The following is a 60,948-nucleotide window of genomic DNA, read 5'->3' on the forward strand; positions in this document are numbered from 1 at the left end:
AAGGAGGACCATGGTCATGGCTCCACTGTTGCTGTTACGTGGTTCCTCACAGGGTCCCCACAGGCTTGGGAGCTGCTGCCACGTGCACTGCCTGTGCTGTTACTCCTGGGTTATCTGGGGGTACTGGCAACATCACTCTCAGAGGTGCTGGGTTCACAGGTGTCACTGGCACTGCCAGGTGGGCCAGGGTTGTGGGCAGCACCACCACCACTACAGGGGGAGGAGTACCTGGGTCACAAGCGCCACTGGGGTTCCTGAAGCCTCTGGTCTCTGGTGTCTGCATGGTTCCTGGAACCTCAGGTCATGGGCACCATCACCACTGCCAAGATAATGAGAACTTGGATACGTCTCCTGCTGCTGGAAGGGCTGGTGTCACAGGTGCCACTCCTGGGGGAGGTGGAGGTGGCTGGGTCTTTAATACCACTGCAGTTCCTGAAGCCTCAGGTTGCAGGCCCCACCCACTAATGCTGAGGGAGGGGGAGGAGCTAAGCCACAAGTGCCACTGCGGTTCCTGCAGCCTCTGGTCTCCAGGGCTGGCACAATTCTTAGAACCTCAGGTCATGGGTACTGCCACTGCCAGGGGTACTGGAGTCTTGGATGCAGCCCCTGCTGCTGGGAGGGCCAGGTTGAAGGCACCACCACTCAGGAAGGGGGATGATGGGTCACAGGTATCGTCGCGGTTCCTAGAGCCTCTGGTCTCAGGCCACAGTGATTCCTGACGCCTCTGGGAGCATGGGCTGCCTGGATATCTGGAGCCTCTGTTCATGGGCATAACCTCACTTCCCGGACCCTCCAGTCTCAGGAGCTGCCACCGCCATTCCCCTGGCTCCACTGCTTCCAGGAGGTCCAATTCACTCACCTTCAGATGTATAAATGTGGACCTTCTGCGTGTTCTGAGTGTGCTGTGCAGAGAGTCCTTTGTTGGTCTATGGATGTCCTACTGGTTGTAACTTAGAGAGGAGAAACAAAGGGAACAACTCACTCTGCCATGATGTTGATGTCACCTTCCCCTCTTGATATTATTAATTCTACTTTTCTTCTCTTAGTGCTGAGAAAAACTTTTTCCTCAAGTGGATTTCTGATATTACTGCCAGTCTTGAATAGCCAGGATTTTTAAGATGCTACTTTATTGTCTTGCTCCTTAAGCTTTACAGAACCATCTCCACCTCCGCCCCCACCTCCATCCCTAAGAAGAGAAACTTGGAATCAGTTTGCCAAAGGCTGGCTGGAGGGTTTTTGAGTGACACCATCCTGGGCCACTAAAAAGAACCAGCTCCCAGGGGTGAAATGAAATCTCTGCTTTTCCAGGATTCCTCCCCTCCTATTTAGCCTCAAACGTCTGGGACATACCACATTATCCAGTTTTACTCACCATTTTATCCCAGTGTCTTATAGGGAATTTGATCAAAAGAGAATCCCAGAATATAAACCAGCCACACCTGCAAATTTTATTGCAAGTATGTTGTTTGTTTGTTGGATTCAGAAGGGGGTAGGATGGTGGAAAATCAAGAGCCATGGGAAGACTGTCTGCACAGCTCAGCTCCTCTGCTGTGGGCTTCTTTCCAGTTGGTGCAACAGGAGATCTGGGGCCTATGTTTGCTTTTCTTGGCACTCACAGAGGTGGTGTCTGTAGCTGAAGACACTGGGGCTGTTGCCAGAGGCCCTGCTGGAGCTGTGACTGTGTGATTCCAGGTTCCAAGATCTCATCTTCTTGCAGCAATGGGGAACATTTTGATCTTGGCAAATGCTCTCATGCCGGCACTCCGTATCCACCCAACTCTTCTCCTACTTCTCTGACCCCCAGCAGAGCAGCAGAGTGACCTCTGGACACACACAGCTTGGCAGCACCACTGTCTCTGGAATTCCTATATATCCCTGGGGAACTTACCACAGTGGACATAAACACAACTACAAACTGCTAGTGACCTGGCAGTGCATTAACCACAAGCCCCACGAGAAAGGAGAGCGAGGCTTCCTTCCTGATTGTTGGCCCCAAGGCCCCACAGACTCCGGAGGTAGATGCCCCAGAGTGGCCCTTCTTCTGACACTGAAGGTTTCTGCCATGCAAATTAGCACAGCCTGAATGAAGTTAGACAAACAAAATACATTCCCTTTAAATGGGAGATGTGATCCTCCTCTGTAGGTTGTTGCTAGTCACTAACATTAGGGTGGGTGTTCTCCACCAGTTCCTGAGCCAAGGCCCTGGCTGTCATTTTGACCCCTTTGGAACTCTGGATGTGGTCAGTCTGTAGAGACTTCCAACACTCAGCCTCCTGGTTTATCACCCCACCCTCTACTTCCCACTTGCATGAGCTTCCAGCCCACTTCCCACAACTGTGCCTCGTTCCCCCACACCGCAGTAGCCCCTCTGAGGTTCTCACACCCACGCGCCTCAGTTACACCCACTCCTGCACTCAAAGGAAGGGGTCAGCTCCTCCACAACTCACACAGCTCTGAGCCCATGTTTCTAGACTTCTAATCCGCAGACAGGAGAGACAAAATCAAACCCCATAAATTCACTCTCTTACCCAGTTCTCACCTCCACAGGAACAGCATTTCCAGCTCTTCTTTCCCAATTCCTCAGGCATTTTCCTGGATACAAAACAGTTAGTTTAGAGTTTATGATCAACAGTGTGATTTTAGTTGAGAAACAGTCTCCATTCATCTAATAGAATGTTTTAAAGTAATAATTATTGAGCTTTGCTATGTACTAGGTACCTGATAAATACCATCCTGTTCAGTCCTTACAACCACCCTTTTGTGGATGAAGAAATCGTGGTCCAGAAATTGTGCCAAAGATGATCCAGCTATCAAGTGGTAGAGCCAGAATTTGAGCTTAAGCATACTAAGCCCAGAACCCATGCTTTTAATTACACTGTATATTGTTTCTCAACCCCTAGCAGCACCCCTCTTTTAAAACTTCTTGCCCCCTCTTTACACTACCCCTTGCCCAGATCACTATTATCTACCAACCTCTGGGACAGTTTTCTGCCTTCCTCTGTGATATTAACCAAAGCTTCCCTTCCACCTTTCCCTCTGCCAGCATTCTGGGACTTCTCCAGCTTTACTTTATGATAACTCCTCTCATACCCTTGTGTCCATTAGGATACTTCAGGTTTCAAGAATTTATACCACCAATTCAGGCTGGCTTAACTGGTTAGGATATTTATCTTAAATAATAGGAATTGTTAAGGATGGATCAGACTTCAGGGCTGCAGGATTGAGCAGCTCAACAATGCCACCAAGGATCCAAGAATCAAGGTTCTTTCATCTCCCCACTCTGTAAACCTAATCCAAAGGCTCCCCTCAATGTTTAGCGCGGCTGCCAGGAGCAACCAGCACCACATGCTCCCTTTCTCTTGTCCCATTGTGGGTGAGGAGTAGGGATGGGAACTCTCCTCCAGTCATGTCTGATTGGACCAATTTAGGTCATTTAGGTCATATGCCCAAGTCTGGACCAAGAACAGGGGAACAAACACAGAGATTGGTTTAAACCCAAATTCCTGAGCCAATCCCTGGCAAAAAGGATGGGATTACTGTAATTGATTTAGATTATTCAGGACCTGGGAGGAGATCACTTTCCCCTGCACTGGGAAGAGGAGGACATCTGGATTCTGCTGAGAAGGAAAGGGGGATGGCTGCAATAATCACGATGTCACAGTTTGTCCATCAGGGTCGCTGCGTATAGTTTTGCAGTTTGTTCATTGTCCAAGGTGCCTAGATGAAGGAGTGAACGAGGGCTGCTCTGCTCACCAAGCTGTGCACCCTGGTGCAGAGCTGTGTCTGCCCAGAGGCGGGGGTGCCGCCCCTCACCTCTAAATACAGTCAGAGTCTCCCATGTCCACCAAGCCGTGTACCCACAGGGCTGCAAACTTCTAGAGGTGCCTTTTTCTAACTTGCACAAAGGTACCTGCTGTAGGCCTGCTTAGATTCTCCTTCAAGAAAGGACTAGCTCTCCAGCTGTGAGGACTGCAATTAGCTGACAGCCTCCAGCTGTTAGCTCCTTCAGCGTCTGCCTCGGCTGTCAAGGGGAGTTCACGCTCCTTTCTGCATGGCCCTAAGCCAATGACTAAGCAGCATGGTGGTTCAAGGCCCTAGCCATTCCAACCAACACAAGACTGCTCTAATGGCCATTCCTTGTGCTGGAGCTCCTAGTGGGGAAGAGAAATAGTTTGTCGGGTCTGCATCATGGTCTGATGGCTCCCCCTGGCCAGTCCTACTTCTTCACCTTTTCTTTGACTTATGTTAACTCAATAAGCCTTTTGTACTCCCAACTCCAATTCAGCACTTGATCCCCAGAGAACACAGCCTGCAACAGCACCCTGATAGCTGTGACTCTACCTACATCTTCCATCTCTACTCTTCCCATGTATCTCACACCTCCGGAAAACCTGTCCTTCGTCGTCTACACTCCACCTCTCCTGCTAACACTGCTTTTTATCTGCCTCCTGACCTTCAGTCCTTTGACCCTCCTCCACTCTTTGTCCACCAGCCAACACCTCATTCCTTTCATCTTGCCTCAGCCTGGATCCCATCTCAACCATGACTTTGCTAGCACCTCATTTCTCTCCACCTTTAGGCCAATCCCAAGCCCTGGGAGCTACAGCAGAACGTTCTTTCTTCTCTCCTGCTGCGAGTTCTCTGAAAACCTGAAGACTGGGTTTAATGACCTAATGACAAATCTACACCATCTAACTTGAACTGGGTCCTCAGGGCTGCTCAGTGATTATTTTACTAATCTCTGTAGACTCCCACTGCGTTGATGTCAAATGTTTTCTTCTCTCTACTCCCTAATGTCCCCTGTTCCTAATTTCTCCTTGAACCTTGAGGATGAATTGTGAACCTTCTTCTTTTGGTGTTGATCAGGTTTGTAGTCCCTGAATATCCCCATTAGAGTGGCCTCTGTTGCTTTCACCTACCCAGATCCATTACACGCCAGTTTTCTTTGGAGGAACGGCGCCTCTCCCATTCCCAATCCATGCAGCTCCAGTGGGCTGGCTCCCAGAACGGGGTATGTGACGCAGGCCTGGCGGGCCAGTGTACAGCAAACGAATCAGGGACGGGCATGTGAACCAAGCCAGACCAATGAAATCCTTGTCAGACTATTTTGGGGGGAAAAAAATCTTTCTTTTGCTTTGGGGATTGCTAATCTGTAAAAAAATAAGCCTGGTACTGTAAGCCCCCATCTTGCCCCCACAAGGGAAGAGCCTGGCTAAAAAAATGCTGAAGGAAAGAAGATCTGGTCCTGGTGGCATCCTAGAACTCCTAGATCCACCTGTCTTCAAGTCATCATACCACGGGACTTTTCAGTTATATGATCCAATGAATTCTCTTTTTTACTTAAGCCAGTTTGAATCACGTCTTTGTACTTGCAACCAACAGTCTTGACCTACAGCCTCTTCTCAATCTCCAAATTTGTTTATATCTTTACTGTTCTGACTTCTATCTCTAATAGAGGTACGATTCTTGTTTGCCTAGTTTTCCTGCTATGCCTTATTTTTCTTTAGGACCTTACTTTATCAGTTTCCCTTCTCCATTGACTTCTTCTCCATTGCCCATATTCCTAACTGGTATTGGCTGAATAAATATTACCCAACTACATCAAAAGTGTAGTCTGTAGGGGCCAGACCAGTGGAGTAGTGGTTAAGTTTGTGCCCTCTGCTTCAGCGGCCCAGGGTTCATGGGTTCAGATCCTGGGCACAGACCTACACACCACTCATCAAGCCATGCTATGATGGCATCCCACATATAAAACAGAGGAAGATTGGCACAGATGTTAGCTCAGGGACAATCTTCCTCAAGCAAAAAAGAGGAAGACTGGCAACAGGTGATAGCTCAGGGGCAATCTTCCTCACACACACACAAAAAAGTGTAGTCTTTAATGAGAACAGCCAGAAGGCATTTCTGAAGGTGTAAGAACATGGCTTTCTGAGAGTGACCTGTCTTGCAGGTAGGCAGAGGAGGGTTATCCCAAAGGATGGAAGGAGAAATTTTCTCAATGTCACAATCCCTATCCTTCCATGTCCTCTTCTGCATGTTCCTCAAAGATGCTGAGATTTCAGCTCCACACTCCACGCTCACCCTTTCTCTGGCAGTCATTACATCCTGCTCTTCCTGAGGAATTGTTTTGTGGCACACAAAGGTGAGCAGAATAGGAGCTGTAGCATTCTGTGTAATAGATTCTGCAGAGTTCAGAGGACTTAGGAGGGAGCAGAATTGTTTACATTGAGAGCCCTTAACTGTGCTAAGAAACTCTTTAGTGCTCTGTTGTTGGGTTGTTTTTCTGTTTATTTTCTTTTTTATTTAATGTTTATATTAGATCAATATAAAACAAAATAAAAAGATAAATACAGATATAAAAGTTTCACTCCCCCACCCCTCCACCTTTTCCATCAAGTTTTCTATTTATACTTCTGTATTTGTTGTCTATTGCTGTATAACAAATTATCACAAACTTAGAGGCTTAAAACAAAGCATATTTATAATCTGATAGTTTCTGTGAGCCAAAAGTCTGCACAGGGGTATAGCAGAGTTTTCTGTTCAAAGCTTCTCAAAGCTGAAATCAAGGTGTTGGCCAGGATTGCAGCTCATCTAGAGCTCAGGGTCATCTTCCAAGCTCATTCAGTTCCTTATGGTTGTAGGGCTGTGGTCCCTGTTTTCTCCCAAGCTGTGACCTGGGGTCACTCTCAGCTCCTAGAGGCCTCCCTCAGGTCCTAGCAACATGGCTCCCTCCATATGCAGTTCACAACATGGCTGTTTTCTTTCTCCTAGGCCAGCAGGAGATCATCGCACCCACCCATCCTACCCACACTCAAGAGGAGGAGATGCTATAAAGCATATATACTAGGAGGACAGAATACTACGAGCCATCCTAGAATTCTGCCTATCACAGCTTCCATTGCTGTTGAGGTGTTTGGGGTCTTTTTGCATAAGAAAAGCAAAAATGCACACACACACACACACATACACACACACATCTCCTCCATAGATAAATAGTGGTATGTAATATACACTTTTCTCCATCTTGTTTTTTGCACTTAATGGTATATCTGGAGCCCATTTCATAACAGCGTACATACAAAGACAGTCCTCATACTTTTTTAAACGGCTTAGCGCTTCCTTTTGTGTATATGCCATATACCATATTTTATTCAACCATTCTCTAACTGATGGCCATTTGAGTTGTTTCCAGTATTTCTTTTGCTATTACAAATAGTGCTGTAGTGAAAAGCTTTGCATAGTCTTTTTTCTGGTCAAAGAAATTTTGCTAGATATTGCCAAATTCCCTATATAGAGATGATACTATTTTGCTCCCCTTTCTTCAAGATATCCCACTATAGATTTAATTTGTGATTTTCTTTTTGTGGGGGAGGTTAAGTAGCAATATAAAGTGAAGGGAAATTTGTAATTCCTTTTCTGTGAGCTGTCTGTTCATGTTCTTTGCCTATTTTTCTCTTGTGTTGCTGGACTTCTCTCAATTTCTAGAAGTTCTTAGGGAGTTTAGCCCTTTTTATGTGACATGAGCAGCAAATATCTTTCCCAGTTTTTCACTGTCTTTTGACTTCTTATTATTTTTGCTACAAAGAAATTTTTCGTATATGTAGATGAATTTGTCAAGCTTTTCTTTTATGGCTTCTGAATTTTGACTCAGAGAGAGAAAGGCTTTCCCCATGCAATGTTTGTAAAGGACCCACCATGTTTTTTCTTGTATTAGCATAATTTCATTTTTTACATTTAAATCTTTGATCCACTTGGAGTTTATCCTATTATATGGTTTAAGATATTAATCCAACATCATCTTTTTCAAATGTCTTCTCAATCAGTAGCTTTTCAATCCTCAGGAAAACTGAGGAATAAAAGTCATCAGAAATCAAAGTCAAAAAGAAAAAAGCTATTATCAAATGCTTAATTTCAGACTTTCTCAAGGCTGTGATAACGGGAAGTAACACTGCTTAATTATCTGGCCAGGTATGCGAGGCCAACTGCCAGACACTTTCACCGAGCTGAACTTAAAGAACACCGAAACCATGTAGACTGCGCTGAGAAGATGAGGATAAGTCACTGATTTCAGAGGAAGAGCTTGTGTCCTTCTTATGCTTCAGTTAATGAAGCTTCTCCCTTCTCAACAAATGCTACCAAGCTCCAAAATCTTAATCTCTTATTTTCCTTTTAAGTTCAATTATTTATAAAATTCCTTAAAGTACTCTTGGTTTTGAATTTACATACATTAAAATTCATTCTTTTTGGTATACAATCTATAGAGAGTACAATATACCTACCTAATCTTTAATCATCTACTCAGAGTTAATATTAGCACTTAAGTAAAATGCAGAAGAAGGCTTACAATTATCCGAGTCTCTTTAGCCTTCCTCCTTTTATGTTGTGCTTGCCATTTATTTACACCTACGTATGTTGAAACCCTGACCAATCTTGCGTTTTTGCTGTAAACAGCTTACGTGTTTTAAAGAATTTATGAGGAAAAAATATTCTACTACATTTGCCCAAATGTGTATGTTCTTCCTTCCTTCCTGATGTTCCCATTTTCCCTCTCGTATCATCTCCCTTTAGCTTGAAGAACTTCCTGTATCTTTCTTTTAGAGCAGGTCTGCTGGCAATGAATTTTCTTTAGTTCTCTTCCTCTGAGGATATCTTTCTTTCCTCGTCATTTCTGAAGGATATTTTCACTCAATGTAGAATTCTCAGTTAATAGTTCTTTTCTTTAAGCACTTTAAAGGTGTTGTTCCACTGTCTTTTAGGCTCAATGTAATGTTTTATTTTTCTATGGCTGCTTTCAAGATTTTTTTCCTTACCTTTGGTTTTTAGCAGTTTGATTATAAAGTGTCTGGTGTGGTTTTCATTGAAATTATTTTGTAACCTTATGTATTTCACTAAATTGGAAAGTTTTCAGCCATTATCTCTTCAAATATTTTTTTATTTATTTTTTGAGGAAGATTAGCCCTGAGCTAACATCTGCTGCCAATCCTCCTCTTTTTGCTGAGGAAGACTGGCCCTGAGCTCACATCCGTGCCCATCTTCCTCCACTTTATACGTGGGACACCTACCACAGCATGGCGGGCCAAGCAGTGCCATGTCTGCACCCGGGATCCAAACTGGTGAACCCAGGCCACCGAGAAGCAGAACGTGTGAATTTAACCGCTGTGCCACCACCGGCCTCCAAAGATTTTTTTCTGCACCCTTTTCTTGCCTCTCTTTCTGGGGCTGCAATGACATATATGTTAGATCTTAAAATATTGTCCCACAGGTACCTGATAATCTGCTCATTTTTCAAAAAATCTTTTCTCCAGCTGGTCGGTCGTGCAGCGGTTAGGTTTACACATTCTGCTTTGGCAGCCCTGGGTTCCCCAGTTCGGATTCCGGGTGCAGACATGGCACCACTCATCAAGCCATGCTGTGGCAGGCGTCCCACATATAAAGTGGAGGAAGATGGGCACGGATGTTAGCTCAGGGCCAGTCTTCCTTGCCAAAGAGAGGAGGATTGGCAGCAGATGTTAGCTCAGGGCTAATCTTCCTCAAAAAAATTAATGAATAAATAAAAATCTTTTCTCTCTCAGTTCTTTACATTGGATGATTTCTATTGATTAATCTTCAAACTCACTGACTACTTTCTCCATTATCTCAATTCTGCTATTGAGCCTGTGTAGTGAATTGTTTGTTTGTTTGTTTGTTTGTTTGTTTATTTTGGTGAGGCAGATTGGCCCTGAGATAACACCTGTTGCCAATCTTCCTCTTTTTGCTTGAGAAAGATTGTCGCTGAGCTAGCATCCATGCCAATCTCCCTCTATTTTGTAGGTGGGACACAACCACAGTATGGTTTGATGAGTGGTGTGTAGGTCCGTGCCCAGGATCTGAACCCACAAACCCTGGGCCACCGAAGTAGAGCACATGAAATTAACCGTTACACCACTGGGCTGGCCCCACTGAATATTTTTGTTATTTCACACATTGTATTTTTCAGTTCTAAAATCTCCCTTTAGCTCTTTTGTGTATAATTTCTATTTCTCTCCTCAAAATTTCTGTCTTTCACTCATTTCAAATGTGTTCAATTTCACTTCACAGAGGATCATCACAATAGCTGCTTTAAAGTCCATCCAGGGGCTGGCCCCGTGGCCGAGTGGTTAACATCGCGCGCTCCGCTGCAGGCAGCCCAGTGTTTTGTTGGTTCGAATCCGGGGCATGGACATGGCACTGCTCATCAAACCACGGTGAGGCAGCATCCCACATGCCACAACTAGAAGGACCCACAACGAAGAATATACAACTATGTACTGGGGGGCTTTGGGGAGAAAAAGGAAAAAAAAATAAAATCTTTAAAGTCCATCCAATAATTCCAACACCTGGATCATCTCAGAGGTGGCATCTGTTGATTGTTATTTTCACTTGAGAATTGGTCATATTTTACTGCTTGTCTGTGTGTTGAGTAATTTTGGATTATATTCTGGACATTTTGAATATATATTATATTAGGAAACTCCATATCCTATTAAAAGCCTCTCTAGAATGTTGACTTTTTAAATTTTTAAGAGGCAAATAACATGGTTAGATTCAGAGTGTAAGTTCTGTTTCTCCTTCTTTGGTCAATTGGTTTCAATGTCAGTTCTGTTTTCAAGTCTTTTGCTATGCAGCTTTGTTCTATACCACACATGTGCTTCTTAAGGAGCAGTCTTGAATTGGCAGTAATTTATGTCACAGACCACTTTGCAATACCTTTGTTTTCCCTCTTTGGATCTTTTTTTGTACATACAAAGTTCAGACTTGAGACATAAGATTCCAATATTGCATTTCTTTCCCTCAAGTGTAAGATGGATGCTATAATACAGTCATAAAGTATTTTTTCTACTACTGTTCCTTATGCCACTTGTTGTTACTCTCCTACCATTTCAACTTAATTGTGATTTATATTTGAATCACAAAACTACTAAAATTGATCTTCTTCTCACAGTTGTTAAAAGAATTTTGTTTCAAAATTTTGTTTGTTTTTTTAGTATCAAAAGCCAAGACAGATGAAAAACATTCTTCCTCACCTTAGCCTAATTTTAAGCCAATTTTCTCTTTTAGTCTCAATTTAGCTCACTTTCGCAAAAAGCCTTCTTGCTTTTCCATCTTCTCTGAGGATAATGGATTTATGTTTGATTCTTTCCTTCACCAAGTATTTATCAAGTGCCTATCATGTGCTAGGTACTGTTCTGGACACTGTTCATCTAAAAAAATAACTACCTGACACTGGAATGCATAGGTTACCAGAGAAATGGGAGAATTTATTTCTCTGGAGTTTTTAAGATAGTTACTTGTCTAACTGGAAGATGGTTTAAGGTGGGGAACGGGTAGTCTCCTCTCAATGTTCTGAATTCAGTGAACTCTCAAGACTGGAATAACAAGGACATACCATCAAACAAACCCAAAGAAGCTCTGAGAGAAACCACATTATTTATAAGCTATTATCTCTCAAATTTTAGCCCTTTCATACTATTGCAATTATACACATTCCTACTTCTCATGCTTCTCCCCAGAGCCCCACAAGTTTTGAAGGGCGAACCAAAGCCATGATCTCTGAGAAGTAAGCTAATGGCCACAGTCCAAATATCCCATCTTGTTGTCTTTGGGGAAATGCTTTATATTCACATTGTTCCCATTTTTTCCACACTGGTACAGTCAATGGGAAAAAAACATAGTGAGCTAACTGGGATAGGAAAATAATTTTATTGTTCTATGAACAAATTTCTAGTAAGTGTGATTAGCAGAAACATTTTTTACATCAAATAGAATGAGGCTTCACTAATGAGATGAGCATAATAAGCATCTGATGTAATAGCAACTGCTTTTTTAAAATGTATAATAAAAGTGATGTAAGAAGGAAATATAATTAGCTTGCAAAAGTCAACCTGGGTTCATTCCCATTTATTGGCTGTGTGATCTTGAATAAATTATTTAACCTCTCTGAGTCCCCCTTTCCTCAACCATAAAATTGGGAGAACAGTAGTTATGTTGTAGTTTGTTAGAAGTCAATCCCTAATACACTGATAATTAACATTAGGTGAACACAAATCCAAAGTCAGTAAAACTTCTGGAAGAAACTATATGCATCTGTCTGAAAAGTGTCCTTGGGAGAATTTATCCCAGCCACTTATATATTTTATAAATTGAATAAAGCAGAAGGATCTCTTAAAACATTGTCACCTAAGGCAGAGGAACAAAGCTTCCCTTTTAATAAGTGTATCCTTACTTCAATATCCAATTCAATTCAATTAGCCTGGATGTTTTTGGAAGGACCTGACTATAATCATACATAAAAGTTTGTCTAATAGCTGGCCACAAGCTTTTGCTGACACTTAGTGAAATCTGTTTAATTACTCCAGTGGCCCCTATATTGGCTGCTGCGCTGGGGTCATCGGAAAACTCGACCCTGTGGTACTTGGGATACAAGAACATCTTCTGCTGATTGAAGCCTGTACCCTGTGGAAATGTTTTAATGTGATCCTTGAAGCATGTCCTAAGAAATGCTGTCAACACACATTCTTCCTTGTCCAGCCTTTATTTGATCAGGAATACTCAAGAGCTGTCTTTCTGCCTGTGGTTTACCACATTGTCTCCCATTTGCTTTCAAATCTGGTTGAACTGTGTTCAGTGAAGCAGAGGGAGCTGAATTAGAGGGGCATCATCCACCTTGCTCCTCCAGAGAAAATTTCCCATCAGATAAATCACTAAACCAGCGACTATGTTCTGATGCACAGAAGCCACATCCTTGCCACCTAATCATTCACTTGCTGAAAAACACATTCTAAACATTGTGAGCAAAGGGGCATGCCCAATAGACCATATGGAAGCTGGCATTGGTTACAAATTCCCAGTATAAACAATTCAAAAGAAGAAGGAAAAGGCAACAATAAAAGGACAACTTATTCGTAATTCACACTATCATGGGTGATCTTCTTGTGTGTGTGGAAGATTAGCCCTGAGCTAACATCCATGCCCATCTTCCTCTATTTTATGTGGGACATCTGCCACAGCATGGCCTGACAAGCAATGCATAGGTCTGCACCTGGGATCTGAACCGTCGAACCCCAGGCCACCAAAGTGGAACATGTGAACTTAACCACCGGGCTGGCCCCTCACAGGTGATTTTTTTAATAAAAAATAAAAGTTTTTTGGAGACTACTATTTAATATAAGCTAAAAGGTATGGCATAATCCTTAACAATTCACAGCTGCTTAAATAAACACAAATGTTGTACATTATGAGTTGATAAATTAGGGTGAATAGGTATTGACAAATGTTAAGAATTTTCCATATCCAAAGGTGTTGAGATGTTCACCCAAGGTGTATTGTTGTTTTTGTTATTTGTTTTTAATGAATAGGAGTTCCCAGGGAATAAGGAATTGCATTAACTGTGATCATTGACCAATTGAAAATCTTAATGTCAAGGGTTTTCTACTAGTTCTCAGAATGGAGAATGTCTCAGTGCACAGAGCTAACTTTGTCTAAGCTTTTGCTTCCAAAACAGCTGGCTTTTACAGTAAAAGTAAGGCTTACATTTCTTTGAATAAGGGGTAGACTTTTTAGAAATGTGATCATTAAAGAAAATCTTTTTTTTAAAGATTGGCACCTGAGCTAACATCTGTTGTCAATCTTTTATTTTTCTTCTTCTCTCAAAAACCCCCCAGTACATAGTTTTACCTTCTAGTTGTAGGTCCTTCTGGTTGTGCTATGTGGAATGCTGCCTTAGCATGGCCTGATGAGTGGTGCCATGTCCACACCCAGGATCTGAACCAGTGAAACCCTGGGCCACCGAAGCAGAGCATGCAAACTTAACCACTTAAGAGAAAACCTTGATTCCATTAAAATAATTCTATTTTACAGTCTACATTAATCCAAGGAAACACTTCGAAACCAGTATCTACAGATTAACCCATTTGAACGAAACCGGAACACTTCCCTGTACAGCATTTTCACTTAAGGCGTTAATTAGTCCTTTCATATTAAGGAAAGATACTTCTAAAATTGGAACATTTCCTTCCTAATCACATAGTGTTACAAGAGAATAAAATTCCTCAACTTGACAGTAATAAATAAGGACCAGGCTGGCCTTTCTCTTTTGTTCTTCTTCAGCACCAATGGCTATGTGGACATCAGGATATTCTGCCCCAAAAAAAGTTCAGAGCAGTTTCAGAGTGATGGACCTACATGCCAGAACACAAGGACATTGAACTAAAGAAAGATGATAGGAATTTCCGTACCAGAAAGAAAAGAGTCACAACAAAAATCCATAAAAAGCTAGAAACAAACATAAGAAATGTTCAAGACTGCTATAAACGGAACAATAAAACAAACAAACAAAAACAACAAATGAAGTTTGGAAAACCTGAGACAGACCTTATTTCTGGAGAAGAAACAGCAGTTGTGAAAACTTTTTAAATAATACCAAACTAACCTGTACGTTCATTCCAATCTCAAACTGTTAATAGTGGTTATGTCTGAGGGGTGGGGATGGGGTAAATATTTGCATTACATGTGACAGACAAATCTCCCAAATAGCAATTGATTAAAGAAAAACAATACAAAAAAATGGACAAAATACATGACAAATAAGTCACAGAGGAGGAAATATAAGTTGGTCTTAAAATTGTGAAAAGAAGCTTAGCCTCATTCATAATAGGAAAAGTGTAAATTAATACACATCTAAGGTACCATTTTTCACTTACCAAATGGGCAAAAACCAAAGTCTGATAACACTCTATAAGTATAGCTCTGGGTAGACAGGAGCTCTTGTACATTGGTTGAATATTATTATATTACTTGTATATTATGAGTTAGTTACCTTTCTATGGAGGGTAATTGCATAATATCTATTGAAATTATAGAAGCATGTATTCATTGATCCAACAATTCCACTTCCTACGGATATACTTACATATGTGGAAAGTGACACAAAGTTAATCATTGAAATGCTGTTTAAAATAGTAAAAGATAGCAAACAGCCAAATACCCTTTGACTGGGGACTGATTGAATAAAGTATGGTACATCCATACAACTGACCATCACTCAGCTGAAAAGAAAAGGAAAAAATTCTTTTTGTAGCTATATGAAAAAAGTTCCATGTTATGATATTAAGTAAAGAAAGCAAAGTACATGAGAGTGTTTAAATATGCTAATGTTTATGTACAAGAGGGGGAAATATCAATATATATTCAAATGCATAAGAATATAACAATGGTTACTTGGAAAAAGGGGAGTGGGTTGTAGGAAATACAAGAGAAAACCAGAGGTGGGAAGGAGAATTTTCACTTTATAGCTTTTCATAACTTTGGATTTTTGAACAATGTGAATGCATTATCTACTGAAAAAATTTTAACGGCACATTTTCTCCTCTATGAATTATTTGCAAATAAACCTTTTTACACCATGAAATGACTTTGTAAATGTATTTGTGACAATCTCTTTTTTTTTAAGTAGAACCATGGACAGGCGATTATATTTCAATTAGAAATATACATTGCTTTCTCATATTTAACTTTAACATAAAGTGTATCACATTACTATAATTTAACAAACAATTTTCAAATACCTTGAACATACCAAAATCTCTTGATATTGAGGCAGGTGCAGGAAGATAAAGGGGAAAACAGATTTTATATTATATTGTGTATCATACACAATACATGTTAATAAAGGAACTGAGGTTAATTTTTAGATTATATTGCACTATCTCAATCCCTTATCATTGGTTTAAACTTGTCACGGAACCAACATATTCCACAACAAATTGATTCTTGTTCACATATAAAGAAATAGTGTGTGTTTAAACAGTGCTGTATTTACTGACTAGAGAAAAAAAAATAGCACACTGAAGTCAATGGACTTCTGCCCTTGAAGAAATGTAATGAACTTGTCTATGGGAAAAAGTTCTATCGTGCCTGCTGGTGAAGGGCACGGGATTTCGGAGTAAGACCCATCAAGATTGAATCCACTGCCTATGTGACCTTGAGTGAGTTACTTCACAGCAAACTGCTTCCTATCACACAGTAGATTCCTCCTAAGGTTGTTCACTAAATAAAATAATGCGTGTAAGTGGTTTAGCACAGACATCTACTTAAACTCTTATCATCGTTATGAATGCTCTGTTCTTTAAATGTCTCCATATTCCTGTAGATGTACACGTTTGCAGAGGAAAAAAATAAGAAGAACACAAAATAGGTAGAAAAATGGAGAAATCAGTGGCCTCTAGGATACAATTTGTAGGGTTTGAAAAAGGCTCTCCTAGACAGACACATCTCACCAAAGGGGCCACAAGGAGTCCAGAAACTCCATTTGAGAAGTCAGCTGCTTCATCAGGCTAGTCTCCTGCGAATACGCACCATCTCTAGAAGGAGACTGATCCATTAACTAGGATTGTTTAGCATAGCACATTAAACAAATGGCACTTTAACAGCTGGTAGCAGAATTCCTTTTAGAAAACAGCCTCTGGTGAGGTACAGAATCCTGATGTGCCATTTGGGCCATGGAAAGAGTCTTTAGGCACAGCTGGAATGAGGCAGGAACATGACAAAGGGAGCGAAACTGTTCCTCCTAAGAAAAGAACAGGGATTTGTGGGGTTTGGGAGCATTTGCTAGTATCTGAAATTTAATTGTGATTGGTGTGCACAGCTCCCTGGCCCCAAGGCCTTTGTAAGGTCTCACGCATAGCCCTAAATTGTCAGGACTTTGGGCAGTGAGAGGATTTGAGTAATGTTCACAGAGAAGACACATGCAAAAGCAGGCAGATAATACAGAGCAGGATACGTGCACAGTGGAGGAGACTTCCAGAGGCGGAAAGGCAGAACCAAAGGGCCTTGGTCTGGAGCATAGGCTCCCGCAAGAATCCTCAGATGTACTGGGGATGGGGGTGGGGGCCAGGGACGCCTCCTTCCCCACCACATATGGGAGGAAGGGTTGAGTCCATTTAATTAAGTCTCAAAGGGTGAAGTGACCTGGCTGTGTGTTGGTGGTACTCTCTTTCATGCCAGCTGTCTAACAGCCAGGGAAAGGTGAAAAGCAGGACCCAGAGGGCCTAAAACCCAGGGCTGACAGGAGGGAGAAAGGTAACACAGTTTGGAGTTAGAGGAGAAAGCTTGGGAGGGATGATGCATAGGGGGCGTCAAATGCAGACACCTTAACAGGAGATAGCTGTTCTGAATAAGGAGGGGCGCCCACAGCTTGAGCAAGCCCTGCACTGATTACACATTAATATCTTAAATATTATTCACCTAAAGTTAAATTTGGTATATGCCACGTGGGTAAGTGATCAAATACCAGATTACCTGGGATAAGTTACTGAGAGGAAAATATTGAATCTGTAACATGACAAAAACAATGGGGGGAAAAAAACCTGGAATAACAAAAGAAAAAAACATGAAAATGGTACCTTTTCTTCCTGGCAGTCTATTTAAAAGAGTTAAATTAAGACATGAAACGATCATATCAGCCTTAATTCTTCTCTGTTATTAATTGAACACCTTCTTGGAAACATGCAGATAAAAGTCCCACCTTGGAGAATTCGAGATAAGAGTGAATGGAAAGGAAGAGAAATTAGCAGGCTTTACCAGTTCACACTCAGAACCATCACGCTCTGTTTGTTCAAAGCTGCCTACAGATGCATAATATTAAACTGAACCTTTAATGTATTCTGATGTGAGAGAGCTTACAATCATAAGGCCTGTTCCTAGACGCTTATCTTTGTACATAGTAGGGGCCATAAAACCAGGTGAACAGCAAAAGGCTGTTGTGAAACAAGATAAATGAGAGTTCCATGTGTTATAAAGAAATTCAAGCTGCTTCCTACGATGAAAAATACACAGATATACATACACGCTGTAGATACTCCTCAGCGAAGGATAATAGATCGTATAAGGCATTAGTTTACAGGCATATTAATATAATAAAAGAAATTATAAAATTTGGTTCTTTGCCTGAAGGAAGAATTGTCATAAATAGTAAAACTGGCCAAATGTCCAGTGATCCTAAAAATAGGTAAGCTTCCGCTGTGAAACCCATCACTTCACAGGAAATAATGAGAGAAACACAGCCGCGCTCCGTGGAAAAGATCCACCAAGAAGTAGCCAAGATAATTTCCTTCATTTGACCATAAACCCATCAAAACTTCATGGAATGTGGTTACTTTATTTATGCAGTAACTGTGTTCAGTTAACCACACATGCAGTAGCCTTCTTAAATAATGAGAGAGACAGACAGATAGACTGCCGCGGGACCTGTTCTGTAATAGGAATTCAAGTATCAGTGTAAATCTCCAGAATCCTAAGGAATTTTCTACTGAAATCAACAGTCACCAACACAGACTGACCTAGAAATAGATTAGATCTTATTCTTTCTTGGCTGCTCAAAACATTTTTCTTTAAAATCCAGCTACTTAAAGTGAACTACTTTAGAAAAAGAATCCAGAAGGCCTATAATCAGATACAGTAATTCTGAGAGCTGATGATCAACTTCAGGAACAAAGAAAGAATCATTTTTTCATGAAAATTGGCCCTCTATTAATGTGGGCCATAAAAACTGTTGAAGTCTTGATCAATATGATGTCATGGAAGCTAGACCTATTTGATACCACCGAGGATGACCCGCTTTTTCTTCTTCTTTGTGACTTGATGCTTGGCGACGCAGTAGCAAACTCTTGCCACGCTGCCCAGCAGCTCTGTCTGAAAACAGGCATTTTCCCACCCTCAGTCCTCCAATGAGCAAGTTACCAATGGAACCATTTTGACAAAAGGATGACTTATTTTAAAATACAAAACAGAAAGTTAAAGCCAATAAGAAATCAAATTAGCACCAAGTGTTACATATTAAACATAGATTTTAATGAAGATAACTCTCATTATGGAAATTCCTACAGTAAAAGGTCGAGAGTTATGGTATGTCAGTCCGTTTCTCTCCTCACTGTGCACAATACTATACATTAGAGTTTTCAGAGGCATAGACGATGTTAGATGTTTAAGAGGGTACAACTATATAGTATCCTTTTTTATTTATTTATTATTTTTTTTTTTAAGATTTTATTTTTTCCTTTTTCTCCCCAAAGCCCCCCGGTACATAGTTGTATATTCTTCGTTGTGGGTCCTTCTAGTTGTGGCATGTGAGACGCTGCCTCAGCGTGGTCTGATGAGCAGTGCCATGTCCGCGCCCAGGATTCGAACCAACGAAACACTGGGCCGCCTGCAGCAGAGCGTGCGAACTTAATCACTCGGCCACGGGGCCAGCCCCTATAGTATCCTTTTTTAAAAAAAAAAATGCTTGTTTCTTGTTTTATCACAGAAGTAAAGCTGAATAACCTGCAGAGTGGCTATTTTGTTAGGCCATTAGCTGTCATTTTTGAAATTTTTGAAGCTATGGAGCCATTTCTTCAAACGCTAGGAATCCACTTTATACGAAATGTAACTGCTCCGGCTGAGGGGATCAGAAGGCGGGTCAGACCTAAAGGAAACCTCTCCCAAATCCGAGTCGAGACCCTGCCCCCTGCTTCCTTGAGAAGGAAAGAATAAACGTGAGCCTTGGGTACAAACCTGGCATTGTTTAATTTCTTTATTTCTTATTTTATTTCTCGAAAATAAAAATGCGTGAAGTTTCAAGATTTCTAGGCAAAACCATGCTTCGGAATTTAAAAAAATAAGCAAAAAACCTCTATGGGTCTGTAACAAGATCTGAGCATAAATTTTAACAGAACTCGCTAAAAATTGTTAGCTTAACCTCTGTCGTTCTCGCCTCAGACTGTCTGCCTCTCGGTTCTCTTTGTTCACTGCGCCCGCAGCCCTCTCCAGAGCCACCAGCCTCTCTGCCCTGCAGGGAGAGGAGGAGTAGTTTTCATCTATGCATATGACCCCCACAACCAAAATTTTAAAATTAAGATTGCACTGCCATGCAAACTGTTTCTGTCTTCAGTTTTATAATTTTAAATAGACTGATTTCACTCCACAGGGTGGGAGAAAAAAAATCTAAGTCTATAGTGATTACTGTGATGGAGGTTTTTGCTACAGGTGAAGAGATATTGCCATCTACTGTTGAGAAAAAATAAAATGGTGAAGCCAAAGTTTTCAGCCTTATTAAGGTTTTGACATCCCACAGATTTAAAATGGAAAAAAATGGTTTTATGAAAGTAGTCAGTTTCTCCTCACTTATACAGCTATTTGGTATTCATAAAGTAGTTTGAAAACTAATGAGAATAGAAAATATAACAAATGAGAAAACTTTCTTCCCTAACATCAGAAAAATTGCTACGTGTAATCATTCTTGCTTTTGATTAGAGATCAAAAGCGAGTCATTGTTTTGTCAGTTTCCGTTTGGCCCACCATTTTAGACACCACAATGAAGAAATGTAAGTAAATTATCCCTTTTAAATTATCTTAACTCCATTTCAAAATTTAACTTAAGGTATAGATTATTTTCTTTGTTTTCTCATAAAGCCACTAGAAGTGCACAGGAAAAAGTCCCTTTTCTAACTTTAGATTTAGTTACAAATAAATTTTCTTTAGAAAAAGGAATAAGGTAGTTAACATTTAGCTTTTTTTTTTTTTTTTTTTTTTTGAGGAAGATTAGCCCTGAGCTAACTGCTGCCAATCCTCCTCTTTTTGCTGAGGAAGACTGGCCCTGAGCTAACATCCGTGCCCATCTTCCTCTACTTTTTATGTGGGATGCCTACCACAGCATGGCTTGCCAAGCAGTGCCATGTCCGCACCCAGGATCCAAACCCGTGAAACCCAGGCCGCCGAGGCGGAATGTGCAAACTTAACCGCTGCGCCACCGGACTGGCCCCAACACTTAACTTCTTTAGGCCTCTAATAGTACATCCTTAAGCTCAAATTTAGAGCAAGGCCCTTTAGGGCAAAAAGCTACCACAAAAGCAAGGCATCTGAGTCAGAAAATCCAGCCACGTTGAAACTCTCCTCCAAGAAAGGGGAGACACAGCTCTGTGTCTCCAGATCCATCACTGTGAAGAACGACCTGTCTTTATTCTGGTGGCTGGTGTTGAACTGGAGGAAACGATTTGGTGGCTGAAATTAAGTTGTTTTTGTACATAAAGAAGTATTTTCCCCTTTAAAGAGTATTTATTTAACTCTGTCAACAGCCTCGCACCCGCCATGTCCTGTGTCAGCTGTCTCGCAGTCGAGAGCAGCAGAGGTGAAACGTGATGTGCAGATGGTGCCAAGTCAGCCCCCAATGTGACTGTCAATGGAGAGAAAGAAAAGACACCTGTAATCTTGCAGTGTGTTAGTCCAAGTACGAAAGCTGATTATACATGATGCACTGTGTATGGCACATACGTGTGTGTGTCTGTGTCTGTAGAGGAGTTAATGTTTTTAAAAATTGGTAACTGATTTTGCCATATCAACAATTCTGTTCCAACGATTATGGCTTATTTTGCTGGCTTCATTAAGGTATTTTCATCATAACTAACACTGGTATGGCATTTACTGTTTATCAGGTGCCCTCACACGTCACAATTTATTTGCTCATTTAACAAATGTGTACTGAACACCAGCCATGTACAAGGCTCTCACAAGCATAAGAAATACAAACTTAGGGGCAGCCTAGTGGTGTACTGGTTGGGTTCACACACTCTGCTCTGGCGGCCCAGAGTTTGCGGATTTGGATCCCCAGCGTGGACCTACACACCACTCATCAAGCCATGCTGTGGCGGCATCCTACATACAAAGCAGAGGAAGAATAGCACGGATGTTAGTTCAGGGACAATCTTCTTCATGCAAAAAGAAGAAGATTGGCAACAGATGTTAGCTCAGGGCCAGTCTTCCTCACCAAAAAGAAAGAAAAGAAGGAAGGAAGAAATAGAAAGCTAAAATAGAAAGCATCCCACCCTTCAAAGAGCTTCACAGTCCAGGTGAGGTGAGAAAGAAGCAACCTCACAGCTGGGTTTACAAAACCATGTTAGGAGTTTCCTGACAGAGGAATGAAGTGGCGCTATGTAAAAATGAAAGATAGCAGATCTGTTTCTGCTTGGGAGATGCAGCAGGAATCAGGAAGGTGTAGGTGATAGAAAACTGACTAGCACATGAGCCAGCAGAGAGGACACTTCCTGAGAATCACAGGCCATTGTTGGATGCCACATGCTCAGCAGCCGTCAGCAGGTGAGTGTGATAAGGAAGTGTCCTAGGCAGATACACCTAGTGTCATATATGCAGGGAAGTTATAAGATAAAGGTTATAAGCAGAGAAATAGTGGAGTCTACAATTCCCTGAACTCTCATTATCCCACAGTTTAGAGGCTGCATAGATAGTCCACATGTCCCAAGACTAACATCCCAGTAGTAGACCCCATAACACTCTAGGGAACAAGAAACGTCTATGTGCCCTGGTTGCTCCCCAGTCAGGGAAGTGGCCTTGACAGAAAGGGAGGGCCTCTGGAGCCCACGGGCTGGTATCAGCTTGCTCTTCTGGTGTGCTAATCTGACTTGCTGAGCCACTGTCTACTAACCTACCAAATTTGGGAAGGAGACAAGCCTCCAGAACATGCAGATTTCTTGCTCCTAAGAGGAAAACAGGACTGAAGGCTCTTACTTGCCATACCGAGTTGATTTGATGCTGTGCGTTCTTGAGCAGGGAAGTAATAGCATCTGATTTGTATTTTAAAGAAGTCACCAGCATTGTAAAAGATAGGTGGGGGACAGAAGACCAGCTAGGGTGCTACTGCCGAAGGTCAGACTAGAGGGTCTGACACAGGGCAGAGCCAGAGAGGGTGGGGAGGATGGCCAGAGGAGAGCTACACACTCATGGGTGGGACAGACAGGACTTCAAGACTGGTTAGATTGGCAGGGGGCGGCGGGGGGGGGGCGGTGAAGAACAGAGTCTAATATTACCTGATCTCTGTCTGGGTGACAAGCTGGATTGCAGGAGAACAGGGAGGGAGACGAGAGACCGTAAGGCTATTTCTGAACTTTTATTTTGAAATAATTACAGATTCACAAGAAGTTGTAAACAATACAGAGAAGTCCCATATACCCTGCACCCAGTTTCCCCTAATGGGCCCACCTTACATAGATATAGCACAATATCAAAACCAGGAAAAGGACATTGGTACAATGGATGTGTACAGTTTTTTGTCATTTTATCAAATGTGATTTGGTTAGCTATCAATGCAATCAAGACATGAAATGATTTCACAAGGCTCTCCGCCATGCTAGCCCTTCATAAATACACCCCCTCCCCCCGCTTCCCTCCACCATCCCTATTTCTGGCAGCCACTAATCTCCAACTCTCCAATTTTGTCATTTGGAGAATGTCACGTAAATGGAATTATACAGTATCTTACCTTGTGGTACTGGCTTGTTTCACCCAGCAAAATACCTGAGGTGTATCCAAGTTGTTGCAAGTATCAATGGTCTGTTCCTTTTTACTGCTGAGTAATATTCCACAGTGTGGATGTACCACAGTTTATTTAACCATTCATCCACTGAAGGACATTTTGGTTATTTCCATTTTGGGCCTATTAAAAATAAAGCTGCTGTGAATACTGACGTACAGGTTTTTGTAAAAACACGTTTTTGTTTCTCTGGGATAAATGTCCACGAGTGTGATTGCTGGGATTTATCGTAAGTGTATGTTTGGTTTTTTAAGGCTTATTTTTCAAGCTAAGTATGATTTTATTACCATCTTGAAAGTAAGAAATGAGAAGCATGGTGACTAGCAGCCCATGCTTTGGAGACAACTAAACTTGGGACTGAATCTGGCATGCCATCATCAACAGTGAGACTGGGTAAATTAATTAACTCTGCTTTACTTCTGTGCCCTTTTCTCTCACGTGTAGATTCCTAATCTTTTGATGGCTTCAGAACAGCGCCAGAATGATAATTTCCTGCTTTACTTGAATATAGGACAGGTAGGATTCCTAGGTATGAAATGTATATTTATGCCAGTTATCAAGTAAGGAAAGGAGAAGCTGGGCTGACTAGAACTAAGAACGTAGGAGGAGATGAGGCAGTTTATACTTAGGTTAAGATGGGCAGAGAGTGTGCTGGAGACTGAGACGAGAGAGGAGAATGAGGAGTTGGCTAAGGTTTATAACTGTGCAACTGGAGGAAAATCTAGAATGAGCCAGTGTCAAGGCTCACACAGGAGAAAAATGGGATGTGTGATTTGATAAAGGACTCTCAGAACAGCAGGGTTCTGTTGCTGGTGGTTTTGTAGCTACAGGTGTTGTGAAGGGTTCAGGAGTGGAAGCAGAGGGAAAAATAAAACATTTATACAATCAGTTCAGCAAATATTATGACTCATGCTCCATATGTGGTTTAAGGCTAAGCTCAAAAATAAGGGTGTATCATGTTGGGGTGGGATGGCATTGGGACACAGTCTTTTAAGAGAAGCCAGCTCTAGGTGGGAGTCTAGACAAGCAGGAAGGGTCAAACAGATGCAGAAGTGTAGACAATATATGGCCAAGTTCAAGGAGGCCAGCAGAGGCAACGGAAGTTAGGAATATACCCAAGTCCGGGCAACCAGAGTTGACTATCAGGAGCTCAGCAGAATAGATGAAGCAAGTGGGGTGGGATGAATTTCTGATTCTAGAACACAAACTTTTGCTTTTTATCTACTTTCTGCTGTGTGTTGCGTCTGTGAAGCCCTGTGCCTTTGCGTGTTAGTTATAGGCAGGAAGAGATCAAAGACCAGCCAGAAAAGGCCATCTTTGATGAGAATAAAGGATTGAGATTACCTCCTGTAAAATTAGCAGAGGCAGATGTATTAGGATGCTTTTGGTTGCAAATAATAGTTAAACCCAACTGAAGGAGCCTCAAAAAGTTAAGAAATTTATAATGCCATATAACAAAGTCCAGGGGCAGGGGATTCCAGAGCAAGTCAAAATAACAGCACAATAATGTCATCAAGGCCTCCATCCATTCCATATTTCTCTCTGCCATCATCCTCATACATACCCTTTGCGGCCACAAACTGTAGATGGGTAGACAATGTATTAATCCCAGGGTAAATCCAAGAAACTTCTTTCAGGGATTCAGAGTCAGAAAATTTAAAAATTAATCCTCATTAATTGAAGGCTTTTGTTAGTTGAATTCTAACTGATTGAAATTCTTCCTTAGATTATTCTTTGTATTTTATGTTTTGCCCAAGATGTTTCTCTAACATCAGGATCAGGCCACCCTCATGGTTTAGATGAATTTTCTTTATTCTCATTCTGAGGACATGAAAGATGACTCAAAATATTTCTTTTAAAGAAGCAAGTTGTATAACTCAAATTTGCATAGAAATGTACTTTCACATCGTTTGTCTAATCTAATCTTTACAAATCTTTGTGAGTTAGAGTAGATACTCATACGCCTATTTTAGAGATGATGAAACAGAGGTTCAAGTTTAAGTGAATTGCCCAATGTCACCGAGAAACTACACTGCAAACTTGAGATTTAAGCCCAGATATTCTCTCTCTCAATTCAACACTCTTTCTACCTTCAGAGACAATAAGTCTGATTTCTCTAGGCCAGTCCGAATTCCACATGTGAAGTCACAGTCTTCCCATTACTACATTCATAATTGTTGGAACATAACAGTTGCTTTTAAAGTTAAGAATACACAGGCACTGGAGGCTGGCCCCGTGGCATACTGGTTAAGTTCAACACACTCTGCTTCGGGAGCCCAGATTCATGGGTTTGGATCCTGGGCGTGGACCTACACCACTTGTCAGCCATGCTGTGGCAGTGACCCACACACAAAATAGAGGAAGATTGGCACAGACATTAGCTCAGGGCTAATCTTCCTCAGCAAGAGAAAAAAGAAGAAGAAGAATGCACAAGCACTATAATCAAAACTGTGGGAGGGCTCCCAAGGGAGAATCAGGTCAGACACTCAAACGAATATTCTAAAGTTCAGTGCAGTGAAAGGATGGCTATCTCTCATTGCCTTCCACTCTACCCACTAAAGAATGGAAAGGAGAACAGTTGAATAAGTAACCTGGGATATGAGGAGGTTGGAAGTACAGAGGATGTATTACTTAAGGGAGGGGATTACAGACCTTGCTCACCCTCAATTTTATCCTATATAAAATTCAGATAATAGTAGCTATAATACAGTGTTTTTGTACTAATAAAATAAGATAATCATTTTATGGGCCGGCCCCATGGCCTAGTGGTTAAAGTTCCGCACACTCTACTTTGGCAGCCTGGGTTCGCAGGTTTGGACCCCAAGCATGGACCGATACCACTTGCCAGCCATGCTGTGGCAGCATCCCACATACAAAATAGAGGAATATGGGCATAGATTTCAGCTCAGGGCTAATCTTCCTCAAGCAGAAAGAGAGGAGGATTGGCAGCAGATGTTAGCTCAGGGAGAATCTTCCTCAGCAAAAACAAAACAAAACAAAACAAATCAATTTAAAATATTCAACAAAGGGTTATCTGAGTATTAGAAGAAGGAAGGAATCCTTGCACATGACCTAGGCTCTAACATCACATGGTGGAGGTGGGGAGGACTGGAAGTCCCAACCCCCTGATGTCCTGGTTGATTCCGCTAGCAAGCAGCCCCCATCCTTAGGTGTTTTCCAAAAGTCAGCTTATGAACATAAACTCAGGTGTGGCTGAAAGGGGTTTGTTATGAATATCAAGACATCTTTATCTCTCCTATTACCTAGGAATTCCAAGGATTTTAGGAGCTTTGTGTCAGAAATGGGCAAACATATATTTCTTGTTGTAAATAACAACATCACACCACTCCAATCCACCAAAACTATTCTTACCAACACATAGGATGACTGTATGAGGTATTGTACAAACCAGGGTTTTGAGAATGAAAGGGAACATTATTAATAGTACCATCTAGCCTAGGTGCAGTAGGCTGTACCATCTAGGTTTGTGTAAGTGCACTCTGATGTTCACACAACAACAAAATCGCCTAATGACGCATTTCTCAGAATATATCGCCCTCATTAAGTGACTCATGACCGTAATTATCTATTTGCAGTTTACTTGTCACTGTCTGTCTTCTCTAGTTTACTGCCAGGGACCTTGAGATTTGATCACTCAATGCCTGGCATTCCTAGCACCTAACATAGTGCTAGCATATAGCAGTACTCAGTAAATGTTTATTGGATGAATGAATACATGAATAAACAGATAGAGAAAATAAACAAACATCCTACAGAACACCTTTGGGAAATACTGGTATAAATAGTGTGAAATTGAGAATAATACAGCTGGGTCTTTGTGCCCTATGAAAAAATCAGCATCTGAATCTCTGAGATAAAAATCAAACAAACAAGTAAAGTCAGAGAAAGCACTGGAAAAAAGAATGAAGACGGGAGTGGAGAAAAGTAGAGAGAACTTGTGAATTCAAACCGTTTCCTCTATTCCTTGCCTTTGCTCTCCGTATAACTCTGTTTTAATCCCATATCTTGTACTAGCAGAGAAAATACATTAATGAACAGGTAAAAACAAGCTTTCTAACTAAGAAACACCATTCTGTCTGACAGAAAAGAGGGGACCTGTTAATATGGAAGTCAACCATTCAGAAGCATTACCATCGTCAGTGCTTTGTTTCACTTGAGTCAGATTGTTGCAAAGGTATGTTGCCAATACCAAAGGAAGACTTATTCCATTACAGGAATAACACATTGGACAGTCAACCAAAAATACGTATTAATTCTTTTTAAACGTTAACTTTAAGACAAAAATTACACCAGACCGATTTTCTCACTTCAGTTATAGCATCACTCATATGAATCTCTGGAATAAGCGATCAACTAAATAAGGTGAGAGCTAGTACTGGGAAAAGGAAAGACTAGGAGTGGGTGATGGAGCAGGCAGGAGCACCGTGAGTTTTCATTACTGTGTATCTCACTATTGAAAAGCTACACGTTGGACGCACATACACAAGAAAAGATTCTTTCAGCTCCAAGGATAAACATTCCGAGTACACTCTGTGGTTCCAACTTCCTAGCCGTTGGGTCTGCGTCCCTGAATGGCGTAGAGCTGTTGTCAAGATTGCTTGTGCCTCAGCATTACAGCTCGGGTGCCTCTGCTATTATATGTTATAAATAACCACAAACCACGTCTATGGTATTTGGTAGCTACAAAACATCCCTAATAGGAGGAAATTTACTTGCAAATATAGTGTCTGAAAGTCGCCAAATCCTGTCTTTAGAAACGGTAATGTCACCTATCATTGTGTCCAGGGCCTGCGAGTACAAAATGGGAGAAGAGCGGGTCCCAGAACTCTCTGAGGCAGGCCCCCTGTGTTGTAGAGAACACTTCCTTCTAGGACAGAAGCCACCTTACCCCCTCTTCTAGGACAGTGCCACAATATGATCATTTGGCAAGATAGCAATCAAATTGTGGTCATGTCAATCTTCCTTCATCAGTTAAGGTACTTTTGAGTGGAAGCACAAAACCCCCAACTCTGACTGGCTTAAACAATCAGGGTGATTTATCAACTTGTGTATTTGAAAAGTCCAGAAGTAGACCAAGCTTTTAAGTACAGTCCATTAAGCGCTCCACCTCGCTTTCTCTGTGTTTCTCTGGACTCTGCCTTTCTTCACGTGTTGACTCTGACCTCAGACAGCAACATTGGTTTCTTGCTTCTTCATTCCCATCTGAGGAGAGAGACCCTTACTTCACTCAACCATTAAACTGAAGTGCCAGACTTGTTTGAATTGGTCCATCGCAGAACCAATCATGACAGCAAGGGAGATGGGATTAGAAGCATCCCAGATATAGGCAAGGGTCAATCCATCCTAACTACAACGCACGGCTGCAACTGGATGGAGGACGAGGGTGAGATGTAGGAGAGGCATCATGTCCATATCCGTCTTTGCATTGATTTTCTTGGTCCCTGTAACTTAGAACCACAAACACAGGTGTCTGAGAAATAGACTCACTCAGTGCTTTTAGCCGTTCTTTCTCTTTCTCTTTCTCTCTCTCTCTCATCCTCCCTGCTGTCTTTATTTCCTGCTCTATTAGAACTGATTGACAGTGGAAGCAAGGTAGGAAAGAGGATGAAGGAAGATAAAACAGGGAAGGTAGAAAGTGTCCCTCATTTTAGTAGAAGGACTCTGGAGAAGACTCAGTGATTCAATCTGCACGGTCATCCAAAGTCTGCAGCTGTGGCCAGGGCTAGTGCTCTGGATAAGCAGATGTATGTGGTGATTAAGAAAATTCTACTTCGGGAAATTTTAGAAGAGAAAACAAAATAGGTAGATTACCCAGAGGTATTATACAAGTCTGGACAATTCTCCTTCAAACTAATTACTACCCGTTGTGTTAGTCATGCGCTTTTAGTAATTAAATAAAAGAATAATCTAAAAATATGGCAAATGTTGTGCACGATGATTATTCACAATAGCAGAAAAAGATTTGAAAGCAACTTAAATATCCATCAGTAGGCAAAGTGTTACATAGATTATAGTACCTCCATTCAATGGAACATTAGGCAACAATATGAAGTAATGGTTCTGAAGGCTCTGTAATATCACAAAATAATGCTTATGATTTACTTTTAAGTGAAGAAAGCAGAAAATTTGAAATATAATTATGTAAAATGTACATATCAGATACAATTATGTAAAATATATATGTAAAAAGAGACTACAAAGAAATACACCAAAGATACTTGAGTTTTACTGAAATGTGATTGTTTTCTACTTCTCAACTTTTTTGTGATACTGTTACATTAATTTTATAACTGAAAAAAATTAGAAGGCATTATTACTTGGCAGATATCTACTTAGCAGTTTGCCTTGGTGCTGGTGGAAGAGCAGTTACAATTAGGTGGTCTGTCCTCTGTCCCAACGGCACTCATTTGTTTATTCAACAAATAGTTATTGGGCACCTGTTATGTATCAGGCACCAGGGATGTATCAATGAGATGAATGGCTTGGTCTCTTCCCTATCCTTACAGCCCCATGGACACACAATAAGCACAAGCAAAGAATTCTCTACCAATCAGTAAAACGTGGTATCAATGTAACCAACATAATATCATAGGAGGGGGAACCTGCTTTAAAAGGGGGTCAGAGAGCTTCCAAGGAGATGGTATCTAAGTTTCGACAAGGATAAGAAGTTGCCAGGAACTGCAAGGGCCGGCGCAGAGACATTCAAGCAGAGCACCTAAGGTGAGAAAGAGCTTGGCGTGTCCTGGTAACTGAAAGGAAGAGGCCAATGTGGCTGGAGTGCAGTGCAAGGGAAAAGGGTTACAATGAGGTTGGAGAGGCAAGCAGGGGCCAGATTATGCAAAACCTTGATAAGAATTTTGGATTTTATTCCAAGTGCAATGTGAAATCACTGAAGGGTTATATAAAGAAGAAACATGGTTCAGTTTGCATCTTAATAATGTCATCCAGGCTGCATTGTGAAGAATGATTTGATGGTGAGTAGGGTGCAAGATAAGAAACAGAGACTAGTCAAGAAGGTCTTTGCAGGATTACTGGTTTGAGCAATTGGGTATACAGCAGTGGCACTTATGGAGTGCCACTCCGTAAAGCAAGGAAAACATAGATTTGGGGGATAAAATGAAGAATTCAGTTAAATTTAAATAACACTGAACTGCAATATATAATCTTCTTACATAATCTTTCTGTCCAGGAAGATCTTTAAGGATAGGGAATATGTTTTTCACCTTTTAAATCTCAACATCCTGAATAATGCAACATCTTACAGACTGGTCATTTAGCAAGTATTTGTTAAATGAATGTCACAGTTTTGCAAATATTTCATTCATTCCAGTGTAATAGGATTCTAGCTATTGTGAAAAGCCTAATTTTAGACAGTATTCCTTACCAAGGCAGACAAGGAAAAATTGATTGACCATCAATCATTCTTTAACTTACAAAGAGAAAGAAAAAGTATGAGATTCTTATTTTTTAATTCTTTGTTTGTTTAGTTTTCTGTAAACTAAAATGCCAGTTAAAAGCATTAATGTGTGTGTTTAAATTCTTGGGCCTGCTACTGACCTTCTTCAAGTGATTTTAGCTCCCAGTGTTTCAGCTTCTCCATTTGCAAAAGGGAGATAATGGTAGTTGCCTTATCTCACCAGGATGTCATGAAAATAAGTCAGATAAATTGCTTTGCCCTCCTTGGAGAGGGGCTCTAGAAAGTAAGCATTGTTAGATATGATGATGAATACCCACAACTTCAAAGATATTTTTAAATTGCCCCCCAAGTCTTTGAACATGTTAAGCCTATGAATAGCACCGTGGTAGGTGTTTATACATTTCTGGCAAGCTTTCACCTCTTGTTAAAGCAGTAAATCGTCTTTGAACAAATGCGTTTCTCATTCTTTGATAACTATGCTTCCTTGTTTGTACACTTGAAAGATGATTATCATCTGGCATATGAGGTCAAGTTGAACTCCTTGGTGCCATTACCGTTCAATTGCAGCTTTAATTGAGTTTTTCTTCCACTGTTGAAAATAAGTCACGTGGTTTACTTTAGTGAGCTACTTGCATTCTAAAATATGATTGTGAGGCGAATATAACTATTTTTTCCAGATGATATGGATAAATGTTTTTCACTTTAGCTGTAATATCCTCATTCAAAAATTGATATGAAAAATTCAGTATTTTTATTTCCTCATCAATGTATTTTTTCCTGATGAGTTTTCCTAAAATTGATTTTAATAGCATTTTAACGTTTCTAATATAGACAGCCATAGTAGACACATAAATATCACCAAAGTAAAAACCTACAGCCCTTAAGATCAAATACAGGGTAGTAAACAACATCTAGAATAACACTTCTTACTGCAGACGTACATCGAGTTCATAATTAGTGTTATATGAAAAAACCTCATAAACATTAGCACTTTCATCCTTATCCACACATCTCTTACCTATATACCCAACACAAATCAAAACTCTTCCTGCCTGAGTAGCTATAGCACTGCCATCAGAGTGCTATAAAATCATTCCTTGCAAATAAGAGAATAAGACCTCCCTCTCTTCTCTTTAAGAACACTCTTCCAGGGGCCAGCCCAGTGGCCAAGTGGTGAAGTTCGCACACTCCGCTTTTGGCCCAGGGTTTCGCTTGTTTGGATCCTGGGTGTGGACCTAGCACCGCTCATCAAGCCACGCTGAGGTGGCATCCCACATAGCAGAACCAAAAGGACCTACAACTAGAATATACAACTATGTACTGGGGGGCTTTGGGGAGAAGAAGAAAAACAAAAGATTGGCAACAGATGTTAGCTCAGGACCAATCTTTAAAAAAAAGAACACACTTCCAGATAAGTCTTAGTATATCCACTTGACAGATGTGGAATCTGAAGGTGGGTGACTTGCACGAGATCCCCTAGCTAGGTGGGAACACAGGCTAAAAACGTTTGACCACAAGGATATTATTATTCCCATTTCTTCTTGTTTCCTTTTTCTCTCAAGGAAGAAATGAGAATTTGAGGCACACAAGGAAGACACTGCACACTGATTCTAGGAGGGGAGCTCTAAACCAGGATGGATATAATTATGGGTATAATTATACCTATAGGGCATGAGGAAATGGCCTCAATTCCTCCAGGTGGCGGTAGAAGCCTCCGCACAGCCCCCCAGGATTTAACAGAATGGACCCTGAGGGACAGGCCCATCCCTCAGGCAGAACCACGGGAACAAATGTCCCCAGCCCTATAGGTGGGGAAGGAGTAGCACTACTATTTTCAGAATATTCCTGAAGTTTAATTTTGAAACGTCTGTCTTTAGAGATATTCCCAGGAGCCTACAAGAGCCCAGCAGCCTAGCCTCTTCTCAAATACGATATTCTTTGGCAGCCCTTCATCTGTTGGGATGGCCCAAACTCCCCCACTTCTAGGGAAGGCATTCCTGATTTCTATCATTGAATTTGCGTAGGCCAAAGGTCATAAATTAGTAGCCTGTAATGGGCCAGATTTTATCTCAAAAGGTTTGTTGATTGACCCATTGCAATGACTTCTGACACTAACAACCCGAGTTAGACGAAACTTCACAGGTTAAGGGCACAGTCCTCCACTAGACTGCCCTTACTTCAGACACCAGCCACAAGTTCAGGGCTCCCCAGGCCACCTGCACTTCTGACCAGCTGGCTACACATTCAAGGGTTCCCACTACCCCCTCAGGTTTGATGACTTACTAGAATGATCACTCACAGAACTCAGGAAAGTGCAATACTTACGATTACAGTTTTATTATAGCAAAAGGATTCAAATCAGAACCAACCAGAGGGAGAGATACATAGGTGACGTCTGGGAGGGCCCCAAAGGTGAAGCTTCCATCGTTCTCTCCTGTGTCTTCAGAGACATATTATCCTCCCAACACATTGATGTGTGACCACACAGAGCGTTGCCAATCAGGGAAGTTCATCCAAGCTTCAGTGTGTACAGTTTTTATTGGGGCTTCATCATGTCAGCTTGATTGGTTGAACCATATCATCTCATAAACTATTAGGTGTAGTCTGGGGGGCCCATCAGGAATAAGAAAAGTATTCTTGCCGCTCAGAAAATTCCAAGGATATAGAACCTCCTTCCCAGGACCCAGGGACCAAGGCTAGCTGAATTCTTTATTATATACCCACACAATATTTAAATTTTATTTCAAAGTAGCTACCAACATTAAAAAATCAGTGTTCACAGAAAAATCTAAATTTTCTGTCCTCCCCTGAAGCATTGGCAATTTTAGTCCTCCATTCCCACAGGCTGCCACCCCCTTTAAAAGGGACACTCATTCTCCCCGCCATCTCCATAGTCTCCATTTTCTTATTCTTGGCATGATTCAGTCCTAGGTCCATTGCACACATTTAAATTTACAAACCCTGGCCTAAGCTTTAGGTATTTTTGCTGTTTTCACTTCCATCACACATTATTACCTTAAAAGAATAAACGGGCAAGGAATGACAATTACCTTTCGTCATTTCATCCTCATCTTAGTTTAAAACTACTCTTCCTCTACACTTTGTAAGAGCGTGGGTGCACGTGTGTGCACATGCGGGCCTGCGCCATCTATTTGTCTCTTAAGTCTTAAGCCAGGCTAACATGGAATTTTTGACAGCAGAACCAGGACAAGCTGTATTAAAACTCACGTCATCTTCAGAGTCAAAACCTGTAGCCAACCAGGGACCTTAGCAAAGAAGCCTCTCATTCTAAAGAAAAAACCAAACCTACGTTTCTCAGTATTTTTAAAGTCAAACTTCCTTTATGAGCATAAAATTCTCACATCCTCCTTTATTACTTGAAATTCAACATAAGTAACAAATAAATGGAACAAGTACTGTTATTTTCAAACTCCATATACCCCTTCTCTCATTGTACCCCTTTGCAAATCACTTGTTTAAATCATATAAAAGGCATGAAACATGCCCCAAGTACTTCAAGGGCCACATGGACACCTCTAGTCTCTCTCAGGTGCAGGTGTCACATAGACAGTCGATCCTCAAAATTCTCAGATTCTGCATTTGTAAATTTGCCTACTCACTAAAATTTATTTGTAACCTCAAAATCAATACCTGCAGTGTTTTCATAGTCATTTGTGGACACGTGCAGTGAAAAGCTTGAGGCATCTGACACTAAAGTTCCCAGCTGAGGTCAAACAAGTGACACTCTTCCTTCTTGTTCCCAAAACACCACTGAAAATAAGTGCCCTTTTTGTGGTCTATTTAATGACATTTTTTATTTTTGTGCTTTTTTGGGGGGTGATTTTGCAGTTTAAAATGACCTCCAAGCACAGTGCTGAAGTTCTACGGGCAAAAAGGCCATGATGCGCCTTACAGAGAAAATACATTGTGTAGATAAGCTCTGTACAGGCATGAGTTATAGTGCTGTTGGACATGAGTTTCATATTAACAGATCAATAATATATATTAAATAAGGTGTCTTTAAACAGAAAAACACATAAGACTACGCATTGACCTGTCGATGAAAACGTTGAAACTAGAGGCTCACGAGAACCTAATCCTGTATTTCCCCTACGACAAACGGTTCAGTACTTACTAATTCAGTGTTTACCGTGACTTTCTAGAACATAACTACCACAAATAACAAGAATCAACCGTACTTGTAAAATAGTGAAACACACATTGGACTTTCCAGCACAAAATCACATCAAAGAAGGTTGTGGCAGAAGAGGAGGCGGGGGACTGAAACTAAGCTCACAGGCAAGAAACTGTTTAAGGGTTTTATTTTAAACTAGAAAATAATAGAGGAGTTAACGCTAGTATCTTTCCGAGGTAAGCCAATGCATCAGTAAGTCGCCCCACGGTAGACAGAACACTGGACTGGAAGTGGGGGGACCTAGTTGCTGGTCTCAACTCTGCAAAAAATTAACTTAGGCAAGGGGGTTTCTTCATCTGCCGGAGGGACGTAAATCTTGTAGCAAGAAGTCACGTTTGCCATAATTATTATCTACAAAAGGTTGTCATATAAATTATCTCATTGGATAAGCTCTATGGCTGCTTCTTACTCCAAAATTATATAACTTAAGAAAGAGAACTGCTCCGCCAAAACAGAAAAAATAATATCAAGTGTTTACAATACTGAGAATTTTCCTCTGGAATGTCTACATTAGTCAGAGAGGGGATTTCAAATATAAGAACTAGACAACAGCTGAAGGCTTATTTTTATTTATTAAATCACTATCTTCTTTTTCAAAGTGAAAAAGAGAAAAAAGCACTCCCAGTAGACAGCCATCCTTGCCTCGGGCCCCAATTTTGTACATGTGAAGAAGCAAACGCACCGCTAGATGGAGCAGGAACAAAAAACATCCATTCACCGTCTTCGTAGTTCAAGGAACCCCAGCAGCCTTCAAGAAGTCTTGAAAGATCACCTTCTGAGTAAATGGAAGCTTAGTGAAGCTTGCTGAGTTACTTCAAGAATCTAGAAAAATCCTCAGCACAATCAGAACTAGAGCTTCATTCAGTTACTTACCCTGTGTTCTTTCCACAAACCCACGCCGACTGGGGAAAAAACTTTTCCCCTCTTACTTAGAGAACGTGACTAGCAACAGCGCAGTTCAGTTTTTTCACATTTCTTAACTATAACAGGGGTAGGAATTTTATTTGTTAGACAACATTGAGGGACTATACTTTAGGTAATAGGCTGAGATGCTGTAGACTACACTTTCACAAATTTACTGACTAGGTACTCCTAACTGACCCCTCAGGAGTGGGCTGGGTACCACCCTGAAAATTTGCCTTTATAACGCAGGCCGCTGGCCTCTGCCAGCAACAGCTGCCAGAATCGCAGTTCTAAGGAGGCGGCACTGACTTGGCACGAATCCACACGCAAGCCTGGAGTGAGGTTTTGGGGGTGCGTGGGCAGAACGGCCCGACGGTTGTTTCCTTTAACCCAGTGGGCCTTCAGCTTATTTTCTTTTCTGAAAGAAAACCAAACCCAATTCTTTGGGAAGCAGGGGATACAGCTTTCCTTGTAAATTTCTTTTCCGTCTGTCACCACTTAATACTTTGCATCCAAAGGCAGAGGCAAATAAGATGAAAAGCAACGACCGTGAAAGGACATAACTTTCATTGTTTTGAGAACATACATCTTCTAGTTAACAAATACTTAACGAAACGTTTAACCATCTCGCAAAAAAAATCACTGCTCTTTCACACCCGATTGAGGGAACTGGTCGAGATCTCCTTTGGGAGAGGCAAAAACCTCAACAGAAACCGCACTGCAAGAACTACGATCTGATACAAGAAACGGTAACAAAACCAGAGGAGGGTTAATAGGATACAAAACCGCAGGCACGAACGGCTAGCTGGCTACTCGGCTCATTGCCCACTCATTTGGGCCAGTTCTGGAGGTGGCTTGACGAGTCCTGCCAATCTGCACGCACCCAGGTCCAATCTGCAGATCCGAGGTCCAGAGGCCCACCAGTGGCGGCGAAGGGAGGGGGTGGCGCACGATCAGAGTCCCCCTTCCAGGAGGAAGGCGGACCCGCGCCTCCGCAGCCCCCCAGCAGGCTGCACGTGTTTGAGCCGAGTCCCGGGTGCACGTCCCACAGCTCAGGGAAGCGCACCGCGCGCGGGGACCCGCTCCGTTCCTCTCCCTGCGGCCAGAGCCTCGTCCCTGGCCCCCGAGGCACCCGCGGCTGACAGAGCCCAACTCTTCGCGGCGGCATTGGGCGCCTCCGGAGAAGCCCCGGGCCGACCGCGGCCTCCAGGCGGGGCGCGGGGGCTGGGCGGGCGAGCCGTCGCAGGGTCCCGGGAGGGGCGAGCGAGCCAGCGGCTGACATTTTTTGTTTACTCCAGACTGGATGGTAAGTGGCGGTAGACCGAGGCTTTTCCGCCCGCTGAAAGTCAGCGAGAAAAACAGCGCGCGGGGAGCAAAAGCGCGGCGCCTCCGCCCAGCTCAGTTAGGGTTAGACAAAACGTGACCGCCGCCCCGCCCAGACCCACTCTCCCCCACCCGCCGCGTGCCTGGCCGCACCTCCTTATAAAGGGAGCACCGCCGCCCGCGCCCATTGGCCGAGGCCCGCCTGCCGGAGCTATCGCGAGAGCCGCCCTCGCGAACTTTTTTTCAAAAGTTCTATTTCCGGCCATGAGGACGGTCGTCGCCCCTCCCCCACGGTATTCGGGAGAAGATTCGGGTCGTTTCTTCCGACCTTCTTTAAAGGTGAAAACTACCTTCAGTGCTTACGAGCGGTGTTTTTCTCCCTTACAGATCAGGCGCGGTGTACGCTACTGTATTAAGAAAACGGAATTCGTGGAAAAATCTTAGGGCTGGGGAGACAAAAACAGTGATTCTCAATTCTGATCATCACGTTTGTTAGGGAGCTTTAGGAATATACGTACCTGAGCAGCACTGACTAAACCAGACTCTTGGGCTGCCTACGTGTTCCTGTCCTGCTCCCTTCTTCTTAGAAGGCCTTCTCTTCTTCAACTTTTTGAGCAGAGGATGGGTTTTATTAGGTGTAACTACTTCATTCTTAATCTTAACATTAACCGCATCTCCCTTTAATAGGAAATAAAGGCTTTCATTCATTGACTTTGCTTTACTGTTGTCTCATAATCAGGTTTTTTAACCTCCATTTTTAAGAGGAACGGTCCACCATAAATTGTACCGGGTTTTTATAATGGCCGGTCTAAGGCTGTTTTTCATTTAACTGGCTGATCTTAAAAGTTAGACTTGTGTGTTCAGTTGGGTGAACTCCGTGGAGTTGGAGTTACTGGCGCCCCAATCTGAGAGAAAAGTAAAACGTTAGAGGGGTTGATTTGAGACGGTTTAAGATCAGGGAAAATACAACTGAAAGGAATTTTCACATTGTGTGCCCTTTCCCTGGATTACCTGAAAAGAATCATCTATGACCTTGTGGAAGAGGCTACAGTCTATACAGAATAATCCAGACTAGTTTTTGGTTTAACTGCCTGAAAGACCAAGATTAAAGATTATGCACCCACCTAACCTAGCAAGCTACTTTGGGATTGCTTTACGTTTAAATCTCTTAACCTCTTTAAATCTTAATTTAATTTGTAAAATGGGAAGAATACTTGTCTTGCCCATCTCTCTGGGATGTCGAAGTTTAAATTAGATAAATGTATGGTTAGCCCTATTTTCTTTTAGAAAAAAGCTCTTTAAGAATTCTTAAGTGAGGAGCTTGGGATCCTTCTCTCTACAGTGCTTGTGAATCTAGCAGTGCACCATCCACTGTGCAAACTGCCCTCAGATAATCATATTCTACACCCTGTCCAATCGAGTAGTGTTGCTTACAATCACTTCACAAATGTTTGATTCAGGTCAAACTGAGTTACGTCCTGCTGCTTGTACATGTCCATCATTTTTGCACCTTAGAAGCTTTTCCCTAATGTTCCCTCTGCCAGCACTGTGCTCATGGTCAATATATATCTACATACCTACTGGGAGTGCACCATAGAAGGCATCAAGGAAGGGACAGAAATGAAAAGAGAAAGCCCACAATCCCTGTCTTCTAGGAACAGATCTAGTGAGGGAGAAAGACAAGCAGACCTTATCAAGAGAGAGAAGACTGCATAAATTAAGTGGTCAATACCAGTACAAGAAATACAATGTGCTGCAGGAAACAACCAATTTTGACTCCGTGGAGGAAGCAGCATGAGCTGGACCTATAAATTATCTAATTCGATAAGCAAAAAATAACATATTTTTTGTATTTTAAAAGTGCCTGTAGGGACATCGTCTCATTTGAACTTCATGACCCTGTGAGACAGATAGGGATTAGCAGCCCCACTTATGGAGGAGGAAATTGATCTTTAAACAATTTGCTTAAGTCAGGCAGCTAGTAGGTGGCAGGGCCTGGACCTAAACCCACATATGCTGCCCCTAAATTCAGAGGGAAGGGCCCTCCATTCGATTTAAACTCCAGCTGTCCTTCGAGCCCAGCCTCAAAGCTAAATCTACATACCAGAAAGTCTCCTTGCCCTCGAGGTATTTTCCCTCCTAGGAAGCCCCAGAGCATTTTGTACTTGTCTTAGGATACTAAATCACTTTCTACTTTGTATCATTGTAATTAAGGTATGAGTTTCACCTCTTAGACTTAACTGCTGGCTTCTTAAGGACAGGATCTGTCTCCTGATTTAGTAATCTCAATTAGCACAATGCTTTGCATAGAGCAGATACTAAATATTTTGAGTTATGTCAGTCCTGCCATCATTCTCTCAGCTACCCAGGTCATTTCAGACCCTTCTTTCTCTTTCATATCTATCTAATTAAGCACCAAGACTTGTCAGTTTTTCATAATTTCTTAATTCCTTCTGCTTATAATCTTGAGTGTAAGACTTGACTGCTTTATATCTAGAGCAGTAACTTTTTAACTGATCACCAAATCTCCAGGGCCTTCCCAGTCCAGCTTATCCTCCAAACTACCACCACATTCATCTTAACTTAATTTCCTTATGTCTCCTGCTTTTAAGTCCTTACTTGTTCCCCTTTGCCTTAGGACACTGAACAAAACCTTAATTTGCCTTCCTACTCATTGCTTAGTCTGCTCTATATAAGTCTTCATTTTAGCAAAACTGGTCTATTAAACATGCCTTGAATATGCTTTGTTCATTCTCAACTCTAGTCCCTTGCTCATTTCCATTATGCTTTTCTGGATTCCCCCCTCCCCCGCCCCCGCCCCCATCTATCATCCATGATGGCACACCTCTGCTACGAAATCTTTCCTCATAGCAACCTTCTTTCCATAAACTCCGACAAAATTAAATCTATATCACCCATTTGGCACATATTATTTCGTACTACAAATTGCTGTCTCTCCAAGGGAAATGTAAGATCTCCAAGGTCAAGAATAATGTTTCCTCTAGCGTTTAATTTGGTTCTACTCAATAAACATGTTGTTTGACTGCTTCACCATAATTTTCTCCCATTATAGAAATGCACTAGAGACATGAACATTCCAACAATTGAAATACTTTGTTCTCCCAGAAACATTTAATTCCCAAAAGTTTTCTGTCACATATACTCAAAACATTTTCCTCTAGCCATTTTATGTGTATTCAGAAGCATCTTTGGTGTACTATGTTGGGTCCAACTTCTTTAAATTCTGCATCAGTGATCCACATGTCCTGGAAGGCAGACAGGGATGCAAGAATAGAGCCTCCCATCCACACGGATATTTTCCTTTCTGGGGGAGCTATCACCTGCACAGGGGTGTTGGCAGGCACCATCTTTGCTATATCCTTCACTAGCCGCTTGTCTAAACCAGGGAAAGAAGTTGATCCCCCAGCAAGGATAATATTGGAAAAAAAGGAATTCCTCAGATCTGTGTCACATCTCATTATGCTGCTGAAGCACATCTTATCGATGCCAGGGCTCTCAAGGTTCATGAGACGTGGAGAGAAGAGGGCCTCTGGACAACGAAAGAGCTGGTCATGGAGCTTGATCATCTTCCCATCAGGTAGTTGATAGACTCTCTCTATAGAATCAGGTTTCTTGGCCATTTCCTCTTCAAAGTTCATCGCCACGTAACAAGAGGTTTCCTTAATATCTGCAACAATCTTTCTGTCCGCAGCACTAAGCAGCATGATGCCATGGTCCTTCAACAGCATCATGAGGTAGTTGGTGAGGTCAAGGCCTGCCAGGAATAGCTGCTGGACACCGTGAGGCAGACAGTAACCCTCAAAGATGGGTACACACTGGGTAACCCCAGCACCTGAATTCAGCACAAAGCCAGTTGTGAGGCCAGCAGCAAAGAGAGCCAGCACCCCCTGGATGGACATATAGAAGGCAGGAACCCTCAGTTGCTCAAAAAACACTTCAGTGATCTGTTGCCGCTTGGCCAGTGGGTTCAGGGCTGGCTCTGTAATCAAGACTGGGCCCTCACTGGGCTTTAGCTTCAGGTTATTGTCATACATATGATTCCACATGATCTCCATGTCTCCCCAGGAAGTAATGAGACCACGCTCCACTGGGTAGCTGTAGGAAGAGCAATAAGATAAATAGCAACTTTTAACTCTTCTAGTTCCTACTCTGTTCAAACCTGAGTTAATCCCCATGTTTATTAGCAGTATCCCTTTATAGGGAGGGACTACCACACTCTCTCAGAGAATAGTTAGCACAACTACCTTCCTCTGCAATTTTCCTTGCTTTCCATTTACCCCCTTTCGAAGACCCTTTTGACTTTAAAAAAAAAAAAAGGGAAATCTTCACACAATAGTACAGTTTTAGCATCAATTAATTGAAGAAAATAACCCGAATGACAAAGGTACCTTGAATTAAGTAACATTATTAAATGAACTCGTATTTTATGAACGATAACTTTACACGTTTGGATACATTTGTGCAGACGCAGAGAGCAAGCAATGTTCCCTCTTTAGATGTTTGGTACCCTCTGAGATTTGGGGTCCGCGCGTTTGCACTAACGCAGGCTGGCTGTGATCTTCCTGCTGGTCGCCCCTGGTCCTGTCTCTCATCCTTGCGCCCCTCCCTTGGGCTCTCGCTCCTTCCGCTGCACCCCGGCCCTGCCTGCGGGGGCACGGCGGTACCTGATGGACAGCGAGCTTCTGCGGTCCTGCGCCTGGTCGCCCACGCACACCTCCAGCGCGCCCTCGGCCGACCCGCTGTGGCCTTTGGCGCGGCCGATAATGTTCGGGTAGACAAACTGGGGCTCCCGGGAGCCGGCCAGGCCCGCCTTGATCACTCCCGAGCCATTATCGATCACCACCGGTAGCTGGTAGTAGCTCATGCCGCCGCCTCCGGAGCCCGGCCGCTGCGGCCGCCCCGGCTGCAGGCTGCGCGGGGAGAGCGGACAGCGCTCGGCGCAGCCCCCGGCGGTGTTGCCAGGCCCCAGGGATGCGCGGGGCCCACCGCCTGGAACGCCGCGTCACAAAGGCCCTGGCGGGGCCCCGCCGAGCCTGGCTGGTGCGGGCCGGGGGCCAGGGAGCCCAGGCACCTTGGACTCTGCGGGCGCGACGTGCTCGTCGGGTCTGGGCCTCTCCCCACCCCTGGGAAGCCGGGAATACCACTATCAACAACACTGATTTTCCTCCCCAAAGATACAAACCTAACCCTTCACAAGAGGCTTTCTCTAACAGCTCGATGAGCCATAAAAACAGTTTTATTTCCCAAGGCCTTTGAATTCTGGTTAATAGATGTTTGTTCTGGGGCCTGAGAGAAGCTCTGAAATGCTCCCTTAAAACCGGGAAAAGGTGGAAAGATTTGACAAGAAAAGTTGTGCTTCTGAAACCCTCGTCAACTTCTAAAAAGAGAAAGGAAAAAAATGCTAGGATTTAAATTGATTTTAAATACTTTTATTATTGTCTCTATATACTGGGCAATACTTTGTTGTGTTTCTTTTCTGTGGTTTCTAAGCAAAATGCACTCAAAACCAAAAGGGCAGCATCTCGCTTTTTAATTTTTTTAGCAATCTCATCGGGATATCCCCCCGTGTAATACGGAAGCCCATTCTCTTTCTCTAAAAATTCTTGGTCTCGACATAAGAACGTGTCTGCCTCTGCAGGCAAAATGATAGTCCTTCGGTTAAATGAAGTTCAGGCTTAGAAAAATTTAAGTACATCGTGTGCCAAAAACTGCATCTAGGTGTCTGATTTTTTTTACCCCCTCAATTTGCACACTCTGAGGATTTTAAAACAAACACGCAAGTTAGAACCTCTGGCTGGTCTACAGAAGCAGGGAGGAAATTCAAAAGCTATTTACACGTCTCTCTCCACCAGAGGCTGAAAGAGCCGCTTTCTCGCTAACCGAGTAGCAGCTCCGGGGTTTGGTGCTGCGCGGCCCGCCGACACCCCGCAACTCGCCGGGGACTCTCTGCATCCCGATGCGGGGAAAAGATACGTAAGACTTCTTTCCCATAAAAGAATGGGTACCCGAAGGAAGGGCAACTAGCGGGCGCTTGATTTCTCCAGTGGTACCCAAGAGGCTTTAAAAAAAAGTGCACACATTCCAACTTTTGAAATCGTAGCAATGTTCAATTGGACAAATGGTTCTTTTCCCTTTTCTGTTTTCTTTCTGTTAAAAACTACATTAACCTTGTTTAACTCGACATGAAGAGCTTGTGAACTTCACTTACAGTATCGATATCAAGAACTTTCTGAGGGTTTTCAGCCAGCTGGGTTTCCGTAGTGTAGTGGTTATCACGTTCGCCTAACACGCGAAAGGTCCCCGGTTCGAAACCGGGCGGAAACAACGTTTTCCTAGCTGGATGATGGGATATTCATCAATCACGCTGGCTGTTTAAGTAAAGACACAATCGTTTGTTTTTAATTTCAGGTGTACATCATATCTTGACACATATAGACTGCATCATGTACCACCAAAATCTAGTTGCTATCCGACACCGTACACACTTGCCTCTTTACCCCTTTTGCCCTCCCCCGCCCCCTTCCCCTACAGTAGCCACCAATGTGTTCTCCACATCTATGTTTACCTGCCACATACGAGTGAAGTCATATGGTAATTGCCTTTCTCACCTGACTTATTTTGCTTAGCATAATACACTCAAGGTCCATCCATGTTATCCCAAACGGCAAGATTTCATAAAAGACATAAGCTTGATAGTAACTTGCAGAACCTTGGGGATTTGAACTTTAAACTTGGGTGTCATTTTATCTGTTTCCCAAATGTTTTCATTGACGGCTTGCCACGTGGAAGTGCCCGAGACTTCAAAAGAATTTTTTTTATTCAACTCACAACCTGATACTGAAAAAATAATGTAATGTACACCCCAGAAAGGGAGACCAAACACTATAAAAATAGCCCTGTCGCCTCCTGAGCACTTTGTATTGCAAGTCATTTGGTTTTCCATTTGTTTTCCCCTTGAGATTGCAGATTTCTCTAAACGCCAGAGACCATGTTTTATTCTTATTCTATATACTTGCGTCATGCTTGACACCTGGTACAGACTCATATTTCTGAATTAATGAATTACCGAAAAGGGTTCCAACAAAAATAAAAGATCAAAAAGAAAATTAGAAAGATGAAATCAACAAAGAACCAGCCTCAAATTTTTTAATTGTTTTTCTGATAAACAACAGTTTGTGGTTTTATTCACAAATAGGATTCTTGCTGAGAGGAAAGAAGTTATAAAGAGAGCAAACAGAATCTGGTGGAAAAATCTCAGGAGAAAAGAAAAGAAATAAATTCAAGTTGAGACTGTCCTTTAAAATAAAGTCGCGAGTAAATTTCCTATGGTCCTGACACAACTTTTAACAAGAAAAAACGTTGAAGTTTTGGTTTTCTGTGATTTATACTGTGCGGGTACTAGTAAAGAATCCACCCTAATATATCAGCACGACTGATCTTACTATTTCTGCGCCTTTTGTACATTACGCGGATAACTGACATCTTCTTTCACTGCACAAAATCTGAACTCGATGTAAATAACTGTATTAAAATTTTTCTGGTCCAGACGCAGGAGAACCTTTTCCGGTATAAAGCCCACCTTCCTCCAACCTTGCGCGTGCTCAGTGTGCGCTGCTGCTTTGCTCCGCTTTTGTGCGTCTCAGACTTCTATCTCCAGGTAAGGGTATCCTGGAAACTGGGCTACTGTTGGCTAATGCAGACAAAACCCAGGGGGGGTCCCAAGAGCTTTCGGGTTCGTCAACTAAGAAGGGGTGATCAGCTTCAGCTCAAAAATTCCCCATGATCGAGAGCTGGAGAACACAAAGCAGCTGCTCCCACTCGTGGGGCCCTGAGGAAGGGGAGGATGACGGGAGAAGACGAGCAACTACAAGCCCCAGCATGCAGTGCAAAACTGGGCTCCTGGGAAGAGGTCCGCGGTTCAGCGCGGGCCGAGTGAGAGATGCTGACTGTCGGCCAAGCCGAATGCTCAGAAGGAGGAAGACAGGCGGGGCGCTGTGAGTGAGCCCTTAGCCCTCGCGCCCATGATGCCTGCTGTTTCCGTGGGCCCCAGGCATGCCAGCGCGGGGGGTCTCCATGGGCCAGGCGGTTTCGCCCAGGCCCGCGTCGGACCTTCACGGTCCTAGAGCCTCCTGCGTTGCCACGGGACGCCCGGAGCCGGAGGTGACGTCGCCGTGGAGGAAGAAGGGAGAGGCGGAGCGTGGCGCGGTGACGTCCTTCCAAGATGGCGGAGAGAGAGTGAAGAAACTGTGTACCCCTTTGGGTTGTTATAGGTGAGTTCTATCTTCACCCCGCGCCCGCCATCCCCGCTCTCTTCGTACCCCGGGCCACTGCGGCGCAGGCTCCTTGGGGTTCGAGCTCAGGTCGGGGCCAAGGTGTTAACGTGGGAAGCTCGGGCGAGGCAGCCCCCGGTGCTGGCCTTGGCCGCAACCTGCGCTGTGGGAATTCGCAGGAGTGGGAGCTAGGCGAAGGGCAGAGCGGCCGAAGCCGGGAGAGACCGGCTTTGGTTGTCACTCTTCGATGCCATCTCAAGTGGAGCGGGGGAAGGAGGGTGTGGCCTCCTCGGGGCGAGTGACAGAACGTTTGACAACTCTTGGCCCTGCTCTTTCTCCGCCCCCTGGCCACCCGCCTCGCGTTTGGAAGCAGCTGTGCACCGCGGAAGCTAACAGGTTTCAGTGACTTGAAAGCACTTTTAAAGACTCGTACCGTGTTCTTTCCCCATCTGTCCCAGGGAATCGTGTCTTAGTGGTTTGTTAATTTTTTCCTTAACATATGCATGCCTACTGAGCTTGAAAATTTGAAGATTCAGCTGATGCAAAAGCGTGAAATTTTGCGGTCCTTTTTTTCCAGCTCATGAAATGTTTTTAGTCCTCGCCATTTATTGACCTATCCAAAGGATTGTGTTAGTTGGCCTAGATGAATCGAAGATAGAAAGGCACTTACCCCGTTGGCATTTTTAGCCATATCTGTTTGATAGGAATTTTTGTGGGGGATAAGATGAGAACTGATTTTAGACTTGTTCGTGTTCTGTTCTGTGTCCCTTCTCCCCTCACCAATTGCTTGAGTGAAATGTTTGATGAAAACTTAGGGTTAAACTGACTTACTATTTCTTTTTGTCTTTTATTTAGAACAAGGGTAAAATTCCATTCTGATATCAAAATGCAGTATTCGCACCACTGTGAGCACCTTTTAGAGAGACTGAACAAACAACGGGAAGCAGGTTTTCTTTGTGACTGCACCGTAGTGATTGGGGAATTCCAGTTTAAAGCTCATAGGAATGTGCTTGCCTCGTTCAGTGAGTATTTTGGTGCGATCTACAGAAGCACTTCTGAGAACAATGTCTTTCTTGATCAGAGTCAGGTGAAGGCTGATGGATTTCAGAAACTGTTGGAATTTATATACACAGGAACTTTAAATCTTGACAGGTAAAGTACACATTTTATTTTCACTTATAAAAGCTAGTCAATAGTCTTTAGAGCTAAAGTAGATTTGTGTTTTTTCCAGTCAGTCCCTGAACTCAGAGTCTTCGAATGTTGATGCGCACAATATTTTTGTTTTGTTTCAATAAAGAAGTCAGTATCACTGATTTGGAATGAACAGACTACGTTTTTTTAAGCACAAAAAACACAGATGTTAATAGGATTAAAGCCTTGTTTCTGACACATTTGATTTATCTGCTGAAACAAAGCCTGGGATTTCAGCTATGTAAACTTGAAGATCAAACACAATGAGTTCTAAGTGAATTCCAGTTTCCCCTTGCTTTTTGGTCTTTATGTTCCTTTGATCTTCTCTTCCCCTCACCCTCTATTCCCTGCCTCTTAAGATCTTTGGGGTGGGTGAGTGTAGATGGAGAAAGAAGGAAGAACCTCTGTGTTCATTTCATAGTGCTCCCATTTCCAACGATAGATAGCAGTGTGAAAGACCTCTTCCTGATCTTGATCCAGGAAAAGAACTTTCTTTGGAATGTAGATGGCAGTGACTCCTGTTATGTCTGTAAAGCTATGAGTACTAATGTTTAAGTCAGGTTCAAGGTGCTAGAATGCCTCTCTAAGATGCTTAATGCTGTCACTGCACTAACAAGAAGTAGGTTCTGAGCCACCCCTGATGGTCTAGTGGTTAAAGTTCGGTATTCTCACTGCTTTGGCGGTCTGAGTTCGCTTCCTGGTTGCAGAACCACACCACTTGTCAGTTGCCATTCTGTGGTGGTAGCTCACATAGAAGAACCAGAAGAACTTACAACTGGGATATATAACTACGTACTGGGGCTTTGGGAAGGGGGGAAAAAGTAGGTTCTGAGGAACCTGATAGTGTAGGCACCGTGTCTCCCATACATAATGACCTGTGTAATGAGATTAATACCAATGCGTTTATTAGTTGTGGGCGGAAAAGTGGAGAGGATAAAAGGAAAGAGGAACCAATCAAATTACTCCTGCCTTCTTTCTTCCAGCTTTTATGAGAGTGTGAACATACATAGATCTTAATCTTCTGACATGGAATGATTATGGGCTTAGAATTAGATCTTGCCTGTCAGTCACTGTGTCTCTTTGAGCAAGATGCAACCCCTCTGGGCCTCAGTTTCCCCATCTGTAAAAATGAGATGATAACAACTACCCTGGTGTTATTGTGAAGATAGAGGATTTACCTGAAGGCCCACCTCCTAATGAACATTAGTTTCCTTCCTTTATTTTCTCCTCTCTACCCTCCTTTCCCCCTTTAATTCTGCATTTCTTGGAGAAAAATTAGGAAAAAACGAAAAGGAAACACCTGAAATTCTGCCACCCACTGATAACTACTAACATTTTGATAAATGCTCTTCCGTTCTTTTCCAGATGCTCTCTATAGGTAATGCACCTCCACATTAAGCACAGTTCTTCCTTCTCTTTTACATTGCAGCTTATCATGGAAACATACGTCTTTAAAAACCTAGAATCAGGATGTTCCTTAATCCTGTTGAACAGGAAACATTCATGCTATTTTGGAATTATTTTTAAATTTTGCTGTAATGAAATCTTTGAGTCAGTTCTGTATAAGTCAGTTAAAGGAACAAAGCAGTATCGTAGATTAATTTCACATGATAAATTTACTGACGAGTTGATTATACAAGTGCCTCTCAGCTAAAGATTTAGAATACATTATATAAAGTAACAACAAAACCAGTGTATTTTGGTTGATCTTCAATTTAGTGGTTTCCCTTTCTCAATTAATTTTGCCAGAAAAATCTTGAATTGATTTGAACACACTGAAGAGCACCTTATTTGGAGCCTTCATGCAAAGAACCAATGTGAAGGAGCCAGACATTTTGCTCAATCTTTTTTTTTTTTTTTGAGTAAGATTAACCCTGAGCTAACTGCCGCCACTCCTCCTCTTTTTGCTGAGGAAGACTGGCTCTGAGCTAACATCTGTGCCCATCTTCCTCTACTTTATATGTGGGATGCCTCCCACGGCATGGTGTGCCAAGCAGTGCCATGTCTGCACCCAGGATCCGAACTGGCGAACCCCAGGCCGCCAAGAAGCAGAGCATACGCACTTAACCCCTGTGCCACTGGGCTGGCCCTTGCTCATCTTTTTTGGTACTTATCTTTGCTGGGGAGCTAATTTTTTGAGCCCACTCAAAAGTGTAAGAGAAGTTTTATACCAAAACTAGAAAGCCTTTACCACTTAGTGATTAAGAAAACGGAATAATAGAGAATTAAATGGACTCAGGAGCCAGGTTACCTTGCTCAAATCTTAGTTCTAACACTCTGATCTTGGACAAGATACTTAATTTCTTTGGACCTCTGCTCCTTCATTTGTATGTAAAATGAGGATATAATAGATTTCATAGGCATGTCCTGAGGATTAAAAGACTGTCTTATATAAAGCATATAACCGTCTACCTGGCAATCTGTAATTAAATGACTTTCAGTGACTGTTCAAAAGGTGAAAGCAGTTTGCAAGCACTGTAACTTCATGCTTGCAAACAGAGGCCAATGACTTATTGACAGAAACAAATGCTGATTGGTTCTCTTAGCTGTAACTGAGATTACAGGCTGTCTATGAGATAGATAAATAATTGCTATGAATTACTGTTTCTGTGTTGAGCAATTAGTGTGTGACTCAGTGCAAGTTTGTATTGCTCTTAAAGGCTGCCTGACCTTGTTATCTGTTTGGTGGTTCATTTCATGGAGTACTAAGCGCAATTATAATTTGAGACCTACGTATAATAAGTGATAGAGTAAATTTGGTTTTTGTTGTAGTCGTGTCTCTCATTTATTGTAATTTAATAGTAGATTCTGTAAGAAAATTAAAAATGCTTAAGAAGAAACATATTTTTAGAGTGTGACAAAGCTATATACATGCAGAAAACATTTTGTATAAAAGATGAATAAGATTGTATTTATATTTGGGGCATTTGTTCTATATCTTTGCAAATGGAGAATTAAGTTGATTAAAAAATCATTCGTGATATATTCCAAAATTATAGCCAAAGACCGTAAGAAAAGAATATCTTAAGTATGTTTTCTTATCTAGGGGAAAGACTCAATTTGCAAACAGATTATGTTCCAAAAGTTTATTTGTAGTGTGTTTAGGAGCTTTTCCCAGAGAATAAAATGTTCCCATAACATGTGATTAGGTTTCCAAACTAACCTGTACATCTACTTAATCGCTGAAAAATGATTATGTGTATAATAAAAGACAATTTTTAAAAAGCCATTGTAATGCTAAATTTTAAAAAAGGAAACATACAGGTGGCACTTGAGGCAAGCAGGTTTAATTAGATGATGAGAAAATGGGTAGAGATTTGTAGATTCTGTAATATTCTCTCAAAGATCTGAGAGGTTCAGAACACTAGTTATTTTTTTTAATTTTTTTTTTAAAGATTGGCACCTGGGCTAACAACTGCTGCCAATCTTTTTTTTTTTTTCTGCTTTATCTCCCCAACCCCCCCCTGTACACAGTTGTATATCTTAGTTGCAGGTCCTTCTAGTTGTGGGATGTGGGACGCCGCCCCAACGTGGCCTGACAAGCAGTACCATGTCTGCGCCCAGGATCTGAACCCTGGGGCGCCACAGCAGAGCGCGCGAACTTAACCACTCGGCCACGGAGCCGGCCCCTAGTTATTTTTAATTTTCTTTCAAATTTTACTCTCTTTTTTTAATAAAAATGTATTAATAGCACTATGTTTATATTATCAGCTATGATTAAAACCTTTTTCTGGCTCATACATATAATCAAGAGGGGAAAGAGAGATTTTTTTTTTCCTGAAGAATTAAAACTTGGGTAAAATGGCAAGTAGGAAAGTTACTTGAGGGAGTGTATGGGTGTGTTGTGTGTGTGTATCCATTCTTAAATAAAAAAAGGGTTATATTTTTAGTGTTAATACCAACTGAACTCTGATTTTACAGCTAAGAAAATTGAAGCAGCCAAAATGCTGCTTTACCCTAATTAATTCAGCTGGTAATGCCAGAGCCACTGCTAGAGTAATCAGACCACCTTTCCCTACATTGTGAACGTCTGGACAGCAGGGACTATTTGATATTTCTTAATATCCCTCTTAGTACCACACATGGCAGATGCCCAGTAAATATTAAATGTTGAACAAGGTTACTTAAGTCTTTCTATATAAATCTAACATGACAAACTCTCCAGCTAACTTGGATTGAGTATCATGTACAAAACAATGGGAGGGTTGCTAGAAGGAACTTAGCGCATTCTAAAACCTTGTTCCTCCAAGTGTGAGTGATGCACCAGCAGCACTGGCAACACCAGCAAGTCTGTTAGAAATGTAGAGTCTCAGGCCTCACCAAAGACCTACTGCATCTGAGTCTGCATTTAACACGGTCCCTGGGTGATTCACGTGCACAGGAAAGTTTGAGAAGCATAGTTAAAGTCCCTCACAGGGGAGCAGAGGAAGATAATAGGAAACACTTTTTTTTAGACTCCTCCTGTTGCCAATCCAGAAAAGTTGGTTGCTATCCGAAGAGGCCCCGGGATGAATGGGAGGAGACAGTAAGTTGCCAGCAGCTACTTTTGTGTTCCAAGTGTTTTTTAAAACAGGCAGAAATTTTATCATTTTATTTTTCTGTAGTGGTATGTGGGTAGCTATGAATAACCACTATTTTTCATCTTTTCAAGTTCTGTAAAACTGGAGATTTTTGCCTAAACATTGTTCTGAGTGAATGAATTTTGTAAATTTATTCTCTTAGTTATATGTTTTTCATCGTTCTGTTTCATTTGGTCTTTAAAAGACATTGAAATATGTGTGCAGCTCTGTTTCAAAAACAGTTTTTCTTTGATCAGAATATTGTCATTTAGCCTTGTTTCCTTACAGTTGGAATGTTAAAGAAATTCATCAGGCTGCTGACTATCTCAAAGTGGAAGAGGTGGTCACTAAATGTAAAATAAAGATGGAAGATTTTGCTTTTATTGCTAATCCCTCTTCTACAGAGATATCTAGTATTACTGGAAACATTGAATTGAATCAACAGACTTGTCTTCTTACTCTACGAGATTATAATAGTCGGGAGAAATCAGAAGCGTCTTCAGATTTAGTTCAGGCAAATCCTAAACAAGGAGCTTTAGCAAAGAGGTCATCTCAAACTAAAAAAAAGAAGAAGGCCTTCAACTCCCAGAAAACAGGACAGAACAAAACAGTGCAATATCCCAGTGACATTTTAGAAAATGCATCAGTTGAATTATTCCTAGATGCAAATAAATTGTCCACACCTGGAATAGAACAAGTTGCACCAAGAAATGATAATTCAGAACTTGAGTTGACATCAGTTGTGGAAAATACTTTTCCAACACAAGATAGTGTGCAAACTGTTACAGTAAAACGGAAGCGTGGAAAATCACAGCCAAACTGTGCTCTCAAAGAACACTCTATGTCTAATATCGCCAGTGTCAAGAACTCTTATGAGCTGGAGAGCTCTGGGGAAGAGCTGGATCAGAGATATTCCAAAGCCAAGCCAATGTGTAACACATGTGGGAAAGTGTTTTCAGAAGCCAGCAGCTTGAGAAGGCACATGAGAATACATAAAGGAGTCAAACCTTATGTCTGCCACTTGTGTGGGAAGGCATTTACCCAGTGTAACCAGCTGAAAACACATGTAAGAACTCATACAGGTAAGACTGGTTTGTAGGAGATAGAATTGTTTTTCTACTGTGACTGAAATATTTTTTATAGAGAACATATTAATATACAGTGTTGACTATTTGTGACCAAAATTTGCTTAACACTTGTATTCATAGAAGTATTTAGCATATTAGACTTGAAAATTTCTTTGTAATTGGGACCAAGTATTTAATGCTGTTTTATTATAACTGATATTTTGAGGTCCCAATACATGAGCTCTTTATACCATTTTCCCTCATAGTTAAAATAAGCACAAACTTGGTTCTAACTTGCTAAGTATTTAACAGAGATAGTAAAACTGATCAGGAGAAAAAGTAATTATAACTCAGGCCACTTCTCAGATTTGCCAGCACATCTCACCACCTGCTTCCTAGACTTTGTCAACTTTTGAACACATTTATTACAATTGCACATACATTCCTTCCTCAGCCTCTATATTTACCTTTATTGGTACATTTAGAGTTATACTTTTTAAGATGCAATATGTATATCTCTCATTGATCCTCTTTTACCGTTGTGAATTGAGAAGCCCTAATTTCTTTAAACTCTACCAGTGTTTCCAGTAGTCCTTCTGGAAAAAGAGATCGTATTTGCCTTTTTACTTATAGCAGTTAACATTTTCTGAATACCAAAACTAGTACCATTGATGAACTCTTGAAAACTTATATGGCTTAAGCAACTAAAACAGAATATTTCCTTCTAAATATAAATTTTATTTACTTGTTCTTTTAGGTGAGAAGCCATACAAATGTGAATTGTGTGATAAAGGATTTGCTCAAAAATGCCAGCTGGTCTTCCATAGTCGCATGCATCATGGTGAGGAGAAACCCTATAAATGTGATGTATGCAATTTACAATTTGCAACTTCTAGCAATCTCAAGATTCATGCAAGGTAAAAAAAAAAAAAGAGTTGTTTGATCTTAGTTCAATTCACCATAGTCTTAAATAGACTACTGTTTTAGAACGCAGGACAGTAGCGTTCTGGTTGTGGTTCCACCGTACACTATCTGTAGCACAGTCAAGGAACCACAAGGAAGCCATGGTGGCTAGAGGGGAATAAGCGAGGGAGGGAAATAAGATCAGAATGGTGATAGGGCATCCGGATGGTGTAAGCTTTGTAGGCCATTATAAAGTTTATTCTTGAGATTGAGAAACAAATGATGTGATCTTGCTTGCATTTAAAGGGGATCACTCTGGCTGCTATTTTAGGAAAAGATTATAGGACTGCAGGAGTGGAAATCGTTTGCATTTAGGAAGCTATAGATAAAACCCAAATGAGAGTGATGATTGTTCAGGCCAGAGTGGTAGCTGTGGAAGAGAGAAGTAGTAGTCAGATTCTAGACATATTTTGAAGGAAGAACAAACAGAATTTTGTACAGATTGCATGTGGAGTATGAAAGAAAGCAAGCATAGAATCAAAGATGATTCTGAGGTTTTGAGCCTGAGCGCCTGAAAAGATGGAATAACCATTAACTGATGGAGAAGATTTGTGGATAGAGCGGTTTAAGCTGGAGTACAGGAGTTTAGGAATAGAGTTCTGATCTTGTTAAATTTGAGATGACTGTTAGACATCTGAATGGAGATGTGGAATAGACAGGTGGTTCTAAGTCTGGAGTTCAGGGAACTGGTTTGAGCTGAAGATAGACATTTGGGAGTTATCAGTCATATAGATAGAATTTAAAGTGTTAACATTGGATGAGGTCACCAAGAGAATGAATGTGGATAGAAGAGAAAAAAAAAAGCGAAAATAATTGCCTGCAGTATTAGGGGTGCAGTTGAGAACCATATAAAGATGAGGACAAAACTTTTTAAACTGATCTCAGAACTAATGTTTTGATAACAATCAAAGCATTTATTTTTGACAGTATACATTGAAACTGTTTAAATACACATTCTGGGTCTGTTAACATGAAATGAAATAAAATACTTTATCAAAAATTGTATGAAAAATGCTTGCTATATAGGTTGACCCCCAAATTGTTTTACTTACCAGCATAACTTTATATTTATTTACTAATAGGAAGCATAGTGGAGAGAAACCATATGTCTGTGATAGGTGTGGACAGAGATTTGCCCAAGCCAGCACATTGACCTATCATGTTCGAAGGCATACTGGAGAAAAGCCTTACGTGTGTGATACCTGTGGGAAGGCATTTGCTGTCTCTAGTTCTCTTATCACTCATTCTCGAAAACATACAGGTAAGAATTTGACACAGAGAGACTGCTTAAAATGAGGGCAGTTAGAAATAAAAGAAGAAGGGAAATTGAGCCTTTACAGAAAGTACATTATAGACTTTGTAGTTATATACATTGTGTTTGTGCTTCTTGAAGCTTTTTATATTTATGATTTTCACATAAATATTAGGTATAAAAGCAGACATTTTCTAGAATAATACACGGTAGATGAAATTTTTTATCATGTCACTTACATACAAAAGTCAGATAATTTTGACACTCTATAAACTTGAGTTGAGACCTATTTTATGACCTCAGAAAAACTTCTTAGCCTCTTGAAGTTTCGTTTTCCCTAGATAAAACTATAGAGTGAAGTTAAGGGGTGGGGCTGGGTTTGGGTAGAACATTGATTTTATAACTTCTTAGGACTTCTCCTACACAGGCATTCTAAGATTTGCAAGTTAAACATACTTCAAATGCAGAGCATCAATTTTGAAGCAAATTCCATTGTTCAAAGATGTTCATTTTTTGTAGGGTTCATTTTTTCATAGATCTTTCCTAAATGATTTTATTCCCCTTTCATAATATAGAGGATAGCAAGAATTGAAATATGGATTGATGAATTTTCAGGTTTTTAATCATATAAAAATCAAACTTCTTGCCCAACTCTAGTGCACCAGGAGGACATTTGCAGAAATAAAGTTTGATTATATGAAAAGCATCAGGTTACATGACATGTAAAATAATTACCAGTATTCATTGAAGTTGGATTACACTGAAAATACCTCTAAAATACAATATAAAGAGGTTTTACTTTAAATATTTTAGAACAGATTACTTTAGATTATTGTAATTGATAAATATTATATTGGTATAGTACACCACTTCGCTATCTTTTATTTTCCATCTAGGTGAAAAACCATACATATGTGGTATTTGTGGGAAAAGTTTTATTTCCTCAGGAGAGCTCAACAAACACTTTCGATCCCATACAGGTCTGTGTTTAGGGAGAACGTATTATTTTTTGTTCTCTCTAATTTCTTCTTATGTAAACCTTGACTTTTAAACCATTATGGACTATATGGTATCTAGTCATACTCTACCTATAGCAGTATTTTAATGTTTAAATATCAACTTTTTATTCGCTTATTTCATTTTCTTAGTTGTTTGGAGTGTGAATTAAATTTGGTCAAGAATTGTGTAGATTTTCTAAGAAATATGCCAGATCAGTAGTTTTTCAATGATTTTGATTAAATTGCACAGATAAACCAAGAAATGAAAAAGAATAGATAATACCAAGACAGTATCAGATTTTCTTATTAAACAGTGTTCAGTATGCAAGTTTTAGGAATAAATTTTAATACATGTTTATTGTAAAAGCATGTAAGTAGTATGAAGAAAATATTAAATGTACAAAAATTTTTAAAACATAGGAAAACACCACTTTGAAAATGTACTGTTCTGACTTTTTCTTTTTAAAGTTTATTCCTCATAATTCCTATCTAGAGTAATGTGAGCAGCACCTAGTAGACATTTAATAAATTTATTGGCAACTGCTATATTCTCCTGCTCCTTAATTTACATGATAAAGCATTGAACAGTTCTTATTTCGGAAGAATTATAATTATGTAGCATTTTATCTTGTGAGTATTTTTTAAGGATTTTCTAACTTGTAAGCTACCTGAGAGCAGAAACTATGGTTATGTATTTTTTCCCCCTAGCTATATGTCTTATTCAGGGTCTGGCATATAATCGGCACTCACTAAATGTCTGATAGAAATAAAAGAGTAAGTTTTTTTTAGTTTAAAATTTCTGTTAATGAAGATGCTCAATTTTCCCTGAAATGGTGATGCTACAGAGTGCCTATGTGTATAGAGGTTTCCATTTTACTATATTAGAATCAAGTGATTAAATTGGTAATTTGAAACTAAATTTAAACAGTATAATAATGTTTGCATTGCGTTCATGAACATTGCTGTTTTTGTCTTAGCAGCTTCTGAGATATTGAGGTTTTAAACTTTTTAACTTGTTTTTCAGGAGAAAGACCATTTATCTGCGAATTATGTGGAAATTCTTACACAGATATTAAAAACTTAAAGAAGCACAAAACAAAAGTCCATTCCGGTAAATGCTTTTGTTTTTTAAAAATTTAGTGCTCTCATATTGGTGCTATTCCTTAAAATGTTGAGATGCACATTATAACAGTTTAAATTAGATATATATTTTTAAAAACTAGATATACACATACGAGGAAGGTAGCTTTATAATTTGCAGATAAGTTCACTCGGAATTTCTTTCCATATTGACCTTCTAAAAACCTAATTTATGAATAATTTCAAGAATGAAGGAATACATAAGCAAACTATTTATCTCTGTTTCCCATACTAGAGTCTGGGTTACGTAGAGTTTACTGTAGTTATGTGGAGAAAGGGGCACCATGAACACTAATCCAGAAATATATGAGAGGAAATAGGGAGCCCCAGATTGTTGTCATTCATGTATAAAAATGGAAACCCAGACTACAGAATTTTAAGTCTGTTGCTTAAAATGAATCCTTGAAAAGTTACTGTGCTTACTGTTATATTCTGTCATGATTAGAAACAAAACACTGGGTTTCTAAGTGTGTAGAGGTGATAGTCTTTGATAGTAAACATAAACATTGTAAGGATTAAATTAGTAACATCAGAAAACTGTAGTCGTTAATTCAACAAACATTTGTTAAATACCTCAAGTCCACATAACTGTGCAGGGTATATGAAGTTGAACAAGGTGTAGTCCTAGTCCTCGAGGAGCTTACAGTCTGGCGTGGGAGACCAGAAATCTAAATAACTGATCACAGAACAAAATGTATGATATCGTAAAGACATAAAAGTGCTGAAGAAGAGATTAAGTCCTTCTGTGGAGAGATTGGAAAGGCTTAATTTTAGGAACTTGAAGGGTGGAGATGAGTTCAAAGGACGGAGATGGGAAAGGGAGGGTTCATCCCAGGCAGAGCAAACATTAAGAAGAGAGTAACTGGGATAAGAAGGCACAGGCTATATTCTTGGCTGGTTGAACTGAAGAGCAGTCTGGCAAGAACAGAGAGAGTTAGAATTTTATCAAAGCAAATGTACAATTTTGTCTAATGAGGATAATGAAATCCTGTCAGTACTTTGGAATGACAAGAGCATGGTGAAGCTAGTGGAAAATTTGAAAGCAAAAGTGTATCTTTACACGTTAGTGTGATAATTACTCCCTTCTGTAGAGCAGAATTACTGACTTCTGAAAGTATTGAAAGTGCCATACCTCTGAACTTGAACTTACAGAATGGTATGAACTACTCATTAATACAATGAATGAACAAATAGAGTTTATATTATGTGTATAGCACTGTTAGGTACTTTGAGGGAATTAGAGAAGTATAACTTGACATTTACCCTCAAGGAATTTACAGTCTAGTTGAAGATTCAAGGCATACCTAAATCGAATGTGAAATAGTAATAAGACAGGTGGATGTCATATGGCACTATGTAAAACATTGACAAATGGGTGATAAAATAGATCAGCAGTTCACCATAGTTGAGGACAGTTAGCTCCATTTTTATAGTGGAGTTGGTGCTCAAACCTAGTCTTGAGTCCCATACTGGATTTGTGTAGGTAATGAGGATGGCAGATCAGCAGAAGAGAAACAGCGTGAGTAAAGGTGTGGAGGTTGGAACGCAAGTTCTGGGAATGGTAAGTGGATTTAGTCTACCTCAGGGTTTTTGTTCTGTTTTTAAATTTGGTGTAAATTTTTTTCCTTTCCATTTCAGGTGCAGATAAAATTGTAGATTCTAGTATAGAGGATCATCCCTTGAATGAACAAGATTCCATACAAAAAAGTCCATTATCAGAAACTTTGGATGTGAAGCCTTCTGATATGACTTTACCACTAGCTCTTCCACTTGGGACTGAGGACCACCACATGCTTCTGCCTGTCACAGATAATCAGTCTCCCACATCGGATACGTTGTTGAGGTCAACTGTGAATGGGTATTCAGAACCACAATTGATTTTTTTACAGCAATTATACTGACTTTGTGAGGATTATGGAATTGCTAAGACGTCTCTGGTAGCAAACATAAACCTCTCTGGTAAGGTGCATATGTTCGCATTAAATTACCGTTCATTGGAGCTGTGACCTGATGCTGCATCATAACTGTGCAATGCTTGTTTTGATATTTGGCCTTTATGTCTAGATTATACACACAGCTTTTTAAGGAATATACTACAATAGCACTATTTTGGGTGGATAAGTTTTATTATTTTTTAGAGCTGCCTTAATTCCATTTTTATTTTGCATTTTAGAATTGCCTTTCATTTACTGAAGTGGAATCTGTCAGTTTATATGATTCAATTTTGACCTGTGGGACTTTTAAATTTTCTTCCTCTCAAAATTTAAGCAAAATCCATGATAGTCTCAGCCCAAGAGTGTTGTTGTTACTAAGCCCTATAGACCAACACATAAACTATGGAGGAAAAAATAAAATTTCATTTCTGCCTAAGAAAATCTAAGTACTGAATAAGAATTGTGCTGTTTCTCTGTTAATATAGTCCATTGGAGGTCACTTTTCTAATGAAACAAAAAGTGTTTCTCTTAAAAGCTGGAAAACTGTATATAAATTTTTGTTAATTTAGAACTTAGTATTCTGGAGAAAACCAATGGTCAGTACTTTTGAGTTATCAGACTACTTTTTAAAAATGAATTTTAAATAGATATTTGGCATTTTTATCTTCTTAAAAGACAGTTTCAGAATTTAGGTTATGTTTTTAATAGGTTTCTAGATTACTGGAAATAAGGAAAATATACTGAGTTTTGAAAATTTTGATAAGCCTCTCTTATACCTGTTACGCACTTTTTAAAATATTAAATTCTAAAAAGAATTTTTTAAATATAAAATTAATGCATAGTATAAGTCACTTGGCTTCTGAATTTGATACATTATATTACATAAAGAGTTAAGAAATTAACTTCAATTTTAAGTAAACATTGGAAAGCCTGTTTATTAAACGTTTTATATTTGAGTTTTCTGTAAGTTTTGTTTTAAAATTTTATAAGTTAAATCACATTTGATTGTTATTGTAGTTTCACAGTAGTCCTCTTCCTTCCTAATGAATGTAGAAAATTCCAGATTATTCTGATATTTACTACCATTCTTCCCCACCCCACTTTTCCCACATATTGATTTATTTTGCTGCCTGATCTCTGGACATTAAATTACCAGTTCCACAAAGTCAGTTCCTATACTGCTAATTAAACACTGTGGTGACATTATTTCTTATTTCTGCTGTGCGTTAATTGTTGCTTATTTGTTTTCTGGTTTTAAACTACACCTGTAATAAAGTTAATGTATTTTCTATTGGTATTGATTTCTTTAATCATATTTTCTCTGGGTCCTAGTCGTAGGAAGCAACTAGAGGGCATAATAAAACTACTTAATTCTTGTAAACTGTAGCGACCATCACCATTTCACAGCACACTCAGCATTTTCACATAAGTTGCCACCAGTGGGATTGACTGACTTGAATAGAGTGAAATATTGCCTTTGTATAATGTACATCAAACTTAGTATTTATCTAAGAAATCTAATTCTGCATGTGTACTAACTTCATATACTGGGTTTAAATACAATTTATAAAGTTATAAAATGTTCAACTAATCTATTCTGGTTTAAATTCAATAGGAATTTATTGGAATGTGAAGAAATTAAGGAAAATTAAAAGACAGCCTCTTTAAGAAGTCTGCTGAAATGGAGAGGTTATATTTAATTCACATCTTCATTAATCCAAGCATCTAATGAACAAAGTTTCTTTTTAAAACTGCTACAGTGATGTCATAATTCTATGAGGGCAGTAGTTACCAAAGGTGTTCTAATATGGTAATTAGCACTTTGCCTTTGCATAGATTAGCCTTCAAATTATTATTTTTAGTGTTAGTGGATTGGAGTAGCTAAGGTTGATTTATTAGTGCTTTTTCTTCATCACATTATCTGCTTCGTAGCTAAAATAATTTTATTTTAAATTGACATGGCTTGATGCTTTTCCAGAATGACAGAAAGAAAGCTTGAAGACTGACCATCCTGTGTTTTCATTCTTCTCATAGTACTCCTAGTCTTTTATAATAATATGCATATATTTTAGTTGTTATCTGGTATCATTCTAACTCTCATAATTATCATTTTAGTTAAGTCCATTGTTATGTATATTTGTTACAATGCAGTGTTTTGGGAAAGATTTATTCTTAATTATTCAAGTATTACTAAGTTTTCTGAATGTCTGTTTAGGATGCTGATGATCTTACTGAGAAACAAACTATTTTCTAAATTAATTTTGTTTTGTATTTATATATTAGATTATTCCTACCGTATTGTTAGATTTTAGACTTTTTA

The 60,948-nt window shown here is 40.8% G+C and overlaps 2 protein-coding genes and 1 non-coding gene across 4 annotated transcripts; 2 read left to right on the forward strand and 1 right to left on the reverse strand.

Annotated features, from left to right (window-relative positions):
- Positions 1 to 40,343: 40,343 nt before the first annotated feature.
- ACTRT3 (actin related protein T3) lies at positions 40,344 to 42,430 on the reverse strand. The gene is made up of 2 exons (XM_008531179.2): positions 41,919 to 42,430; positions 40,344 to 41,349 (listed from the first exon to the last, which is right to left on the reverse strand). The coding sequence occupies exons 1-2, from the start codon at positions 42,116 to 42,118 to the stop codon at positions 40,431 to 40,433; spliced, it is 1,119 nt and encodes a 372-aa protein (XP_008529401.1). The 5' UTR covers positions 42,119 to 42,430; the 3' UTR covers positions 40,344 to 40,430.
- A 1,075-nt stretch (positions 42,431 to 43,505) lies between these two features.
- TRNAV-AAC (transfer RNA valine (anticodon AAC)) lies at positions 43,506 to 43,578 on the forward strand. Its single transcript has one exon. It is a non-coding gene; the product is annotated as a tRNA-Val (tRNA).
- An 810-nt stretch (positions 43,579 to 44,388) lies between these two features.
- MYNN (myoneurin) lies at positions 44,389 to 59,917 on the forward strand. Of its 2 annotated transcripts, XM_008531159.2 has the most exons (8): positions 44,389 to 45,524; positions 46,380 to 46,676; positions 51,563 to 52,356; positions 53,099 to 53,258; positions 54,387 to 54,565; positions 55,453 to 55,536; positions 56,579 to 56,665; positions 58,333 to 59,917. In XM_008531159.2, the coding sequence occupies exons 1-8, from the start codon at positions 45,307 to 45,309 to the stop codon at positions 58,593 to 58,595; spliced, it is 2,082 nt and encodes a 693-aa protein (XP_008529381.1). In that variant the 5' UTR covers positions 44,389 to 45,306; the 3' UTR covers positions 58,596 to 59,917. The 2 variants fall into 2 exon arrangements, with proteins under 2 accessions (XP_008529381.1, XP_008529390.1); XM_008531168.2 differs by lacking the exon at positions 55,453 to 55,536.
- The last annotated feature ends 1,031 nt before the right edge of the window (positions 59,918 to 60,948 follow it).

The sequence above is a fragment of the Equus przewalskii genome, chromosome 18, assembly GCF_037783145.1.
Source record: "Equus przewalskii isolate Varuska chromosome 18, EquPr2, whole genome shotgun sequence".
In the NCBI taxonomy this organism is placed as follows: Eukaryota; Metazoa; Chordata; class Mammalia; order Perissodactyla; family Equidae; genus Equus; species Equus przewalskii.

Bases quoted from the DNA above. Each gene is read 5' to 3' on its own strand.
- ACTRT3 (XM_008531179.2), bottom strand. From the start codon at position 42,118: ATGAGCTACTACCAGCTACCGGTGGTGATCGATAATGGCTCGGGAGTG. The intron at 41,350-41,918 runs GTACCGCCGTGC...CTCTTCCTACAG, and splicing joins AGAAGCTCGCTGTCCATCAG to CTACCCAGTGGAGCGTGGTC.
- MYNN (XM_008531159.2), top strand. From the start codon at position 45,307: ATGCCAGCGCGGGGGGTCTCCATGGGCCAGGCGGTTTCGCCCAGGCCC. The intron at 52,357-53,098 runs GTAAGACTGGTT...TTGTTCTTTTAG, and splicing joins ACATGTAAGAACTCATACAG to GTGAGAAGCCATACAAATGT. The intron at 54,566-55,452 runs GTAAGAATTTGA...TTTTCCATCTAG, and splicing joins TCATTCTCGAAAACATACAG to GTGAAAAACCATACATATGT.